Source organism: Oncorhynchus kisutch, linkage group LG7 (assembly GCF_002021735.2).
Source record: "Oncorhynchus kisutch isolate 150728-3 linkage group LG7, Okis_V2, whole genome shotgun sequence".
Taxonomy (NCBI): domain Eukaryota; kingdom Metazoa; phylum Chordata; class Actinopteri; order Salmoniformes; family Salmonidae; genus Oncorhynchus; species Oncorhynchus kisutch.
In genome coordinates, this window is record NC_034180.2 from 27152248 (window position 1) to 27224336 (window position 72089).

The following is a 72089-nucleotide window of genomic DNA, read 5'->3' on the forward strand; positions in this document are numbered from 1 at the left end:
CTAGAAGACAATCGTGGTGGACTGTCCAAAGAGCTGGAAGAGTCTTTCCACGTGTCCAATGCATCTGATTTCCCAGCGCCAGGAGTCACTGAGAATATAAACACTCCAACCTCTTTCAGTGATGATGAGTTCTGATTTTATTTGTATTTTAAGGATTAGTTTAATGAGCTTTGAAGTCAACGGATGCTATTTTCGCTACGAGCAACTTGATTTTGAGGTTTTTGAATCTCGAATGTGTTTTATAAATGGAAGCTGTATATTTCATACTTTTTGTAAATGCCCATTCCTGTTCTGGACACTGTATTGCCATGGAGATTTACAGTACAAAGTATTGACCAATATGTATTTTGATTATTGTTACACAATAATGAGAATTAACTAGACGGGGGTGTCCTCGGATGGGGCCACAGTGTCTCCTGACCCCTCCTGTCTCAGCCTCCAGTATTTATGCTGCAGTAGTTTATGTGTCGGGGGGCTGGGGTCAGTTTGTTATATCTGGAGTACTTCTCCTGTCCTATTCGGTGTCCTGTGTGAATCTAAGTGTGCGTTCTCTAATTCTCTCCTTCTCTCTTTCTTTCTCTCTCTCGGAGGACCTGAGCCCTAGGACCATGCCCCAGGACTACCTGACATGATGACTCCTTGCTGTCCCCAGTCCACCTGGCCATGCTGCTGCTCCAGTTTCAACTTCCACCTGACTGTGCTGCTGCTCTAGTTTCAACTGTTCTGCCTTATTATTATTCGACCATGCTGGTCATTTATGAACATTTGAACATCTTGGCCATGTTCTGTTATAATCTCCACCCGGCACAGCCAGAAGAGGACTGGCCACCCCACATAGCCTGGTTCCTCTCTAGGTTTCTTCCTAGGTATTGGCCTTTCTAGGGAGTTTTTCCTAGCCACCGTGCTTCTACACCTGCATTGCTTGCTGTTTGGGGTTTTAGGCTGGGTTTCTGTACAGCACTTTGAGATATCAGCTGATGTACGAAGGGCTATATAAATAAATTTGATTTGATTTGATTTGATTTGATTTAGACCAGAAATGTATTTTTGTATATTTATCAATGTATTGCTCACTTTGTAGCCTATTGGTTTCAAATAACAGAGTATCAGTGAATATTCTAGGAAATACCTTTAATAAGGGGCACTGTGCTCTTTGCAACATGTAGCCTAGTTAACTGTGACCTTTGCTGTGACTGCCTAACAGTGTTGTTCATGTTTACAATAAAATGTTTTGTTATGTTGTTATGAACCCGCCTCCTCTTTCATCATGCACTCTGCACAAAAGTCAACTTGTCTCAGCTTTGTCCCAGTGGGAGGGGGGTGTGTGCGTCTATTTTCATCCAGCAGTATCACACTATTTTACAGCAACCTCAGCTGACATTCAGAAATTAGTGAAGTAAACGGACAGTTCACAAATGAGTATAACATGAGCAGAAATATAGGTTTTCGGTGTACGGGGCTGAATAACGTACGTCGTAAGCAGGGTGGCAGCTGTCTCATTCTTGTCATTTTCCCTGCCTGGCATTCCAGCTGTCTGATGTCATTGCCTCTAAATCTGCCGTGTATCACGCCGCTGTTGAAGAACTACTCAAACTTTTATAAAGAAATACAACCGTTGAAACTCATACAGGACCTGAAGAAAATATTATATTTAATGTAAATGTTCATAGTTTTGTTTGTCTATGTAAATCAACATAATAGGAAAACGGTTGTGTAAAAAAGAGGATAATATAGATCCGCGGATGTAGCGATTCATACACACTTGTTGCTCTTTCGGCAGGAAGTGAAGCACGTCGTTAGCTGAGTTGGTTTTCTGTATGCAGCTTCCAAACTAAACCTTTTCGATATTTGACATAACTATCACCTATAATGACTGGCGGCAGCTTTGGATATGCACAATTTACAAATGGACTAATTTGCTTTTGGCGGACATCAATAAGGTAAAGATGCTAATGTCAACTATCTGGCTATTTGCAGGGATTTTGTTATGGTGATGGTACTAAGACAAAACACAAAACGTGCAGTCGGAGGATGGTGGCAGGACCGAGCTTGGGAAACCATGAAGTAACTTACTGGATAGTTTTTAAACGTACTGTACTGTCTTTGGTTCTATGTTTAGGCTTTTTGGGGAGCATCTCTTTTTCATAACCGTATAGCTAGCTTTGTTTAAAGTAGTGTTTTGTTTATTTTTCATGTAACCCGAATTAATTTGTTGCTTCAACTTGATGGCGTTAATGAGCTAACGTTCGCTAACTAAATTAACACGGCTAGTTAGCCACCTGACTTTGCTAGCTGGACTAGCTAACGTAAAAAAATATATATGCTCATATCTAATGGAGACTGTCCGTCTCTACAATATCATGTATTGTACATTCATCTAGTATATTGGCTATTGGCTAGTAAAAGTCGTTGATGTCTTTTGTAACAAACAACTGTAGTTTACTAGTTAAATCTGGACTGGAGCCCACTGCACTGTCTATCAACATTCAAATTTGATCTGTTATTCCAGTGTGATGGAAGTGTCCTACAGATAACTTTGGGATGGAGAACCATTAGCAAGCTACTGGTACAGAGTTATTTGCAGCTCATTCAATAATCACTCGACTGTCTGATTTGCACCAAGAAATTAGATGCTCCCTGTCTAGTTCGCTAAGTGGATTACCAATAAGATGGGTTGTTTCATAAAGGGCATCTGTTTTATGTTCTGAGATTGGTTACCTCTGCCGGTGGTCAGGGATTGCAGGCTTTTGTTCCAGCCAAGCACACTACATAACTGAATCAACTTATCAATGTTGAACATTAAAATCAGGTGTGTTAGTGCTGGGTTGGAACAAAAGCCTGCACACACTGTTGCTCTCCAGAACCAAAGTTGGTGATTCCGAATAACATGTCATATAGTATAATACTGCTTGTTATGTTTGTCTTGAAAATGTTATCTGGAATGATGAAATAATTTTATATTGTCTCATAACAATTTTTCTCTTTCTGTTTTCACAGGGATACATGTATCCAACTCATGGATGGCCTCTTATTCACTACATTTTTGATGGGCAAAGTTTAGAGACAACGGGACATATATTTCTGGATCAAGGAAATACTCCTTGCCAAAGGACTTTGAAACATGCCCTTGCCATTCGGCTTAAAACTCAAAAGAACTCGAAGGTATACTGTCTCAAGCAAGAGCTGTCTGGTCACACGCATTCAGCTGCTCAATGGTGAATTTGTTGAGTTTACTCTTTCTGTGGAGAGCACCGGCCAGGAATGTTTGGAGGCAGTTGCACAGAGACTCGAGTTACGAGAGGTATGTATGCTCAAGATGACTGAAACACTGATGGTTGTCGTTTTGTTTGTGATTACTCTTCTCAAGTGAGTGGCCATTTAGGTTAAAGTTATCATGGTCTATGATCTGTTCTCCAACAGCCTACCTGATAGTCCTGTCATTATTAAACAATCAGAAAACTTGAACCTATCCTATTGTCTTGAGGGTATGGAAAGAATAATTTGTTTCAGCCAAAGACATTCCACATTGACCTAGTCATTCTTCAATCACGTAGGCCATGCATGCACTGCTCAAGTGGACCCACCTCTGCTGTGGACACAGTGGACACACCTGTGCTGTGATTCAATATGCATCTGAATCAGACTCGGTAGCTAGGTTTCCCTCTAATTGGCAATAGAGTTTCATGTGAATATTCCAGAATCCGCATAAAGAAAATATTATGTTTTTAATTCGGTGCTTGTGTATGTCTATACTTTGTGTAGCCATTAACGATGATGCTAATGATACTCATCTTCTGGTAAGGATGGAAAGGCTTTCCAAAAAAACTCAATTAAATGTTAGCTATAAAGTAGCCTAAGCATACCTGGCAGAATTTATATCATGATTATTTAACATAAATCCAGTGGCCATTTTTTTTAAATGGCTGATCCCATTTAGTCGACTGGTAAATTGTTTGGTCGATAGGCTCAGTGGACTAATCCATTGTGGAGGCCGCGGGGATGGCACACTACTATCACCAGTACATTTACCGTTAATTCTCATAATTTCTAATCTACAATGTTTGTTTGGTTATTGTCATTTCTGTTAATGTATTCAATATATTATTATTATTTTGACAGTCTTTTACTGTTCTCATTGTCAGAGTGGTCACATTGTTTGCAGAGCTCAAAAACCTATGCTATACTTAGGAGTTTTGCCAATTTATTAATCGTCTTCTGTTTGGAGCCCTCCTGTCAACGTTGAGTAAGGACGCGCACCTGATTACGCATAGAAGTAGGCATAGGCTACTTGGACTGCGCGCAAATGTAGGGCTATAAATGTGCCCATTTGGGTATCTGATAGTATTTCTGATTGTCTTAACACACCACAACTAATGAGCTGTGGAGCATCTCAAAGTAATTTTTTATTAATCTCAAACAGCAAATAAACAGTCTGTTTTTACATCCATTGACAATAGTTCCTCAGTGTAGAATCTTTACAGCTCAATAACTACTCTGCAAAATAAAACAACAATGCTCTGATCCAGTGGAAACTTCATAAAATAGGCCAACCTGATTATTTCTTATCCCTTGCTCAAAAAGCCTACAGCTGTGTCTGACCCGGGAAACTGAGGGCCCAGAATATGTATACAGTGTTGTTAGTTTGCTAGCACCAGACCAAGTTGATACAATGTTTCAAGTTCCTTGCAGACACGCCATGTGTAGCCAATGTGATTCATAGGATATTTTCTACCTGCAGTCTGCAATGTTTTTATTTGTTGGCTTTATGTAGGATATTTCTACATAGTTGGCAATAGAAGTTACTTTTAGATTTGTATCATTTTCATTTAGTTCAAATTTTCATTAACAACATGACAATGGTTATGAGATGCGAAGACATTATTAAAAATGTAATGTAACCGTTTGAGACTGTGCATATTAAAACCAGAACTGGCATGTAGAAATGGTAAGATAAATTGGCACTCGACATGAAACAGGTTTGTGTAGCCTACCGGCAACTTCAGGAGTGTAACGGCAGAATCTGCAAAGGGCAGTAGGAGCGGGAGGAGGATGGTCGGGTACAGGTTTTTGTTATTTTGGTTGTCTTGATCTCTGTCTCCTTCCTTGAGTCATTTGTCTTAATTATTTCATCAAACAGTGCCCTTAATTCTTAGGGCTGAAATCCCGTTTATGGGATCGATATGACAACAGCCAGTGAAAGTGCAGGGCGCCAAATTCGAAACAACAAATCTCGTAATTAAAATTCCTCAAGCATACAAGTATCTTATACCATTTTAAAGGTAATCTTGTTGTTAATCCCACCAGTGTCTGATTTCAAATAGGCTTTACAGCAAAAGCACCACAAACGATTGTTAGGTCAGAGTCAAGCCACAGAAAAACACAGCCATTTTTAAAGCACAAATAGAGGTCAAATTAATCACTAACCTTTGATGAGCTTCATCAGATGACACTCATAGGACTTCATGTTACACAATACATGTATGTTTTGTTCGGTAAAGTTCATATTTATATAAAATAAATCTCAGTATACATTGGGTGCGTTATGTTCAGTAGTTCCAAAAACATCTGGTAAATTTGCAGAGCCACATCAATTTACAGAAATACTAATCATAAATGTTGATGAAAATACAAGTGTTATACATGGAATTAAAGATATACTTCTCCTTAATGCAACCGCTGTTTCAGATTTAAAAAAAGCTTTACGGAAAAAGCTAACCATGCTATAATCTGAGAACAGCGCTCAGAGAACAAATGCATATATCCGCCATGTTGGAGTCAACAGAAGTCAGAAATAACATTATAAATATTCACTTACCTTTTGATCTTCATCAGAATGCACTCCCAGGAATCCCAGGTCCACAATAAATGTTTGATTTGTTCGATAATGTCCATTTATGTCCAAATAGTTACTTTTGTTAGCGCGTTTGGTAAACAAATCTAAACTCACGAAGCGCGTTCACTAGTTGCAGACCGTAGAAACTTGTCAAACGATGTATGGAAACAATCTTTAGGATGTTTTTAACACAAATCGTCAATTTTCCAACCGGAGAATTCCTTTGTCTTCAGAAAAGCAAAGGAACGGGAGATACCTCATGTGAAATGCGCGTGACTGCTGCCAGACCTCTGACTCGATCCACTCTCATTCGGCCCCACTTCACAGTAGAAGCCTCAAACAAGTTTCTAAAGACGATTGACATGTAGTGAAAGCCTTAGGAAGTGCAAGATGACCAATATCCCACTATAACTTCAATAGGGCTGAGTTGAAAATTGACCAACCCCAGATTTTCCACTTCCTGGTTGGATTTTTTTTCTCAGGTTTTTGCCTGCCATATGAGTTCTGTTATACTCACAGACATCATTCAAACATATTTAGAAACTTCAGTGTTTTCTATCCAATACTAATAATAATATGCATATATTAGCAACTGGGACTGAGGAGCAGGAAGTTTACTCTGGGCACCTCTGGACATCTTTTCATCCAAGCTACTCAATACTGCCCCTGCAGCCACAAGAAGTTTTAAAGCATCGCTCAGTGCATATAGTTGATTTTATTAAAACACATAGGGTGGGTCTATAAATGGAAAATACACATTTAAAAAAAAATGTAGACCAGTCGATTGATTGGAAGAATAGGCAACTGCAATCACATGAGCGCTACAGAAACTTCTCTCGGTAACTACAACCAAAAAGTCTACATTTCTTTAGATTTTTTCCCAGACCTCAAAAGTGGTCTCATGGTTTAAGTTATATTGTGGACTTTGAACATACAATTTTGTTTTTCTATTCAAAAAGTGTTTTTTATTATTATTATTTTTAGCTTAAAACAAGACAGAGAACTAAATTTGGGGGAAAACTTAATGGTATCAGGCCCAAAAAATTACAGATTTTATAGGGCCCTATATAGCAAAGGACACTCAAAAGTGGTCTCATGAAGGATCTGTTAGCATGCAATATATAAAAGGAAGATAGAAATGCTTTCAAAATCTGTGGACTAGTAGCCTATGTTTTGGCCTGACTTTTGCCATCAGAGAATCTCTAGACTATGCTCTTTGTTGGAAAGTCTTGATTCTCTCACAGACGTTGATGATCTTTACCATGAACTTTGTGTGAACTGTTTGCAATAGGGGAGGGTTTAAATTGCCTAGCAGTGATTTCTGATATAAATTCCAACGCTTCAAATAGACATTCAGATGTTGTAAATGGGTTAGCAATGGTATAATTGTAGTCAGAGCAATCACGCTGTGAGCCTTGTGGCCAGACTCCCTTCATCATAAACAATACAGGTCAACTCCAGAACCACTGTTCATTGTGTGATGCACACTGCTCCACCCCAGCAGACAGTCACAAGACTGGACAGGGAGTGGCAGCAGCACAGGAACCTTTAACTTTACTTTGGGCTTGTGGGTCAACATTCATGTTTCAGATTAATACAAGCTATGTGTAGTAGTTTCGCCATGTTTATGAAGGAAGCACAAACATGTTAAGTATTCTATAATTTAGCGTAGGTAATTTAACCTAGGTCATTTAAAAAAAATATATATATATATATTTCACCTTTATTTAACCAGGTAGGCAAGTTGAGAACAAGTTCTCGTTTACAATTGCGACCTGGCCAAGATAAAGCAAAGCAGTTCGACACAAACAACGACACAGAGTTACACATGGAGTAAAACAAACATACAGTCAATAATACAGTATAAACAAGTCTATATACGATGTGAGCAAATGAGGTGAGATAAGGGAGGTAAAGGCAAAAAAAAGGCCATGGTGGCAAAGTAAATACAATATAGCAAGTAAAACACTGGAATGGTAGATTTGCAATGGAAGAATGTGCAAAGTAGAAATAAAAATAATGGGGTGCAAAGGAGCAAAATAAATAAATAAAATACAGTAGGGAAAGAGGTAGTTGTTTGGGCTAAATTATACGTGGGCTATGTACAGGTGCAGTAATCTGTGAGCTTCTCTGACAGTTGGTGCTTAAAGCTAGTGAGGGAGATAAGTGTTTCCAGTTTCAGAGATTTTTGTAGTTCGTTCCAGTCATTGGCAGCAGAGAACTGGAAGGAGAGGCGGCCAAAGAAAGAATTGGTTTTGGGGGTGGCTAGAGAGATATACCTGCTGGAGCGTGTGCTACAGGTGGGAGATGCTATGGTGACCAGCTTGCTGAGATAAGGGGGGACTTTACCTAGCAGGGTCTTGTAGATGACATGGAGTCAGTGGGTTTGGCGACGAGTATGAAGCGAGGGCCAGCCAACGAGAGCGTACAGGTCGCAATGGTGGGTAGTATATGGGGCTTTGGTGACAAAACGGATTGCACTGTGAGAGACTGCATCCAATTTGTTGAGTAGGGTATTGGAGGCTATTTTGTAAATGACATCGCCAAAGTCGAGGATTGGTAGGATGGTCAGTTTTACAAGGGTATGTTTGGCAGCATGAGTGAAGGATGCTTTGTTGCGAAATGGGAAGCAATTCTAGATTTAACTTTGGATTGGAGATGTTTGATATGGGTCTGGAAGGAGAGTTTACAGTCTAACCAGACACCTAAGTATTTGTAGTTGTCCACGTATTCTAAGTCAGAGCCGTCCAGAGTAGTGATGTTGGACAGGCAGGCAGGTGCAGGTAGCGATCGGTTGAAGAGCATGCATTTAGTTTTACTTGTATTTAAGAGCAATTGGAGGCCACGGAAGGAGAGTTGTATGGCATTGAAGCTTGCCTGGAGGGTTGTTAACACAGTGTCCAAAGAAGGGCCAGAAGTATACAGAATGGCGTCGTCTGCGTAGAGGTGGATCAGAGACTCACCAGCAGCAAGAGCGACCTCATTGATGTATACAGAGAAGAGAGTCGGTCCAAGAATTGAACCCTGTGGCACCCCCATAGAGACTGCCAGAGGTCCGTACAGCATACCCTCCGATTTGACACACAGAACTCTATCAGAGAAGTAGTTAATTTAACCTAAGCTATTGTCATTGTAAACCAAAATACCATATTACTGTCATTTCATTAACAAGTAACGATTTCACAATCGCCTCATCTTTCAATAGACTGCTTCCTGTTTCCCCGATTTTAAAGCCCCACTTTTCATTTCCTCCCCCCACCAGATAACGTACTTCAGCCTATGGTACTTCAACAAGCAGAACCAGCAGCGTTGGATCGATCTGGAAAAGCCCCTGAAGAAGCAGCTGGACAAGTATGGCCTGGAGCCCACCGTCTACTTCGGCGTGGTCTTCTATGTGCCCACCGTAGGCCAACTGCAGCAGGAGATCACTAGGTCAGATATCTGCTTAACACAGAGGGACACCAGACACTCATTCAGGTTGCTTCTCATGCCAAAATGTTGTCTCCTTCATGCATTTCTTGGTTAACTCTAAGCCCCAGAGTTCCCACCAAAATGATTTAATCTATCCATTCCTATTGGATCAGTCAAAAGTAGTGGAATGTAATGCATGTGTATCCTTCATGCTACAGGATTTGCCATACTCCGTATGCCATAACACGTACTGAGCATTGAGAAACTCAGTCCAGTAACCACTGTTCTTTCTGTGTTGGCACCCACTACAGTATGACATCACATCTCTCACTGACTGATTTTGAATGGAGGTGTCAAACCAAGTTATGTTTGTCTTCTGTCCACACCTTGAGATTAACCAACTTCCTCTACCTCCCTACAGATATCAGTATTATCTCCAGTTGAAGAAGGATGTTCTCGAAGGCCGAATCCCTTGCTCTATAGAACAGGCCATCCGCCTGGCTGGCTTGGCAGTGCAAGGTAATGTGAATACTGAACACTGGCTCTGAATGCAACAACGGGAAATTAAACTCCGTACACACTTATCTACTGATGGGGTAACTGAGGATCACCACCTGTTCAAACTGTGGTGACAGGTCAAGTCCTGCCATAGGTGGCCACAGCAAGTGTTTTGCACCACACTCACACACTGATGTCATGACCTGTTGTAAATTCCACTGCTCGTGCTTTATTGAACCTAAAGCTGGTGACCGTACACCAATGCAACAGGAGTGAAGTTGTTAGAGTATGGTTTCGCGGATCATTACTGAATCTCAGCTCGGGACTCGTCAGATGTGTCATATGATTTCAAAGCATACCTAGGGAAAATTTGAATTTTAAACTTGAATATTTTCATTTGCTATTCAAGAGAACATCATTGATGTCTCATTGTACAAACGTAAGGCCATTTTCTACAATCCTAAGTAACCTTGTTTGTATAAAAGCTGAGTCGAGCACTTTATTTTGGGTTTATTGAGCTTTTCACAAGTCTGTTAATGTAGGACACTTAACAAGCAACATCAAGCCCAAACCAACTTATAAACTGGCCAGGCTCAGGGAGTGTAAACTCCCTTTGCATGAGTCTCCAGCTTGACATTTCTGGACTCCCACTTTTGCACAGCCAGAAGAATCTCAAACATTACTGGCAAAGTTATATCAGGCAGTGCAAGTTACTGGCCTAGGTGTTAACATTGCACAGCAACTGAGATCACTTACTGGTGCAACCCAGGTCCAAACTATTGCTGCCCAAACTGCATAGCAAGCTAGATCAAAATAGCATCCCAGTAATACTAAAAGCTTTAAGAAACCTCTATTTGTTGACTTAAAAAAGCCCTGCTAAGTTTGCTTTTGGTTTTTGTTTGGAAGATGTTGGACATTGTCTATTTTTACCTAGCTGCTGGGGTTAGGGTTTGTGGGGGCCTGGCCGGTAGAGCCGTAGCTAGCATGGCTAATGCCTGGGATACTGAACATAGCTGTGAACATAGCTGGCGTGCAGAAAGAGATTGCTGTTAACGTTGGACCACTACAGTTTCAGACGTTAAAGCAATCCCGTGTCATAACACACGGGTCCCCCTGCTTTTCTAAAATAAGCATCACACCATTCTGAAAATCCATAGACTCTTTGTCTGCCTCTCACTAACTACAGAAATAGACTTTAGACTTTTTACCTATTTAAGGTTTTCACTTGTATTCACTGCTAGGAAAAATATTACTGTAGTGTTATATGTATTCACCCAGTGTACTAAAATTGCGATTGTATTTTATTATTTTCTGTTTCAGCTGACTTCGGAGACTTCAATCGTTACGATTCACAGGAGTTTCTTCAGAAGTTTGTGCTCTTTCCTATCGTAAGCCGTTTCTTTCTTTTCTCTATGGCTTTGCGTCTCAAAGTTCTTGTTTTAAGATCTATAGTTCATTAATGTGCACAATGTAATCTAGATTTCCCCATCTATTCATAGGGCTGGATCCAGGATGAGAGAGTACTGGAAGAGGCCACTCAGAAAGTGGCTGTGCTTTACCAGAACTACAGGTGAGAACTCTTCAGATGTTCCCACATCAGATTTTCCATCTGTGGAAAAGAAGACATGCCTTATATTCTCCACAGGAACCCCCCTTCACATCTTCTGAGGCTGGCATTCGCAGGGCCTTTTAATTGAGTCCAGGTTCGATCCATGCAGTGGACAGTCCATGGTGCTTCTTTCTCATCTGGCCTCAGCAGGCCGAAAATAAACCCATCTGACCAGGGGTCCTCAGCTCTAATTTACAGTCAGGCAGATGGATGAAAAGCCCCGAGCCGGGGCCGGCCTGGCACCAAGCCACCACCAAGGCCAGCTGGTTTTCATTCCGTCCATCCCAACCTGCAGGTTTCCAGCCTTCTGCTCACCCCCCATATGAACTGGATAGATAGATGGAAAAAGCTGTTTTGGGCCCCAGCTACAGGGGAGGGAGGTGTCAGGTTTGGGGAGGGTTCTGTAGTTGAGGTGAGGAGTTGATGCTTGCCTCAATGTTGGTGTGTATGAAATGGTTTCACTGCTTTGTGTGTGTCAAACGAAGTGCAGTGACACAGATGAACAGAAGATGGAGATGATGGGGGATAGCACATAGCAGCAGCTGATCTTGCTGGTGGTTGAACTAGACTGACACTTTCAGTTTGAGAAGGGTTGTCAGGGCTCCAGACTGACCATTTCGATGCATTTTGCTACCATTTGACTTGGCTGTGTGAGTAAATGTTTTAATTGGTTGCATGGGTACGAGCTGCACATTCTACATTTGTATTTATTATGCGTCCCCAGTATTTCCTGCCAAGGCAGCAGCTTCTCTTCCTGGGGTCTAGCAATTTAAAAAACATTACAATACATTTCACAACACATGAAGTGTGTGCCCTCCGGCACAAAATCCATGTGTACATGTGTGTATTGTGCGTATGTTATGGTGTATGTCTGTGTGGGTGTCTCTTCACATACCACGCTGTTCCATAAGGTGTCTTTTTATCTGTTTTTGCATGGGTGCTAGTAGTTTAAAGTGATGAAGTCAATCTCTCCTTTACTTTGAGCCAGGAGAGATTGACATGCATATTAATGTTAGCTTTATTCTGGACAGACCTCTCCCAATCAATAAGTTTTGACCATGACAGTTTACAATCCAGGGTTACTCCAAGTAGTTTAGTCCCTTTAACTCGCTCAATTTCCACATTATTCATTACAAGATTTAGTTGAGGTTTAGTGAATAATTTGTCACATGCAATGCTGCTTCCCCCCCCCCAGGAGGCTGTCTGAGTGGACTGATCCATTGTGGAGGCTGTGGGGATGACAGTCCATCAGTCTAAGAAATGTGATACTGAAACTGTATATGGTTATATTACATAAGAAACCAATAAAAAATATATGATTTTATAACCAATGCGTTTTCTCCCGCGGATAGTGGTCATTGTCCGCTGTTTTGAAATGCTTTAGTGCACTGAATTAGCGCTTTTTCCTAGACCATGTTGCAATGTGCAAAATAGCAAAGTTAACCAGCATATTGGTGTTGAACAATGCGGCAGAGGCAGCAACGGAGTTAGGAGGCAAGAAAACAGCCCTTTTAACTTTTTTTTAGGCATCTTTGTCTAAACAAGTGAGGAGAGAGGAAACCCCAACCTAATTAGGTCTATAATCAATAGCCTAACTGATAAATGTGCCTGGCTTTATAAATCGTCCATATTACACTACCTTTCAAAAGTCCAGTGTCTGTTCTCTGTTCTCCATCTTAATATTTTCTTTTTATTAGCCAGTCTGAGATATGGCTTTTTCTTCAACTCTGCCTAGAAGGGAAATTCCTGATTTTTGAAATTCAATCAAGCATTTAAGTTTTAAAATAACAACGCGACCATTAAATAATTCACGTAAACAATAATTAGGCCTAAACTATTCCATTTTGCAAATTGCATTCACCAATGAATGCGACTGGTTTTAGTCTTTGCTGTAATAAAGGCTTTACAAAAACAAACGTGTTACAACGGACTCTCTGGTAGGCTTGCAATGTATTTTGTGTTTACATTGTTCCAACGGTCAGAAAAAGGATATTCTAATCTAACAGCACCTGTTTGGCACACATAATATGCTTGCGCTTTACCTTATTTTTGTTCTTGAACGCCAATATTTTCCACAACTAGTGAAATTTATTCCACACATCTGACTTCCCCTTTACTTCCTGATTAACCAACTTTCCCCGTTTAGTTTTTTGTCACGTCTTCTGGATAAATTCTGCTGTCACATGTGTAAAGGTGTTGAGTTTGTTTATTGATGTGATTATGATATGCAATAGGTCAGGCCGTATTGGTCACGTGCATGCAATGCGTACATGTGTCACACAAATGGAGCAAGGGATGAGGGAAATTGAAAAGTTTAGGAAAAACATTCCCGTCAGAAATTGCTGTAATTTATGTTGCCACTTCAGCAACTAAGTCAGCAACCAACCGATTGGTCGAAAGAACAGACAACTTTTGGTCAAATAATATTGTTTTTTTTTGTCGGGGACGGCCCCAATCCTTGTGGTTCCTGTAATGAAAGTATCTGTGCCTGTTCCGATGGAGCTTGCTGCTGTGAAGAGCGAGCGACTCACTCCCTCTCCACGTGCTCAGATTGTAAGCAATATCATTTAACTCAATTGCAGGAAAAATACAGCCTTGGAAGCAACTACTTTCGTCACTGTTGAAGAGAAGAGTTTCTCAGCTTTCTGTAGGCATATATATATATTTTTTCTGATAATGGAGCTCTATAGAAACTATTTTACAACCAAAATATTTGATATGGCGCACAAGACATGTGCATTGTCCATTGCAAGTGCATGGGACTCCATTGAGTAGAAGGCTACCACAGCAACGTTTTGTGTGTTGTTTTTTTTACATAAAAATTAATACGTGGCTTACATCAGTGGCTATTATGTTTAGAGTTAGCGATCTAGCTAATGTGTTTGTAGTTTCCACATTCAGTTAGTCAATAAGCCCCCCAAAAAGTTAGTACATGTAGACAAATGTATCTTTTATTGAACAAAAGACAGGGTTCAGCAATGAGCCCACTGTGTCACCATCAGGAGTAATTGGGCACATTGCCCTAAGATGAATTACTTCTGTCCTGTTTACCACACTTGCCAAATATCAGAACTCAAAGTGCAGATCAGTCATTTGGTGCCAGATAAGTAGTGTTTTTAAGTGAACTGTTTTTCTCACAATTCTAAATGGCAGAAAATCCATCATGGTGAACCTTATGGGTCCTTGAGGCACACTTGTTCCTTGTCTTCTATCTACGGAATTTCAGGACTCTAGCTCAAACAGGATGAAGGGTGTGCGATTTTAAAAGTTTGCATATTCAATCACTTGTTAGTGCCACCATGTGGCCATATGGCATTGCATGATAGTGTGGCCCCTGCTCCTTTACCATCATGCAAAGTTGCAACCTCCTGACCTCGGCCTTACCATCTCACAAGAATATGAATTTTTATCACCAATCGGCAGAAGGAAAATAATAATCAACTGCAATAAATACAATAGGGTTTCACCAGCTGAAACCCTCAAAATGATGGGGCCCTATTTTAACAGTAATATAACGATAACCTAATTATCATCCCAAAATGAGCTGGAATCATGCATTATTCCTGCATAGACATGTTAGATGAAACAACTTATTTCTTGAATAAAATCTCAAACAGTAGTCTAGTACACCTTTTTAATAAAGCACTTTGAATGACTTTATAAGAGGATTCCTTATTTCTTCTATTATGTCACGGAGCGAAATTTTGGGTTGGTGCCACTAACTCTTTCAGTTGGTGCCAACAGGGGAACATGTTAGTCTGGAGCCCTGGGTGTGATGTCATGAATCTTGTTTCGGAATGTGACCTAAGTATGTGTGGGTTTGTCTGTGTACTCTGTCTGTGCTGGTTAATGGGTGTTGGTGTCTCCATTTGTGTCTGTCTGCTTTGGACATGTGTATTGTTTATGTTAACTTCTATTGCTGTGTGTGTTTCTCTCAGGGGGTTGCCTGCCCCAGAGGCTGAGATGTTGTACATGCAGGAGGTGGAGAAGATGGAGGGCTATGGCCAGGAGAGTACCCCAGCCAAGGTGAACACAGCTACACCAACCTACAGTACCTGCTCCACCAAAGCCTTACTGCACTACTACATTGCTATCCAGTCCTTTTGACTTTCTATCAATACCTCCTATTGTTCAACATGATGTATGTGTGAAGACATGAATCAAGGGACAGATGGTTTTTCAGTTCAAAATTCAGCAGATGCAGGTGCTGATCTTCTGGAATATATTCATAGAAGTATAAATATAGACCCCCGCCCCCAGCACAGAGGACAAAAAAGCCCAGTGAGGTCCACATTTTTCATTAGCTATAGTTCTTCCATTTAATCCTCTTCTCTCTTCCCATCCCCACAGGACAGCCAAGGCACTGATATCCTCCTTGGGGCCTGTCTGGATGGCATTTTTGTCAAGCACAAAAACGGCAGGCCACCCCTTGTATTCAAGTAAGACAGGAAAGAATTTAGTTTATTTTTATATGCATTTTTTTACAGTATTTCCCCAGGCCTGCAATATGTTCTGCTTCTAAATATGAGCTGTCTGAATAAAATCCTGTCTGCTATTTGTGTACATGAAGCAGTAATTGTGTTAGATCCAATGACTCAGCATATTGAGTCTGGTTCAGTCCACAGCTAGCTACTATTCTTAGATGGCACGGTCGTCTCTGGCTATTTTGGATCAGATGGTATGTTCTATAGTTGGGGTCAGGGATTTTTTTTTCTGACCATGTGACCTGGCAAGGAGAAACGCTAGGCCTCTGATCAGGTCACATGGCTTCAATTTTACCCTGAGGGAAGTCTAATTTTGTGTAGAATATCCCAGTCCAAATGCTACTGAGAGTGTTGAATGTAGACACTTCTCTAACTATTGACTCAGATATGGTTTCTATTAACGTCACTCCCCTCCCACAGCAGGCTGCAGAAACTGAGGTTTTGTGACCACTGACACTGCCTCATGCTCCCGTGTTTTAATGTATTGTGTAGGTGGAATGAAATTAACAACATGACTCACAATAAGTCCTTCTTTGCCCTGGAGCTGACCAACAAAGAGGAGAGCGTGCAGTTCCAGACTGTGAGTCTCAAACCACCACCACCACGCACCGCAATTATCCTCTTCCCATTATACACATTGTCCCACACATGCACTGGCGTTCTATGCTCTCACAGTGCATGCTGTGTGAATGTGTATTGACCTTTCTAGATAAACATGTGATCTTGTGTATGTGTGCTTGTATCGCGGTAACCATGCCACATGTGTATAGAGTCATCAACCGCTGGCTAAAGCCCCATGCAGTTCTATTTGAGTAGGTGAATGAGTAGAACACCACCACCAGTGTACTGTATGTCTAACGCTGTGGATGTTTTCTTTTCCCTCTACAGGAAGACCTGGAAACCTCCAAATATGTGTGCCGGATGTGTCTGGCCAGGCACAAGTTTTATAAGATTAACAAGAGCAGCCTGTAAGTGTCTCTCTTAAGGAATCTAGCCCTGTTCCTGTGTGTGTGTGTTCTCTCCTCATTCCTCTCCCCTCTCCTCCTCTCTCCAGAGAGGAGTCTGACCCCCCTTCGCCTTCTGAGGGCTCCCAGAAGTCCATTCTCACTCTTTCCTTTCCTCGCTTTCCTTTTCTGCCTTCTAACAAGGGGTGAGCAATGCTGTCCGCAGCCACCGCCCACAGTACAGGTCTCTTCAGAGAGCCTCCCCTGAAAACCAACCAGAGCCCTACAAAACACCCTAGCTACATTCAAATGACACCAATCCTTTCATCACCACCTTTTTTATGTTTTCAATGTTTGGGCGAAGAAAGACGTATACAAATAAAACCAATCTTAAGAAAAGGAGTTCTCTCCTGGATATTGCTTGTATCTTTCACTGCGATAATGGGAGATTTAATTTAACAGAGAAGAGGTGATCTGAGCTATTCAGCCTCCTTAAAACTACTACCCCCCCCCCCCCCCCCCCCCCCCCCGAGTCCCTTTCAACTTGAAAGAAAGCCTTTTTGTTTTTACTACCTGTGTTTTGTTTTTGTGTTCCTGTTCTCAGCCAAACCCAGCCAACCGCTGTGAACCCAGTGAGACGCCGATCCTCCACCAGGATGTCTCTGGTATGCTGCCAGTGAACTGCACACACACGTGTACACACACACACACACTCTCCCTCTAAGCTATGGCCGGTGGAGCGCAGAACATGACAAATGTCAGACTCTGGCCAGTGCTTCAGCACACAATTAGATTTGTGTGGAATTCCATGCTGTTGCGCTGCATGAAGATCAAGTGTGCAGTAACTAAATCGTGTTGTTGGTTGATCTCTCTCTCTCTCTCTCTCTCTCTCTGTGCAGCCAAAGCCCCCGCCCTACATGTTGCCCCCGCCACAGATGCACTACAATGGTCACTTCACTGAGCCTTACACATCCTCACAAGGTACTTATAAAGTTAGGCCTGACCTCACCAGGATCACTGGTGTTTCAACCACCATCATGCACCATGCATCTATCTGAGCCCTAATGACCAAGGAGAGGAAGGTGAATGTCCGCTCACTGCTTAGTCATGCAACAATGCTTAGATTAAAGGGTCTGTTCTTCCTATGCCTGTACTTCTCAAATACCTTGTCTTTGTCCTTTCTTTCAGACAACCTGTACATGAACAGTCAGCACGGCTACTACTACCACTCTCAGACCAGCCTGGACCGCTCACCACTCGAGTACGGCAACAGCGGCGGTGGGAACGGGCGGCTGCGTAACGGCAGCGTGTACAGCGCCCACAGCACCAGCTCCCTCACCAACCCCCAGCACTACATGCAGCCCTCGCCCATGTCCTCCAACCCCTCCATCACAGGAAGTGACATCACCCGGCCCGACTACGTGCCCTCGCACCGCCACAGCGCACTCATCCCCCCCTCTTACCGTGCCACCCCGGACTACGAGACGGTCATGAGGCAGAAGAACCGGGGAAGTGGAGGAGGGATGGTGCATGGCCACGAGCACCGCCAGAGCCACTCCATGAGGAACCTGAACATTGGGAACTCGTATGCCTACAGCAGGCCGGACCCCCTGGTCTACAGCCAGCCGGAGATCAGAGGAGAGCATGGTGGAGGAGGAGCGCACCACCACTACCCTTTCCACCTCAACTCCAGCTTCCACAGCCCCTCGCCGTACCCCTACCCCACAGAGAGGAGGCCGGTGGTGGGGGCGGTTAGTGTGCCCGAGCTGACAAACGTCCAGCTGCAGCAGGCGCAGGAGTATCCTGCAGCCAATATCATGAGGACCCAAGTGTACCGCCCTCCACCCCCCTACCCATACGGCGCCCACCCACGGCCCGCCAACAGCACGCCGGACCTGTCTCGCCACCTGTATGTGAGCAGCAGCAACCCGGACCTGATCATTACGCGGCGCGTGCACCACTCGGTCCAGACCTTCCAGGAGGACAGTTTGCCTGTAGCCCACTCCCTGCAGGAGGTATCCGAGCCCCTGTTCCTGGCTGGACCCCCACAACACCACCCCCACCAACACAACGCACACAAACGCAACTCCATCGAGATTGCCGGCCTGGCTTACAGCCTGGAGGGTATGAGAGTCAAGGAAAGGACTGTATCTGCCTCAGCCGCAGACACCCCCCATCTGGTCCCTCATGGCTCCTCAGGCTCCCAGCTCAACGTGTTCCTGGAGCGGACCAAGTCAGAGGACGGGGGGGAGGGGAAAGAGGACGTTCGCTACGGCCACAAGAAGTCCCTGTCAGACGCCACCATGCTGGTACACAGCAGCGAGGAAGAGGAGTTTGAGGATGAGAGCGGACGCCACACACCCCAATCCCACGATGCACTATTGTCCGGGCCTGACCCGCAGCAGCTTCTAACCAATCTGGGACAGATTCCCCTGGAGCCCCCGCCCGCATATCCCATTGGCTCCTTCCTTGACCCTGTCCTGTCTGGTCTCCCGGCCTATCAGGTGCACCCACTGATCCAGGAGGCGGAGTCACTGTACCTGTTTGAGGGCGGACAGACTGGCAGGATGGTGCCCTCGATGTCGGATAGTGACATCAGTGGGCAGAACAAACCGAAGACCAAGAAGGATTTCATCAAGAAGAGGCCTGTGTCAGACGTTCCTGCTGGGAAGAAACCCATTGATGGCCTGCCTCCTGCCGTGAGTCATACACCCTCTCCTCTGCCATAGTAGCCCCAGTCTCCACTGCCTTACTCGCTGCCCAAACATGCCTGTGTATTTAGAACAGTTTTTTTAAAGCAAATTTGACTACTAAGTTTGACTAGACGTGTCAGTGTGTCTTTCATTGTTCAAGGAACAGCCCAATCTCATTGTCTTGGAGACTATTTTTAATTTCTGTCAGTTAATTAAGATACATTTTTCCTCTTCGCTAAAATGTCTCACATTCCCATCACGGACTGTCACACAACACAATAGTGGAATATACCAAAGGCCATAAGTTGGCCATGTTCATTTCAACCTCCCGAGTGGAGTGCTAGAGGTGTCACTACAGGGTTTGGTTTGATTCCAGGCTGTATCACAACCAGCTGTGATTGGGACTGCCGTAGGGCGACGCACAATTGGCCCAGCATCGTCCAGATTAGGGTTTGGCTGGGGTAGACCGTCATTGTAAATAAGAATTTGTTCTTAACTGACTTGCCTAGTTAAATACATTTAAAAAACAAACTCTATCTGTTGGTCAGGTGACTAAACCTGTGACATCACAATCACTCCTAAACTCACTGACCCACCAATGCAGGAGTATTTTGTGTAGCTTCATGGTGGTTGGGAGACCGATTCACGATGACACCATGTGCACCTGTAACTGAAAGGAATGTTGCAAGGCGACCTCAGTAGCTGGTTCGGTCGCATTCCATGGGAAAATACGTCACCAAACCAGGCTGAGCCATAACTGCCCCTCCCCTAACTTTGTTAGACATTCGGTCAACTTCAGCCATACTCACTCTTTCTCTCTCCCCTCTACCTCTCTCTCTGTCCTCCGTCACAACAGGGCATGAAGAAGCGGGCTGAGCTGAAGAAGATGGGTCCCCTGAAGGTGGCGGCCCTCAACGGCCTGACCCTGTCCAGGCTGCCCATGCACGAGGGAGGCAAGGACCAACCTGAGAAGGCCTCCAACGACGAGAGGGTAGGCACTGGCAGTGGTCAATGCTCTAGACTAGTTTAAAGGTGCCCACCAGGGAGCAATGCATCCCCTAATTCGGCGTAATTCCTGCACTAGAGCAAAATGGTTACGTTTCCACCTCAGAAGAATGACACAGGCTACATATAAATATTTACGAATTGGGGGTAGGATAGGACGTTGTGGTGAATTCCACATTGAGTGGAGAAAGATCAACAAATGGGGAACTGACAGCTGTCAGTGTAGCTAGCTAGTATGCTAACCTTATCTAGCTAGCTAATGTTATCTGTTGTTGCCGTTTAGTATTTTTGATACACAATATTGAAAAGATTAGCTAGCTGCATTGGCTGGTTCTGGAGCTGGATTTGTCATAAGCATTTCGGGAAAACTTTTCCACAGATGGAAATCAGTATCTTTAACTTTGCCGTCTATTGTTATCTCAAGTTTTTGCATCTTCAATAAGCCTTGCATTTTTCTACATTGTAATGGGCACAGTGCAACCTTTTGGTAGGTAGGCTGATGGCAGGCTTCCTTCGGCTGCGGTACAGCAAAGCCAGTCAGCCCGTGCTTATGGTCCTCACAGGGGAAGTGAAATGATAGGCTACAGCAGTGGTCACCAACCGGTCGATCACGATCGAAAGGTCGATCTCCTAGGCAATCCTAGTCGATCGCCAAACATTTCCGTAAACACCCAACGATAAAGCCTTGTGTTCGTGTTTTTATTTATTTATTTTGCGGTGATGGCGGTAGGTGCACCCGATTCAGCTGCCAGACGCGCAGGGTAGGCTAAGTGTTCCCATTTCATGTGTCTGAAGGTACAACCTCTGCCTTCTCAGAGGGCCTGGAGAGCAAATCAAGTGCACAATAGGCCTACGACTGGCCAATCTGATGGCTCAGATTACAATGTCTGCAGTAACATAGGAGGTGTAAAAGAAAGTTAAGGCATAGTTGACTAGAGTGAAACTGTCAACGAATAAAGCAAAGAGCTGTTGTTTCTATGAGTGATTTCACGTTTAAGTTCTTACTCAGCACTGTCAACACTTAATTCAACACTTTTTTTTATAAGCCATAAAATGTGTGTTCTTCCTACTTCCATTGGTGCTACAACCAGCACTGCAGCTGTAATGAATGAGTAGGAAAGTGTATTGATAGGTTTGTTATCTTTTTAATATCTATAAATATTTCACTTTCCCTGTTCATAGGAGTAGCAACATGAATTTGTGCATGAGGCAGAAATAATGCGGTGTGACTCGAGTTTCACTATCAGCTGGAAGACGGTGTCCTTTTTTGGTCAGTGTCAGTAGAGGAAAGGACGGACGGTGAGAGGAGGACCCTCAGTCTGCTACTCTCTCCCCTTCCGCTGACCATCAGATGCAGGGACCATCAGCCCAGTAAAATAAAAAGCTAATTATTTAAATGTATGCTCACTCAGCTGTGCCTCAAGTAATACAAAAACCGAAAATGGTCCGGAACAACAAGCATAGCCAATATGCATTGATGATGTATTGGGCCTATAGCCTACTGCAAAAACCTCATTGCTACGGTATTGTTTTTAATAGGTTAATCTTGCATAGGCTTTAAAAAAATCAGACCAGTAGATCTCGGCTTGCAATTTTTTAATTAATTTTTAAAAATAAAATGTACCCCCTTTTCTCCCCAATTTCGTGGTATCCAATTGTTAGTAGTTACTATCTTGTCTCATCGCTACAACTCCCGTACGGGCTCGGGAGAGACGAAGGTCGAAAGCCATGCGTCCTCCGAAACACAACCCAACCAAGCCGCACTGTCATGAGTACAAAACATTAGGCACACCTTCATTTGCCCTCAGAACAGACTTAATTTGTTAGGGCATGGTGTCGAAAGCATTGCAGTTCTTGACACCTACTACCATACCCTGTTCAAAGGCACTTAAATCTTTTGTCTTGCCCATTCACACGCTCAATGGCTCGCATACACAATCCGTACCTCAATTGTCTCTAGGCTTATCGTTCTTTAGGCTTATCGTTCTTTAGCCTGTCTCCTCTCTTTCATCTACACTGATTGAAGTGCATTTAACAGATGACATCAATAAGGGATCATAGCTTTCATCTGGGCAGTCTGTTGTGGAAAGAGCCGGTGTTCCTAATGTTTTGTACTCTGTGTGTATATATTTAATTCAGACTAATGCAGAAATAAGTGAAATTGACTTATTATCCAATGGTTAACAAGTTTTCACCCCCTATAGCTCAGTGTAGGCTAAGACGAAAAGCTATTTGGCTCAGTCGCGACTCTGAACTTTGCAGGTGTTTCTGATTTAAATAACAATGCCATGCTTGTAGGTGGGAACATTAGAAATAAAACCCAGCCCTTAAAGAAACAGACACGGCTCCTCACTGCTCTACATTTGCATAGTTTACTTGGGATGTGTAAGTGGTTTCGATTACCAGGTGATCAAGCAGGCAGAGTAAATGTTGTCTAAAAGAATTGCTGTTGGGAGTTTTCTAATGTCTATTGTAAATCCATGTCACCTGTATTCAAAGGGTTGTGTTTTACATCATGATTTATATAAGACTTTATTTATGGAGATCCAAACCGTACCGTAGTTTAAACAGAACAAAGGGTTGTGTTTTACATCATGATTTATATAAGACTTTATTTATGGAGATCCAAACCGTACCGTAGTTTAAACAGAACAAAGGCGTTGAGTGATACTGGTGACGTAAATAAATAGGAGAGCAGGTCTACCAAGTAAATGCTGATGTTTATCTGTTTTTGTAGAAACTCCTGCACGCGTTAGACTGATACACTATCTTAAGTAATATGTACTGTAGGGCTTAATCACATTTCACCAATGGCTGATATGTTTCCTTCTCATGCACAACATATACTGCTACTACATGTTTCTAACCATCAGGAAAATGTACTTTCTTCTTGCACACACAAAGCTTTAGCTTTTCAACTCCATACCGGTTTCATGTCTAGAAGCTGATCAATCCAATGTGTCTTACTCTGTTTCTCTCAGTGTAAGGTGCTGGAGCAGCGCATGGAGCAGGGCATGGTGTTCACAGAATACGAGCAGGTGGCCAAGCGGCGTCCGACAGGCGACTGCAGCATCGCCCAGCTGCCGGAGAGCGGCGAGAGGAATCGCTTCCAGGATGTGCTGCCCTACGACGACACGCGTGTGGAGCTGGTGCCCACCAAGGAGAACAACACAGGCTACATCAACGCCTCGCACATCAGGGTAATGTTAAACAGACTACATACACCATATGCTTAAATATATTCTCTAAAATGTTTATTTCAAACAGGATTTTGACCTTAAATCACAATGTAAAATAAACTGTGTCTCATAAAAACAAATGTGAACGCACAAACCTAAACCATATAAGTTAAGAGCAACTTGGTCGAAAAGCAAAAATAGCTTTTTAATATGTCGTCAATATTTAGAGTATGTAGAGTACATTACCCAGTGATAAATCTGGAAATAGTGAATCCCATGGAGAAAGAACAGAAGCATAATCTTGAACTTTGAAAACATCCCATTACTGTAATAAATGAATCAATATAGAGTTTATTTTTTATTTTTATTAACATCCAGAAAGAAAAAGATGAACTTAGGCTAAAGTTGAATGTAGAAAACATCCCACATAGGTCAATATGAAAGTAGAGGTGTGAGGCCTACGATTGGTTTTGTGCCATAGCCCTTCAGTCCTGGCTCTGGGGTAATTTTCTTATTATTATCCGTTCTTGTACCAGGTGTAGGTGGCGTTGGTAATGTCAGTCAGAGTGTAGGTGGTGCTACAGGTCAGTGTCACTATCTGACTCTTGTTCACTTTAGCAGGAGCTCCACTCCCCAGCAGAAATGAATGAAAAACGTTCTGACAAAGAGAACACATTGCAGCCACTTCAGGAGAGTGGAGATCTCTGTGGCATTTTATAGCACAGCAGTAACGGTCTGTAGAGTGTGACCTGATCTAAAGGCTTGATCCAGAGGTTGTACATTCTTGTACCAGGTGTAGGTGGTAATGTCAGTCAGTGCTGCTACAGGTCAGTGTCACCTTCCCTCCCTCTGTGGCAGGAGTCACCTTCACCTGCAGGTCTGGGATGGACACACTGAATCCAGGGGCACCTGAATATTTCTCTCTTGGTTGATCTGTTATTAGTCTGAACTCATGAGTGTCACTTTTTCTCTCAGCTCTGGGATTATCAGGGTGCAGTCACTTTTGTTATCCCTAATATTTTCAGATGTAATCAATCATACTTAGTCAGAATGTAAGGTATTTTCAGGGTCTTGTATGTTAACTTACTGATGGTGCATGGGAACAACAAGAAGGTTATGTGGTGTAGGTTTGACACATCAGGTGCCAAAATATACTGAACAAAAATATAAATGCAATGTGCAACAACTTCAAAGACTGAGGTATATTTCATATAAGGAAAGCAGCCAATTGAAATAAATGAATGAGGCCCTAATCTATGGATTTTACATGTCTGGGCAGGGGTGCAGTCTTGGGTGGGTCTGGGAGGGCAGAGACCCACCCACTTGGAAAGCCAGACCCACCCACTGGGGAGCCAGCCAATCAGAATAAGTTTTTCCCCACAGAAGGGCTTTATTACTGACAGAAGTAGTCCTCAGCACAGTAATAAGTGCTGGATGTTAAGTTACTACCTCCAACTGTTGACTGTCACATCCTAAAAAACAACATTCATATAAATGCTCTTCATTCCAGATTACTGCTGATGGCTCAGGCATCTGTGCAGACATTGTCTCCTTGATAATCATTCCTTCCCCAGGGCTGGGTAGGGTAATGAGCAGCATGCATGCATACCTGCTGTGGCTTTAGATGGGGTCACTAACCATATCTCTCCTCTGGCTTTTCCTAGATTACGGTGGGTGGAGACGAGTGGAGCTACATCGCCTCCCAGGGCCCTCTTTCGAACACCTGTCTGGACTTCTGGCAAATGGTGTGGGAGCAGGGTGTGGCCATCATCGCCATGGTTACAGCTGAAGAGGTGTGTGTGTGTTTGTTAAACTGATCTTTGTCTGTCAGAAGTGTAAGTTGTTATTGAATGTCCTCAGATCTAGCAGTAACATGACCCTTTGACCTTTCTGTAGCAGGTTTCTCAGCTCAATCCTTCTGGCTAACCTTTTCCCCCTTTGCAGGAGGGTGGCAGGGAAAAGAGTTTCCGCTACTGGCCACGGCTGGGCTCTCGCCACAACACGGTGACATACGGACGCTTTAAGATCACTACGCGCTTCAGGACTGACTCGGGCTGCTATGCCACCACGGGCTTGAAGATCAAACACCTGCTGACAGGCCATGAGCGCACCGTATGGCACCTGCAGTACACAGACTGGCCCGACCACGGCTGCCCCGAGGACTTCAAAGGCTTCCTCTGTGAGTGGATCGGTTGAAATCTAGATGTAACATGTATTCAAACCAGGAATTCGCTTTAAGATTGTCAATCTATATTCCAAGGGAAAGGTCAAGAAGGCAGTTCCAGTCTAATTTGAAGGGGTGATTAATTGGCACTTTGTTGTAGAATCCTCTTTTTTCATTAAGAGTTTGGTTAATATAATAAATCATTAATCTATTTTTTTTTTACCCAGCGTACCTGGAGGAGATCCAGTCAGTGAGGAGACACACCAACAGCACCAGCGACCCAAAGAACACCAACCTACCCGTGCTGGTCCACTGTAGTGCTGGAGTGGGCCGCACCGGGGTGGTCATACTCACTGAGATTATGATCGCCTGTCTGGAACACAACGAGGTAAAAAAAACAAGCGCACGTCTATGTATATTACCATTACAGTAATGGTCTACTGGGCTATATAGTGGGATCTGCATATTGCCATTACATTGATGAGCTATGTAGAACTTCTAAAACATTCTGTAAGGGTTCATGCTTCTCTTTGTTTTATGTTAGGACAGTGTGAATCATGTTGCCAGGCTTGAACCCTAGTCTATTCCATCAGTAATGCAGGCATTGGTCAGTTTAGATCAGGGATGGGCAACTGCCGGCTCAAGGGACCCCCTTTTTAAGGCCCTTGGATCAATTTCCCCCCTCCCCTCCCAAATAATAATTTGATTTCATTTACTTACTGTTGCAAGTTAGACTAGTAAAATACACAAAGTGCAATTTCGAAATTTGGTTGTGCATTAGCAGTTTTTCTCTTATGTCAGCAGTCCGTGATAGTCAATTAGCCCATGTCGGCTAATAATTTTTTATTGCTAAGTTAGTTTAGGGCCAGCTATCTAAACGTTTTATCACGGTCAAATTACCGGCCGGGTGGCCCCCATTGATTTTGTTAGTCTCAATTAGATCTATTAAAAACTGTAAACATTTCTCTACACCCTATGGCAAAATTGATAGAATTACAGGAAATTAGCTGTAAAAAAGCTAATTTTCCTCTCCGCCCCATGGAAAAATGAGTAGAATTGCATTGTTAGCTATAAATTTGCTAAATCTCACCCCCCCTCATGGCAAAATGTATAGAATTGCCGCGAACTTGCCTTAAAACTAGTACATGTTCTCTACAACCCATGGCAAAATAGAATTGTACAAAATTAAAATGTAAAACATTTCTCTCCACTGTCAAGAGGGGGGCCAATATAATGTTTTGCTCGCAATGGGGCGCAACTGCGGCCCCTCATGAGTTTCATTTTTTTCTTTTGTGTGGTTCCCACCCCCATCAAAGTTGCCCATCCCTCGTTTAGCTCAAGAGGCCCCTGAACAATAACATAACATACTCCTTGTGTCCTGTTTCCCCCTCTTTCCTCCAGATGCTGGACGTTCCGACCGTCCTGAACATGCTCCGGCAGCAACGCATGATGATGGTGCAGACCATCTCACAATACACCTTCATTTACAAAGTCCTTATCCAGTTCCTTCGCAACTCCAGGCTAATCTAAGCGTAAGCCTCAGCAGCCCCCCCCCCCCCCCCCACCCAAAGGTTTGTGTCGGCCACGAGGAAGCATCTGTGGCTCTTAGCTCCAAAATGATGGTGCTGGTGGATGGTCCTTTTTCGAAGTGTTAATGGAGGCGTGACTGCGATAAAACCTGACAATGAAAGGATCGCATGACTTTGTGCGTGTCCCCCTCTTGAACAGTATTAATGAGATTTGACTGTAGGATTTTTACACTACACAATTACTGACATGAAACCCAGCACTTGAAACCCAGACATGAAACCCAGCACTCTGATTATTGTATATCAATATCATTAATTACAGATATTTGTTTATCACAGATTTTTAGTTTTGACGATTTGTGTGCTGTGCTGGATGATGGTCTTTATAAAGGACTTGACTAATGTTTTGATTGAGAATTCCTGAAGGAAGTTAAAATCACACTTTGATTATGTTGGACTACTGTTTGTTGACCGTGGAAGATGAGAATGGCCACTTTTTTAAATGAAGGGCATCTTTGGTGAACTGCACTTGTATCTAAGGAGTGTAGATGTGTTTCCATGTCTCTACTGTGGTGGTTTAGGATTTCTCCTTTGCTCTTATTTGGCTTAGCAATAGGCCTGACACTAAGACCATGTATTGATTTATAAGTGGGTTTCATTTTATGTTCCCCCGATGGTACCACAAACCTCACTTTGGGGAAAACTGGGAACTGGGTATTTGTAACCAAAGAGCTAAAGTCATTCAATAGCTCCACACATTATGTTGAGTTATTCAGGTGTCTACCAAAGAATCTTTACTGTTAAACACAAACACACATTGAGGTATTTGGACATGACTGGAATTGATGGTATTACATTAGCACCCCCCCCCCCCCCCCACACACACACACACATTCTGTCTCTCCCATATAGCACTATACCAGATGTGGCTCACACATAATGTGCAATCCGCAGTTGATATAATAACTAAGTGTTTTCCCCGCCACTGTTTTGGTAAAAAGATGAGGAATGGGACTGGAGAAATGTAACCACTCTCATATTCATAGACAGAGCCATGTGTGCAAGGACTGACCATCCATGATATCAAAATTATAGTTTGAACCATGTTTTGAGGCTATACCGTGTTTGTTTACATTGGCTTTTACATTTACTTTGTTTACAAACATTGGAGTAAAACCAGCTTATATTTTAAGTTCTGATGGGATACGGCAGTTGAACTAAGCTCATGATGCATTTATACGTTTTATATTCTTCAAGAATCAATGGGCACATTAATTTGTAAGTAAAAAAAAAAAATGGATGTAGTAACTGCAGATGAACCCTTAAGTACATTCCATTCTAACTGATGTGTGCCTAAATGGTTGGTGGACTCTGGGATAAGACTGTTTCAATTGAAAAAGGATATGCAGTCGCAAAGTATTCAGACCCCTTGACTTTTTCCACATTTTGTTACGTTACAGCCTTATTCTAAAATTGATTAAATAGATTTTTTTCCCCCTCAATCTACATACAATATTCCATAATGACAAAGCAAAAACAAGTTTAGACATTTTATTTAAAAAATGTAATCACATTTACATACTAAGAAAATATTAAGATGGGCAAAAGAACACAGACACTGGACAGAGGAACTGCATAGGAGGCCAGCATTCCGGAGTCGCCTCTTCACTGTTGACGTTGACAAGGATGTTTTGCGGGTACTATTTAATGTTGCTGCCAGTTGAGGACTTGTGAGGCGTCTGTTTCTCAAACTATACACACTAATGTACTTGTCCTCTTGCTCAGTTGTGCACTGGGGCCTCCCACTCTTTCTATTTTGGTTAGGGCCAGTTTGATCTGTTCTGTGAAGGGAGTAGTACACAGCGTTGTGAGAGCGCTTCAGTTTCTTGGCAATTTGTCGCATGGAATAGCCTTCATTTCTCAGAACAAGAATAGACTGACGAGTTTCAGAAGAAAGTTATTTGTTTTCAGGCCATTTTGAGCCTGTAATTGAACCCACAAACGCTGATGCTCCAGATACACAACTAGTCTAAAGAACAGTTTTTTTATTTTTTATTGCTTCTTTAATCAGGAAAACAGCTGTGCTAACATAATTGCAAAACGGTTTTCTAATGATCAATTAGCCTTTTGAAATAATAAACTTGGATTAGCTAACACGACATGCCATTGGAACACAGGAGTGATGGTTGCTGATAATGGGCCTATGTAGATATTCCATTTAAAATCATTTCCAGCTACAGTAGTAACAATGACTACACTGTATTTCTGATCAATTTGATGTTATTTTAATGGACAAAAATTATATATTTTCTTTCAAAAACAAGGACATTTCTAAGTGACCCCAAGCTTTTGAACGGTAGTGTAACTATTTAGTCAGACCCTTTACTCAGTACTTTGTCGAAGCAGCTTTGGCAGCGATTACATCCTCGAGTCTTCTTGGATGTGAAGCTACAAGCTTGGCAGAGTGACCATCGGGTTCTTGGTCACCTCCCTACGGACAATTCCTTTGACCATGGCTTGGTTTTTGCTCTGACATGCACTGTCAACTGTGGGACCTTATATAGACAGGTGTGTGCCTTTCCAAATCATGGCCAATTAATTGAATTTACTACAGGTGGACTCAAAGTTGTAGAAACATCTCAAGGATGAACAATGGAAACAGAATGCATCTGAGCTTAATTTTGAGTCTCATAGCAAAGGGTATGAATACTTATGTAAATTACGTATTTGTTAAAAAAATATAATAATAACTTTGTCATTATGGGTTATTGTGTATAGATTGAGAGAAATGATTTAATCAATTTTAGAATAAGGCTGCAACAAAGGGGGGTCTGAATACTTTCTGAATGCACTGTAGGTCAGAAAGCAGTTTGTAAGGAGGTAGGTATTGAGACATGGCCATTGATTGATTACTTCAGTCAGATTCATGTGTACAAGATGGAAAAAGGATTGAGAAGAGAAATGAGGAGGAAAGGTTTGGTTTGTGGTGGATGATTTACATATTTAGCTGTTCAGAGACTGAACGCTGCTGATCCATACTAATTTAAACACACAGAATGTGTTTAAAATGAGTGCCATAACTATTGTTGAGGAAATACCCCTTTACAGCGAGCTTTCTTTATATCTGGAAAAGAAGTGCCTACATATATATTTTTTAAGTGTAGAAATCTGCATTGAAAGGGCTTTATGTATTGCACATATGAAGGAAACAACACTGATGGAATTTGTTGTGAATGACAATCTTTAAATTGCTATGGTTTTATTTCTTGCATTGTTCGTATCAGTTTCTTTTGACATCATAGTACCATGAAGTAATCTGTTCTACTCATCTTATGGAGAAACACGTGATGTGTTCAATGGCCCTCTTCACGGAGGCAACATCCCAATAGTAACAAATAGCTTCCTTTCCTTGTCACCTTTAAAATTGAAAGAACTTGATTGGGTTAGATCTTTTTAATGTCACCTATGTTCACGGCCATGATCAAAAAGAGGCAAGGAAAAGCAAGTATTTCATGAGAATTCAGACCTACACATTCATTGGAAAGCACTAATCATATTTTGTCATCTTGTTCCCTAGCAGTGCTTGGTATGTTGAACTAAGTACCATGATCATTAGTGTAAGGAGGTATGTGTCAGGGCTGTATTACAGATGTGTTTAGTGGACTATGATTGGTTCAGAGTATCACTGGCAGCAGTTATCCTGGGTACAGTGCTTGTTTTCACCCCAGTGAGACATTTGGCCCACCTCTGCTACAGAGAGAGACACATCCTGTCGTTAAAACAGGCCTAACCACAGTGACAACCAATACATGCTGGACCAGAGTTAAGATCCTATATATCAGGTCAAATTGGTTCCCAAATGGCACCCTATTCCATACTGTTCCCTACACTACCATTGTCACTACCATTGACAGGGGCGCATCGAGGCTATTTTCAAAAGTAGTGCACAAGAGAGTAGGGTGCCATTTTGGGACTGTGATCTTTTTGCTAGCCTATAGCCACATTACCTGTAAAGTAACTGTAAAGGGATCTTTTTTTTAGTGAATTGCTGTCAGAATTTCAGAAAGTATTTTGACTGACATGTATATCCTTATGAGGACCATCTGGTCAAAGCAGTCTATCAGGAATGATGATTCCAAAAGCAGATTTTTGACAGAGTAATATTCTCTTCCAGAAAGGTGGGTTTGATAAGGCTTGCTTTAGAATAAGAATTGAATTTGTTTAGGTGTGAAACTGTTTTAAACTTTTACCATATTTATTAGATTGAACTGGAAAAGACTCATAACCCGTAAGTAAACTGAGTGGACATTGGTTGGCTTAGAACAGAACTGGATTTTAAAGGCCCTTGTACATGCTGCTTCAATTTTTTTACTTTTTTTTTTAAGATCATGCTGATTATTGATTTGAGTCTTATGTTGTGGAAGTTGTTACTCATTTGTAACTGAGGCTACAGTTTGGCCCATATCTGATCTCCTAAGAATGTTATACCGGTTTGCTATGCTGTACACATTGAAATCCTCAGTTTTAAAGCACCATGTTGTTTGTAACCAATTTAGACCTATTACCTGTATAAAATGAAGGAAAAAAACGAATTATTCCATTGTAAAAAATATAAATATTTAAAGGAGTAATTTCTGCTAAGATTAAGTATTTGAAAGAATTGTGATATGTTTATTTTGTAAGAAACAGCTGAACTGAATCACAGTCTTACATGAAGGCATACGATATTTTGTTTTTGTGTTCTCTGTAACTCAGACCATGTACATCCTGCCAACTGCTGGACATATAGGAAAGTGCATTTATCATCATGGTCACATCAGCACCAGATGGAAGACTACAGTCATTTACACTACACACCATCACTTTTATGCCATATACAATACATGGAAATATAGCTACTCTGTTATTCCAAATGATATGAATAGCCTAAGTAAATAAATCACAGTGTTCTTAGATTTAAAACAATAGCTATTGATTGAACATTTAGGGAAGGGGGACAGGCCTAGTGAAGTGAATTGAGACTGCATTCACGGGCAACGCTGCATATCGGCTCAATCAGAAATGACCGTTACATTTCAATCACATTTGTAACGCTTCAGCTTTATAGACTGAATTGTGTGAGAGCGGTATTTGAGCTAGGGCTCAAAAGAGCGGGGGATAGAGTGCCATCTGAAACCATTAAGTGCTCATTGTCGGACTTTTGACTATAGTTCCGCACGGCAGCCAACCTTCGCGCTTAGACGAGTAAACGGCTAGTACGTTGCTATTAACTTTAGTTAACTATTAACACAATATACTTACACAATAATACATATAGGAGCAGTCATCATAGTACATCAGGACGCATAACTGCAACGCGTTTCGACAACTAATCTTTCTCAGGCAGCTTTGTGGACATGTCTCTAGAAATAGAGGTGGGGACAAGCCGACAAGTAAATGTCACATGACAGGTAGGCCTAAATAACTAGGCTATATACAAAATCAATATACATCACGTCATTGTAGAGGCAACATGAAAAGTACATATTTAAAAAATATATTTATTATTATTAAGAACGGCACAGTAATGTTGTCTATACAAAGATAGCTTTATGCACGTCCTATCAGAGCTGCGTGCAGAAAATACGTTGTATTAAAAAAAAAACAGAGGCAGGCACACTGGCGATTATCAAAAACTCAGAACAATGAAATACACAAAAGACAATATATTGGTAAATCTAGGAAGGACTATGTATACTAGAGTAAACAGTTTAGCTCTAGTTGTTTGTTTAATCCTTGGGTAGGCACAGTATCTTGAAGGTGGCTCCACCAATTCCAGCACTGAGCTGGCCTGCAACGTCCCTTCCTAGACTACACTATATAATACACAAATGTGGACACCCCTTCAAATTAGTGTATTTTGCTATTTCAGCTACACCCGTTGCTGACAGGTGTATAAAATCGAGCACACAGCCATGCAATCTCTAGAGACAAACATTGGTAGTAGAACGGCCTTACTGAAGAGCTCAGTGACTGTGAACATGGCACCCTTCCAACGAGTAAATTCGTCAAATTTCTGCCCTGCTAGAGCTGCCCCGGTCAACTGTAAGTGCTGCTATTGTGAAGTGGAAACATCTAGGAGCAACAACTCAGTGGTAGGCCGCACAAGCTCACAGAACAGAACCGCGGAGTGCTGAAGCACATAGGGCGTAAAAATCCTCTGTCCTTTGTTGCAACACTTACTGAATTCCGAACTGCCTCTGGAAGCAACGTCAGCACAAGAACTGTTCTTCTGGAGCTTCATGAAATGGGTTTCCATGGCCGAGTAGCCGCACACAAGCCTCAGATCACCATGTGCAATGCCAAGCATCGGCTCGAGTGGTGTAAAGCTCACCGCCATTGGACTCTGGAGCAGTGGAAAAGCCTTCTCTGGAGTAATGAATCACGTTCCACCATCTAGCAGTCCGACGGACAAATCTGGGTTTGGTGGATGCCAGGAGAATGCTTCCTGCCCCAATGCATAGTGCCAACTGTCACGTTTGGTGGAAGAGGAATAATGGTCTGGGGATGTTTCTCATTGTCAGGGAATGGGGAACTAATCAGGATAGAAGAGAAAATGAATAAAGCAATGTTCAGGAAAGTCCTTGTTGAAAACCTGCTGCCCTCTGCAAGAACGCTGATACTGGGACGGAAGTTCACCTTTCAGCATGACAATGAAGCACACAGTCAAAGCTACAGTGGAATTGCTAAGGAATAAAAAGATAAATGTCCAATTGATAATTTGTGGCATTTCTTAAAGATTGCTGTCCATCAACACTCCCCAAGGAACTTGACCTAGCTTGAACGGTTTTGTAAAGAAGAATGTTCATATATTGCCAAATCTGCAGTACATTTGGAAAGTATTCAGACCTCTAGACTTTTTCCACATTGTTACGTTACAGCCTAATTCTAAAATGGTTTCAATTGTTTTTCCTCAATCTACACACACTATCACATAATGTCAAACCAAAAACAGGTTTTTAGAAATGTTTGCAAATGTGAAGAAAGAAAATACTGAAATATCCCTAAGAAAATATATATCATAAGTATTCAGACCCTTTACTCAGTACTTTGCTGAAGCACCTTTGGCAGCGATTACAGCCTTGAGTCTTTTTGGTATGATGCTACAAGCTTGGCACACCTGTATTTGGGGAATTTCTCCCATTCTTCTCTGCAGATCCTCTCGACCTGTGTCAGGTTGAATGGGGAGCATCGCTCCACAGCTATTTTCAGGTCTCTCCAGAGTTCTAAATACGAAGTTGGTAGAAACATATTTCAGAACTCACAGCTGAAATTGCTGCCGAAGGTGCTTCTGCCAAGTATTAAATCAGGGGGCTTATAAATCAGGAGACTTATCCAGTTATATTTCAGTTATGTATTTTTAATATATACTTGTTTTCTCACAACAATATTTTGAAAAAGTTAAGGGAGCGTAGTCTTTCTATAGGTACTGTAATTCCAGATCAATTTTTATGGTAAAAATCACTGAGATGAATGTTATGGCTATGACAGACAATCTATTCCCCAAAACTTCATTGAAAGAATAAGGTTGTTTTAATATTATATTACTTATTTCCTCATGTAAGACTAAATGCTGGTTGTAATTTGTTTTGATGCAGATTTTTATTTATTTACTAACCAGATAGTGTCTGATCAAGGAATATTCCATAGAATTTTTGAAAAATAACATCAGTAAAAGGTATTTCTATTCTGATTTCAAATGTTCAACACTTATCAAACAAAGACAATATGCTCTCTTTCCTCATCTTCATTAAAAAGTTGTGGGAATGGCAGTTGTTTGGGAGAAAGCATAGATTTTTGTATAAGAAGCATGTTTTCACAGGTTATTTCTTGAAATGTGACATACAATAGCAATCAGTCAAGGCGCTGTTTCTCAGCTTTCAAAATGCCTAATCATGGTTTTACACCAGCAAAGTATACCCATTAATATATGCAGAGGTCTTGATCCTGCAAGAAATGGAACATTTCGCTCAGGCTAGAAAGGGTCAACTCTGGCAACATTATTATGTTCCATTGTTTTACATGGTATCTGGATATTGTCATGTTACAATGTTACACATACCCAGACAGTTAACAGAAAACCTGGCATATTGCGTCTCAAACAGCAATGCTTGTAAGTGTCATAACAAAATAGTATCCAGAAAATGCTACTGATACAAAAACATTGACAGCAAAAATAGTAAAAAGACAAAGGAAGTTGGAAACATTCATCATTCAAATGACTGGAAATTAAGGCTCCCTGAGTTCAAAACTAGAAACCTGGCTTTGACACACTACCAGTCACTGACAAAAATGGATTAATTCCTCGAAAAAATATACTTTTGGTTGGAAGTTAGAGAGGGCTTGTCAATGGTAGCTGTGGAGTTTCCTAGTACCAACCCAACAGTAGGACAGAGGAGAGGGAGAAGAGGAGGAGAGAGGAGTGGGCCAGGGAAGCTCCACTGCTGCCACCAGCTGAGGTGGCAGGGGATAGGAAGGTTCCCAAATTGGCAGTCAGGAAGTTTTGGAAGTGGGAGGTTTTGGTGAAGACTTGGATAGGGGAGGTGCGGGGATCCCTGCTCCAACGTGCTTTGTTGGTGCTGTTATTGCTAGTGGTGTTGCTGCTGCTGTCGACAGTCAACACAGCAGTCTGGAACCATGAGTTGCCATGCTTACACATCAAAGGACCACCGGCATTACCCTGTGGGTGGAAGTACACTAGGTTTAATATGGTTATAATGTTATGTGCTTATAACAACATGTTGCAAGCTAAATAGTATGACAGATATGTACTAAACCTGCAGTAGTGTCACAGCTCCGGTGCAAATGTTGTCCGTAGACGAAACATTCACACATTCCACCACAGAGGTCTGGAACCCCTGCAGAACTTCCTCAGCTAAGGACAAAGAGAGATGGGTGTATTACTTATCATACCCACCCCCACGGTCCTGTCCGGAAACAATACCGACACTGTAAAACATATCCTGTCAAATGAACAGAAACTTACTGGCAGCAATTGGCCAGAAAGGTACTATAATTTATTTTACAGCTACTGTAATTCATTTAACGGTACCAAAATGTTTACTTAAATCTAATTTACAGTACCAAGTCAGTTACTAATTTACAGTATCAATTATAATTACTGCATATTACCCAGTGTTTTCATTTTGGTCATTTAGTGGCGCTCTTTAATCGGTGAAGTCAATCAAGGTTGCTAAAAAATATATATCACAGTCATAACATGTAAACCTTTCTATAACCATTACTGAAAATGTTGTTGTAGTTAAGGATATACTGGTCTTTAAAATAATTGTAATTACAACAAGATATCTTATGATGATATATCTCTGGATAGTACCAATATATTACTGAGATATTCACGGTAACTTGATGCCAGCTTCCTGTAAATTACTAAAACGTCAAAGCAATAAAAAACACAGTACAATACTGTAAGGAACTGTAGGAAAGTCATTTTTACAGTATTTTACATATCACTTAAATTAGTACAGGACTCTCACTAATGGGTGAAACAATTATAGCCACTTACAAGGCACACATTAAAATATGTTCATGACAGTGATTCATTCCCCTCCAGCAATGAATAATAATGTATTACCTTTGTAAAGCGCATTTCATTATACAGAATAATCTCAAATTGCCTTCAAATAAAAAACAAAATGACAGGGCAACTGGTACAAAGAACCCAGCTGACGATACAAGGGACAAGGACACCAAGGAGCACAGCTATCAACAGAATGACCTTCCTAAACAGTCTTTGGGGCCCTTTCAAAGGAGCTCAAAGTCTTTGGTGCCTTCAGGTGGTCCAGGAGGGTATTCTAGAGGCTCGGGATGGTTGAGCTGAAAGCCCGATTTTCCCCCAAGGAGCAGAGCTTGGTCCTGGGGGCGTGGAGGAGCAGGCCATCTCTTGACCTGAGGGTGCGGGTGGGGTATGGTATTTGAGATAAGGAGTGGGATATCCATGACTACGCTGGAAAGTCAGCAAGAGGGTTTTAAAATTAAATCCGTAGTGAGACGGGGAGCCGGCAGAGATGCCAGGATGGGGGTGATGTTTCTTCACTCTCACCAGGATCCTGACAGTGCTGTTCTGGATGTAGTGGGGCTTTTGGAGACTCCTGCCAGGGATCACAATGAAGAGTGTGTTACAGTAGTCCAGGCTTGAGGAGATAAAGGCATGGATGAGACATATGCATCAGACTGACTTGGGGTAGTTTTTACATACAGCTGGGTGTCATCAGCATAGCAGTGGAATGAGATTCCATTCCGGCTAATGACATGACCATGTACAGGATGAGCAGCATGGATCCAAGAATAGATCCTTGTGGGACACCGCAAGTGACGTGGAGGGTCCAAGACCTGGATGCAACGCACCATCACTACCAGTGTGCTGCATTAAATATACAGCAATACAGTAATTTGTTGAATTGTATTGAAAAACTGCAATTGCTAATAGTGAATCCAGTGATATTACAGCATAATGTAATGTACTGTACACCACCCCATTCACAAATGTTTTGCTCCTTCAGACAGTGAGTCACATGGCCGTGGCTTGCTATTTAAAGAAGGCAGAGGCAGTGCTACTGTTCAATTCAACGTTAGAATGGGCAAAACGAGTGACTTAAGCGACTTTGAGCATGGTATGATCGTCGATGCCAGGTGCACCAGTTCCAATATATCAGAACTGGCCGGCCTCCTTGGCTTTTCACACACGACAGTGTCTAGGGTTCATCAAGAATAGGGTAACAAAACAAAAAACATCCAGTCAGCGGCAGTACTGTGGGTGAAATCAGCTTGTGGATGAGAGGTCGAAGGAGAATGGCAAGAATCGTGTAAGATAACAGGCAGGCCACAAACAGGCATAAAATGGCGCAGTACAACAGTAATGTGCAGAACGGCATCTCAGAACGCACAACGCGTCTGTCCTTGTCACGGATGGGCGATTGCAGCAGACGACCATACTGGGTTTCACTCCTATCAGCTAAAAACAAGAAGAAGCGGCTCCAGTAGGCACATGATCACCAACACTGGACAATTGAGTGCATTGCCTGGTCTGACAAATCCCAGTTCCTGTTGCGTCATGCTGATGGGAGAGTCAGGATTTGGCGTAAGCAGCATAAGTTCATGGCCACATCCTGCCTGGTGTCAACATTACAGGCTGATGGCTCTGGTGTGGGGAATGTTATTTCCTGGCACGTTTGGTTCCTTGACGCCAATTGAGCAACGTTTGAACTCCCCACCTTGTAGAATCCATTCCCCAAATAATTCAGGCTGTTCTGGAGGCAAATAGGGGTCTGACCCGATACTAGATTGGTGTACCTAATAAACACAAAACACTATATTTGGTGTTTTATGTCACTTGCACTTTATGCCTTAACAAAGGCTTCTATGCTGACAGTAACTACAGGCCAAAACAGATCAAAAGGACATGGCTAGCCATTCAACTATTAAAGGTTTGAGACTTGCTGCCACTGATTTGTCCCCTATATATATTAAATTGTTAGGGGACCACTAAGACATACAGTTAAATTCGTTCAGGATTCACCCTAACGGGTGCAACAAATAACAAACAAGACACGCCTAAAAATATGTTAGTCAGAAACACAATACCATCCACCCACTATTGTTCAAAAGGTTTTTGGCGCTCCAAAAATGATGTATGGTTCAGGATTCTGAATTACAGTAAATAACTGTCAATTTTCAGGACAAGATTTGTAAAATTCCTAAAATGGAGTATATTACTGTATTCTGTGTACAGCATTCTCACTCACAGGTGCAACAAATATAGCGCCTTACAATGCACGCCTTCAATATATTTATGAGCCAAAGACACTTTCCCTGCCCACAACATTTTCCCACAATGCACGATAATTACTGTGTATTATTCTACAGTGTTTTACTGTTGAAATTACAGAAACGTCTTACAGTGCAGCCAGCTCCTACCCTAGGCATTTGTGTAGATCTGAGAGGCCTGTATAGGTTATAAGCAATATGGTGAAAATCTCACCTATCCTATCAGAAGACAGGTGGACCTACTACCATTGCTTACCCAATTATTTCAGATCTACACAAATGCCTTGGTGCTATATAGGGTTTGTTTCTGAACAGGGAACATTTCTCACTAACACACAAAGACAGTAGTCCTTCCACTCACCGCCACCCTGACCTGTTGCCCAGCCAGCTACCCAACACAGAGTCCCTGTGCTGAAGGTTCTGGTTCCCTTGTCCACACAGATAGGCTGGATGTAGTCAGACAATGTGGGTTGGCTGGCCAGTCGGAGGATGGCCACGTTGTTGCCTGTCACATTGCTCATGGTGATGTTGATGACGTTCTGGGTTACCTCGTGGGGATTGGAGCCGCTCTGTTTCAGACGACCCAGAATCACGGTCCACTCAGAAGCGTTGGCCTGGCTGGAGAGATAATGAGTTGCATCTCTGTTTAGTGATGTCCTGTGATCATTGGTGGTCAGTGCCCTTTAAAATGAGGGAGGGCTATTTTATTTTCATGAGCATGGCCTTATTTTTCTATTACAGCATATTGGATGACTCGTTCATATTCCATTCACCCAGTTCAATGTAACAGCGATAGGTTTAGGCTACTACAGTTGAAGTCAGAAGATGACACACTTAGGTTAGAGTCATTAAAACTCATTTTTCAACCACTCCACAAATTTCTTGTTAACAAACTATAGTTTTGGCAAGTTGGTTAGGACATCTACATTGCATGACAAGACATTTTTCCAACAATTGTTTACAGACAGTGTAATAATCTGTCACAATTCCAGTGGTTCAGAAGTTTGCATACATTAAGTTGACTGTGCCTTTAAACACCTTGGAAAATTCCAGAAAATTATGTCATGGCTTTAGAAGCTTCTGATAAGCTAATTGACATAATTTGAAGTGTACCTATGGATGAATTTAAAGGTCTACCTTCAAACTCAGTGCCTCTTTGCTTGACATCATGTGAAAATCAAAATAAATCAGCCAAGACCTCAGAAAAAAGATTGTAGACCTCCACAAGTCTGTTTCATCCTTGGGAGCAATTTCCAAACACCTGAAGGTACCACGTACATCTGTACAAACAATAGTAAGCAAGTATAAAAACCTTGGGACCACCCAGCCCGTCATACCGCTCAGGAAGAAGTTCTGTCTCCTAGAGATTAATGTACTTTGGTGCGAAAACTGAAAATCAATCCCAGAACAGCAAAGGACCTTGTGAAGATGCTGGAGGAAACGGGTACAAAAGTATCTATATACACAGTAAAAAGAGTCATATATCAACATAATCTGAAAGGCCGCTCAGCAAGGAAGAAGCCACTGCTCCAAAACCACCATAAAAAAGTCAGACTACGTTTTGCAACTGCACATGGGGACAAAGATCATACTTTTTGGAGAAATGTCTTCTGGTCTGATGAAACAAAAATAGAACTGTTTGGCCATAATGACCATCGTTATGTTTGGAGGAAAAAGGGGGAGGCTTGCAAGCTGAAGAACATCATCCCAACCATGAAGCACGGAGATGGCCGCATCATGTTGTGGGAGTGCTTTGCTGCAGGAGGAACTGGTGCCCTTCAGAAAATAGATGGCATCATGAGAAGGAAAATGATGTGGATATATTGAAGCAACATCTCAAGACATCAGTCAGGAAGCTAAAGCTTGGTCACAAATGGGTCTTCCAAATGGACAATGACCCCAAGCATACTTCCAAAGTTGTGGCAAAATGGCTTACGGACAACAAAGTCAAGGGATTGGAGTGGCCATCACAAAGCCCTGACTTCAATCCTATAGAAAATTTGTGGGCAGAACTGAAAAAGCATGTGCGAGCAAGGAGGCCTACAAGCCTGACTCCGTTACATCAGCTCTGTCCGGAGGTATGGGCCAAAATTCACCCAACTTGTTGTGGAAGGCTACCAGAAATGTTTGACCCAAGTTAAACACGCTTACCTGCACCTAGCTGATATTCAGTGCAATCATTAAAACCTGTTATGGCTAGACGTGGTGCTTGCGACCCACCTCAACAACATCTGGTGAAATTGCAGAGTGCGAAATTCAAATGGCAGATAGTCTTATTTAATATTCATGAAAATACAAGTGTCATACATCAGAAAAAAAGCTTCTTGTTAATCCAGCCGCTGTGTCAGATTTCAAAAAGGCTTTACGGCGAAAGCACACCATGCGATTATCTGAGGACAGTGCCCCGCACACAAAAGCATTAAAAAAATTTTTCAACCAGGCTGGTGCGCCACGAAAGTCAGAAATAGCGATAAAATAAATGCCTTACCTTTTGAAGATGATCTTCTGTTGGCTCTCCAAAAGGTCCCAGCTACATCACAAATGGTCCCTTTGTTCGATAAAGTCCTTCTTTATATCCCCAAAAACTCAGTTTAGCTGGCGCGTTTCATTCAAAATGAGGGAGGGCTATCCACCGGTTTCCCTCCTTCAAAATGCATACAAAATTAATCACAAAAGTTATCAATAAACTTCTCCAAACAAGTCAAACAACATTTATAATCAAACCTCAGGTACCCTCAGGTACCCTAATACGTTTTTGACATGCCTTTTTTTCTGGATTTTTTGTTGTTGTTATTCCATCTCTCAACTGTTCAAATAAACCTACCATTAAAATTATAGACTGATAATTTCTTTGTCAGTGGGCAAACGTACAAAATCAGCAGGGGATCAAATACTTTTTTCCCTCACTGTATGCATATCTGAGTAACAGTTTACTGTGGGCACGCTTTTCATCCAGACGTCAAAATACTGCCCCCTAGTCCAAAGAGGTTCCAACAGTTGCAAACAAGAGTTTACAAGCCAAAACTCTACACACAGCCTACTTCGTTGTCACCATATTAGCTAAAGTAACGTCATAGTTAATAGAACTAATGCGTTCGTATAGCTGCTACTATCACGCAGTGAAGTTAGTAAGCAGTTACACCGACAGGCCCCGGTGACAATAAATTAGTAATACCAAAAGCTTACCTTGACTTGGAAGAGTTCCAGTGTTGTGTTGGATAGTCATAGCCAGCTAGCTAACGTAGCATCCCTCTGTTTGAGCAGGGTGTTTCAGTAGGCTGAACTAGCTAGCTGAATTTGCTAGCTAAGTAAGTGAAACTGTCTTTTTCAATCTCTTTCTCTCTTGCTTCTACTTCATTTAAGAATAAATTAATTTGTTAAAATAACTGTTCAACTATTGCCTTTCTCTGAGTTAACTACTCACCACATTTTATACACTACAGTGCTAGCAAACTGTAGATGATGGTTGCAGTGCTAGATTAATTATCTGATCCTTTGATTGGGTGGACAACATGGCAGATCATGTTGCAAGAGCTCTGATAACTTCCGGAGGGTGTCCTCCAGCCTGTCATAATTACTGTGTATATCCATGGAAGGGGGTGAGAACGTGACGTGATTATATTTAGTATAGTTTCATCTAAAAATTATACAACTTTAATGTTTTACAATTTACATTTTTATGAAATTTACTGATGAGGATGGTCCTCCCCTCCCTTCTCTGTGGAGCCTCCACTGCCTGTGACAGACTAGCGTCCTGTCCAAGGGGTGTACATCAAGCGGCCTCACCCTGCTACTTTAGTGAGGGATATTAATCTCTTCATGCCAATTGTCTTATTAAATGTTTATTCACTGCTTATGTAATATGTATTGGTTATGTATGTGTTATGCCCTAGGTAGGCACCCTTCATACTCAACTCTTCATTCATGTTATCATCATTTGACATAATTCATTATTGTACTAAGTTGATCTTTTCTTTGTCTTGAAGTTGACGTAATTATTAATTAAAGGGAAATTCAGACATGAATTAGTCTTGTGCTGATCTAATTTCAATTAAAGCTACACAATATTTAAAGGGATTTGTTTGAGATAAACAGAAAAACTAATTGAACCAAAACTTTTTAATTGAATTACATTTATTCAGTGCGAACAAGGGAGCCACACCAGCAGAGCTCACTACCCACCTGCACAATTATGTGGACACCTGCTCGTCGAACATCTCGTTCAAAAAAATCATGGGCATTAACATGGAGTTGGTCCCCCCCTTTGCTGCTATAACAGCCTCCACTCTTCTGTTAAGGCTTTCCACTAGATGTGAACATTACTGTGGCGACTTGCTACCATTCAGCAACAAGGGCATTATTGAGGTCGAGCACTAATGTTGAGTGATTAGGCCTGGCTCACAGTCGGCTTTCCAATTCATCCCAAAGCTGTTCAATGGGGTTGAGGTCAGGTCTCTGTGCAGGCCAGTCAAGTTCTTCCACACAGATCTTGACAAACCATTTCTGTATGGAACTCGCTTTGTGCATGGGGGCATTGTCATGCTGAAACAGGAAAAGGCCTTGCCCAAACTGTCACACAGTTGGAAGCACAGAATCTCCTTGAAAGTAATTTTATGCTGTAGCTTTAAGATTTTCCCTTCGGGCCTAGCCGAACCATGAAAAACAGCCCAAGACCATTATTCCTCCACCAAACTTTACAGTTGGCACTATGCATTCAGGCAGGTAGCGTTCTCCTGACATTATTTAGCTTTACACCACTCCAGCCGACGCTTGGCATTGCACGTGGTGATCTTAGGCTTGTATGCGGCTGCTCGGCCATGGAAACCCATTTCTTGCCACTCCCGACGAACAGTTATTGTGCTGATGTTGCTTCCAGAAGCAGTTTGAATCTTGGTAGTGAGTGTCGCAACTGAGGACAGATGATCTTTATGCACTTCAGCAGTTGGAGGTCCCGTTCTGGGAGCTTGTGTGTCCTACCACTTCGCGGCTGAGCTGTTGTTGCTCCTTGACATTTCACAATAACAGCACTTACAGTTGACCAGTTTCTAGCAGGGTAGAAATGTTATGAACTGACTTGTTGGAAAAGTGGCATCCTATGATGGTGCCACGTTGAAAGTCACTGAGCTCTTCAGTACAGGTCATTCTACTGTCTATGGATATTGCATTGCTGTGTGCTCTGTTATACACGTGTCAGTCGAATCCTCATACTTTTGGCCATGTAGTGTAAGTCTGAGTACCAACTACTGAGAAGTGCTTAAATCAAAACTCGAAAAAGTCATAGATATCCTAAGTCTGAATGGGCCACTAAATTCCTTGTGAAGGTAGCAAAACGTTAAACTGTCCAGCTGATTAGGATGGTAAAACAGTAGTGTGGAAGAGATGTTGGCTGGTGGCTCCCCCCTCTGGTACACTAGAGTAACTACTACAGTAAGTGCCTGTTGAGCCCATGGAGTCACCCAGACACTGGTTGACATGACGATGACACCATAACTATGCTTTCTGAAGCCAAGGTTGTGTGAAACATGTGTGTTGTTTATAGACAGCTACCCCTCCTAGAATTTTCAGTAGCACAGTGATTTTACAAATGTCATACGTATTAATCTTGGTTAACCTTTGCATTAGGGTTGAAAAGGAAACGTTTCTATGCGTCACTAACTGTTAATGTAATGGCACTGTAAAAAAAAAAATCTAAATCCAATCAAAATGTAGGTTCTATGACTAGATTTCCTTAGAATCATGTAAGGAATTGACATTTCAATCCAGCTACTAACTCTCCCACTTTGACATACAGGTAGAGTTCACTTACCTAGAAAAGCAGCTGGCATCACTCATGACAGAGTCTACCGCCACTAAAGTGCCCCCGCAGACGTGCGCTCCGTTAGTCTGTATGCTGGCTATCCAGGGCCACAAACCTGCTGTCGCCAACGAGCTTCCGCCACCAACATGGGAGTTCAAAGAGGAGCTAGCCCTGCCACACACCACAGCTGCAGAGGGAGGGAGAGAGAGAAACATTTGAGAGACAAATAAAAGGGAATAATTCAGTAGTCAGATATGTTACAAAAGTAAAGATTCACGTTAAGTTGTAGCCATAAGCACAAGTTAGTCTATACAGTGCCTTCGGAAAGTATTCAGACACCTTGACCTTTTCCACGTTATGTTACAGCCTTATTTCAAAATGGATTAAATACATGTTTTTCCCTCAGCAATCTACACACAATACCCCACAATGACAAAGTGAAAACAGGTTTTCAAAAAACAGAAACACTTCATTTACATAAGTATTCAGACCCTTTGCTATGAGACTCGAAATAGAGCTCAAGTGCATCCTGTTTCCAATGATCATCCTTGAGATGTTTCTACAACTTGATTGGAGCCAACTTGTGGTAAATTCAATTGATTGGACAAGATTTGGAAAGGTACACACCAGTCTATATAAGGTCCCACAGTTGACAGTGCATGTTTGAGCAAAAAACCAAGCCATGAGGTCGAAGGAATTGTCCGTATAGCTCTGAGACAGGATTGTGTCGAGGCACAGATCTGGGGATGGGTACCAAAACATTTCAGCAGCATTGAAGGTCCCCAAGAACACACTGGCCTCCATCGTTCTTAAATGGAAGAAGTTTGGAACCACCAATACTCTTCCTAGAGCTGGCTGCCTGGACAAATTGAGCTATATGGGGAGAAGGGCCTTGGTCAGGGAGGTGACCAAGAACCGGATTGTCACTCTGACAGAGCTCCAGAGTTCCTCTGTGGAATGGGAGAAACTTCCAGAAGGACAACCATCTCTGCAGCACTCCATCAATCAGGCCTTTATGGTAGAGTGGCCAGACGGAAGCCACTCCTTAGTAAAGGGCATATGACAGCCCTCTTGGAGTTTGCCAAAAGGCACCTAAAGACTTTCAGATCATGAGAAACAAGATTCTCTGCTCTGATGAAACCAAGGTTGAACTCTTTGGCCTGAATGCCAAGCATCATGTCTGGAGGAATCCTGGCACCATCCCTACGGTGAAGCATGGTGGTGGCAGCATCATGCTGTGGGTGATGTTTTTCCGCAGCAGGGACTGGGAGACATGGAGGGAAAGATGAACAGAGCAAGGTACAGAGAGATCCTTGATGAAAACCTGCTCCAGAACACTCAGGACCTCAGACTGGGACTAAGGTTCACCTTCCAACAGAACAATGACCCTAAGCACACAGCCAAGACAACGCAGGAGTGGCTTCGGGACAAGACTCTGAATCCCCTTGAGTGACCCAGCCGAGCCCGGACTTGAACCTGATCGAACATCTCTGGAGAGACCTAAAAATAGCAGCAACGCTCCCCATCCAACCTGACAGAGCTTGAGAGGATCTGCAAAGAATGGGAGAAACTTCCCAAATACAGGTGTGCAAAGCTTGTACCGTCATAACAAAGAAGACTCAAGGCTGTAATTTCTGCCAAAGGTGCTTCAAAGTACTAAGGGTCTGAATACTTATGTAAATATGATATTTCCGTTTTTTATTTAAAAATGTCCAAAAACCTGTTTTTGCTTTGTCATTATGGGGTTGATTGAGGGAAAAAATATATATTTTAGAATAAGGCTGTAACGTAACAAAATGTGGAAAATGTCAAGGGGTCTGAATACTTTCCGAAGGCACTGTAGGTATGTACATGCAGTTGTAGGGGCAGTTGTGGTGGTAGTGGTGGTTGTAGGGGCAGTAGTGGTGGTTGTAGGGGCAGTTGTAGTGGTTGTTGTAGGGGCGGTTGTAGGGGCGGTTGTAGTGGTTGTTGTAGGGACAGTGGTAGGGGCGGTTGTAGGGGCAGTTGTAGTGTTTGTTGTAGGGGTGGTTGTTGTAGGTGTCGGTTGTAGGGGTGGTTGTAGGGGTGGTTGTAGTGGTAGTGGTGGTTGTAGGGGCTGAAAGACCAGTACAGAAGACACTGAGGTCAGAGTCAGTCCCACTGGAGGAGAAGGTGACAAAGCCAGGCTGGTCACTGCTGATCTGGCTGTTGATCCAGGTCTGGTACTGGGACACTCTGGTGTACACTCCTGGGAATTTTGCCAGGGCACAGCCTTTGCCGAAACTCACAACACCAGACTGGATCCAGCGAGTACCCTGATTGGTTACCATCGGACCTCCGGAGTCCCCCTATGCATAGACAGATTTACAGTGTCACTGAGATTGCATTTTCACAGGATTATGAAACAGTCGGTTTCCCAGATGAAGCACAGTCTCAGATGAGGAGCCATTTACACTGTGAACATGCTTTTTAGACTAGGATTGGGTATAACCTGTGTCCGGGGAATCGGACCAATATGTAATTGACCCACAATGTAATAAACAAAAAGGATAACCAAGAGATTTTACCTGACAGGAATCCTTTCCTCCTGCTGCTAGACCAGCACAGATCATGTTGTCTGTGATTGTACCTACTCCATAGTTAAAGTTACACAGCCTGTTTCCCACTACTGGCACCTCCACCTCCTGTAGGGTCTTTGGTGAGGGCAGGGACACTGAGGAGATGGGAAACACATTCAGACAAGTAAAGTTAGTACAACATGATTTGAAATGCATTACTTGATCGATTAATTTTGAAGTTTTTTTTGAGGAAAATGTATTTTGTTACAATTGATCACTCCTATTATATTACAAATATATTTTACATATAGACTATTGCCAATGCATTAGATTTAATCTCTCCCATCAGATCTCACCTCCACTGCGGATGGTGCCCCAGCCAGTGACCCAGCTAGTAGTGCCGGCATGAAAAGAGCTGCCTGGTGCAGCTAGGCAGACTGGCCGGATGTAGTTGGTAAAAGTCACAGGGGAGGAGAGCTTGAGAAGACACATGTCGTTGTCATTAGTACTTCTGGTGTAGTTGGGGTGGGACATGATCTGAGTGACCCCGCGGTCCACCTCGTTGGGGTTAGAGCCCTTCTGGTTCTGACGACCAACGTAGACCACCAAATTTGATGTACTGGGGCTGAGATAATATATATATATATAAAAAAGATAACAGAAATGCTGTAAAAGGAGGCTCAATTGAGTTATGATTAGGTTTGGTGTAAGAGTTAAATGTTAGGATTCTAGCAATCCTGCAATTCCTCACCTGGAGAAGCAGTGAGCAGCAGTCAGAACCCACTCTTTGTTGATGAGGGATCCCCCACAAAAATGCCTGCCAAATCTGTGCAGACTGGCCTGCCATGGCCAACTCCCTGCAAGAGCATCCTGACCCCCCACAATCCTAGTGTTGAGAGGGGTTCCGCATACTAACAGAGACACATATGGATGAAGGTTTACGAAAGGGAGCACACAAAGGAAGTGAAGAGATTGAAACCTCACTAGTTAGTGAATAGGTGCATGGTAATGTCATTCAATGAGGAAAATACTCACCATCCAACTGAGAGTGAGACCCTAAAAACAGGAGAGGAGAAAAACAGTTAAACAGTTTGGTTTTGGCACACTGTGGGAAAACATGTAACTTAACTCTTTGTACCCTACTGGTTTTACAATAGCAACCACATAAGGAATTAGAATAATTGAACAGGATCTCTAGTAACATAGAGTCTTAGAGCACAGCCAGCAAGCCAGTCAATCAATTAGTCAGTGTATTTAGTGTTGTTCCATAGTTTCCATGTGAGCGAACTTTGTATGCTGGATGCTTGTCATGAGTCTGTGGATTGTTTGACAAAACACCATCTGTCACAACTAATTTAATCACTGCGTATGTTACCGAACATTACTGTACACTTAACATTATCCCGAATGTGCGTTTGTAACGGAATACACCGTGAGTCGTGAAGCAGGTGCAGATGTGCGTAATAATAAGTCAATGCAGAAGAACATATGAGAAGCGAGATTCTCTGGTCTGATGAAACTAAGATTGAATTGTTTGGCCTGAATGCCAGGCGTCACGTCTGGAGGAAACCTGGCACCATCTCTACGGTGAAGCATGGTGGTGGCAGCATCATACTGTGGGGATGTTTTTCAGCGGCAGGGATTGGAAGACTTGTCAGGATCGAGGGAAAGATGAACGGAGCAGAAAGATCCTTGATGAAAACATGCTCCGGAGGGCTCAGGACCCCAGCCTGAAGCGAAGGTTCACCTTCCAACAGGACAGCAACTCTAAGCACACAGCCAAGACAACGCAGGAGTGGCTTCGGGACAAGTCTTTGAATGTCCTTGAATTGCCCAGCCAGAGCCCGTAATTGAACCCGATCAAACATCTCTGGAGAGACCTGAAAATAGCTGTGCAGTGACCCTCCCCATCCAACCTGACAGAGCTTGCGAGGATCTGCAGAGAAGAATGGGTGAAGCTCCCCAAATACAGGTGTGCCCAGCTTAAAGGTGCATCAAAAAGGACTGAGTAAAGGGTCTGAATAGTTATGTAAGATAGATATTTCAGTTTTGTTTTTTAATACATTTGCAAAAAATATATACAAATAATGTTTTTGCTTAGTCATCATGGGGTATTATGTGAAGATTGATGAGGGAAAAAACTATGTAAATGTGGAAAAAGTCAAAGGGTCTGTGTACGAATGCACTGTATATACATTTTAGGAGGATAAATATATATATTTTTTAAGTGGTGTTAATGTTATGGTTAACTTTGTGCCAAACTGTCCATTCAGGTTTTTCGTCTGGAAACATTTCATCCAAACAAAACAATAACAAGAAAAAAAATCACAATCATCCAACAAAGGAAGTGTTGTGGTCACAACAGAGTCATCATGGCTGTAGGACTATATGGGGATTTCACCGAAAAGAATACAAAGAAGGTAACCCAAATTGCCCTTCTATTGCCTCTAATGTTTTGAATCTTCCCAAGTGGTTCCTCTCCCGGGATCTGAAAGACCTGGACAATGTGAAAGCAAGCCTGAATAACACTTTCAACTACTCTGTCTTTTCATACCAGTGCAACTAAAGGAGAACAGACCAGGTGAGGGATCCACTGGACTGCTGATATTGGCAACCAGAACCGTGAGATACTAGTGGATTACTGATAAGCACCCTAGTTCTGTGTGCTCTGTGGGTGTGTCTGGCTGGCTGGCTGGCTTCACATTCAGTCCCCACCCACTAAATTAAAATCAGGTCATGTTGTTTTTTTAAATAAATGCATACAATACACAAAGAGGCAAATAACAATCGACAAATCAGACTTCTCTATTGCAAAATTATACATTTCTACAAATTCATTGCATGAAATATTGCATTACATAATGAACATATCAAATATTGTATTCCACCCAACTGTTGTGTGTGAGGACAAACATTTTGATTTGAGGCACAACTTTCCTGTCGACACCAATTTTGATACACTTTGGAACCTCAATTTCCTCCCTGTACTCTGTCCTTAAGATAACGACAACAAGCATTGATTACATTGGTGACTCAAGCTAACTGTTTCCAGTAAGATGGAATTGTCAGCTGAAGGTGAAACATTTCCTTGACGTGTTGAAAAGCCATTCTATGGTCTTGCTCAACTCTCCATACGCTTCAGAGGGAATGTAGCATGCACACACACACACACACACACATCAGTGATAGGCCTAATGAATTAAAGGTGCCTTTTTCACATCAGTTCCAGTGGCACAAACAGGAAGAAGTGTCCATCATTTTACAGGTGCACTGGCTTTACAGCTGTATTAGATCTAAGAACTAACCACCGTCATACAGGCCACATATGTGGTGCAAGTGTCAATATACATATATGTATTTTTTTAGAATGTACAGTTGAAGTCAGAAGTTTACATACACTTAGGTTGGAGTCATATACTCGTTTTTCAACCACTCCAAAAATGTCTTGTTAACAAACTATAGTTTTGGCAAGTTGGTTAGGACATCTACTTTGTGCATGACACAAGACATTTTTCCAAAAATTGTTTACAGCCAGATTATTTCACTCATAATTCACTGTATCACAATTCCAGTGGGTCAGAAGTTTACAAACACTAAGTTAACTGTGCCTTTAAACAGCTTGGAAAATTCCAGAAATTGATGTCATGGCTTTAGAAGATTCTGATAGGCTAATTGACATCATTTGAGTCAATTGGAGGTGTACCTGTGGATGTATTTCAAAGCCTACCTGCAAACTCAGTGCCTCTTTGCTTGACATCATGGGAAAATCAAAAGAAATCAGCCAAGACCTCAGAATTGTCTTTTGTAGACCTCCATAATTATGGTTCATCCTTGGGAGCAATTTCCAAACGCTTGAAGGTACCATGTTCATCTGTACAAACAATATTACGCAAGTATAAACACCATGGGACCACGTAGCCGTCATACTGCTCAAGATGGAGACGCGTTCTGTCTCCTAGAGATGAACGTACTTTGGTGCGAAAAGTGCAAATCAATCCCAGAATAACAGCAAAGGATCTTGTGAGTATGCTGGAGGAAACAGGTACAAAAATATCTATATCCACAGTAAAACAAGTCCTATATTGACAACCCGAAAGGCCGCTCGACAAGGAAGAAGACACTGCTCAAAAAACGCCATAAAAAAGCCAGACCAATGTTTGCAACTGCACATGAGAACAAAGATTGTACTTTTTGGAGAAATATCCTCTGGTCTGATGAAACAAAAATAGAACTGTTTGGCCATATTGACCATCATTATGTTTGGAGGAAAAAGGGGGAGGCTTGCAAGCCAAAGAACCGTGAAGCACGGAGGTGGCAGCATCATGTTGTGGGGGTGCTTTGCTGCAGGAGGGACTGGTGCACTTCACAAAATAGATGGCGTCATGAGGAAGGAAAATGATGTGGATATATTGAAGCAACATCTCAAGACATCAGTCAGGAAGCTAAAGCTTGGTTGCAAATGGGTCTTCCAAATGGACCCAAATGACCCCAAGCATGCTTCCAAAGTTGTGGCAAAATGGCTTCAGGACAACAAAGTCAAGGTATTGGAGTGGCCATCACAAACCCGGACCTCAATCTTATAGAACATTTGTGGGCATAACTGAAAAAGCGTGTACGAGCAAGGAGGCCTACTAACCTGACTCAGTTACACCAGCTCTGTCAGGAGGAATGGGCCAAAATTCACCCAACTTATTGTGGGAAGCTTGTGGAAGGCTACCCAAAATGTTTGACCCAAGTTAAACAATTTAAAGGCAATGCTACCAAATACTAATTGAGTGTGTGTAAACTTCTGACCCACTGGGAATGTGATGAAAGAAATAAAAGCTGAAATAAATAATTCTCTCTACTATTATTCTGACATTTAACATTCTTAAAATAAAGTGGTGATCCTGACCTAAGACAGGGCATTTTTACAAGGCTTCAATGTCAGGAATTGTGAAAAACTGAGTTTAAATGTATTTGGCTAAGGTGTATGTAAACTTCCAACTTCAACTGTAGGTGTCTCTACTTGACAGTGCTTTAGCTTTTTTTTTCTTAGGCTGTTCTAAAATGCAAATTCTCATGCAAAATACAGCGTGCATTTGTCTGGCTGGCTGGGAGAATCTTAGTTTGTATAAAGGTATACACATGACATGTAAAGGAACATTGCCTGTGGTCTTTTTTATTTCAGGGATTGCGTATCTCCTTTATGCCATCATCAGTTGTCATGACACCCTATAATCAAAGTGAGGTTTCATGCAGACCCTTTTCCTTTCGTTTCTTTCTTTCTCTCTCTCATAAACATTTTACTTAGCGTCAGATTGTAGTTTAATGAGTCTCATTACTTAAATGAGGAATGCTTTTAAAATGTTTTACTGGAGGTCTTTTGGGGTTTTTTCAACCTTTTTTTATCCAAGAAGTCAGTCTTTTTTTTTTTTTTTTTACGAGGAAGACCTGGCCAAGTTACTCTGTTACTCACTGGTTTGTATGTTTTTCTGTCCCTAACTTAAGTTCCTTCTACGATTCAACTTTCATCTCATTAAATATCTAATTCTGTCCCTTTAACTGCTTTGAAAGATGACTTCAGCTGGTCCACTTCAACACTATACACACTGAACCTTTTGCAGTGTTCTTCAGTCATGTTCAATACCATTTATGTTGTGTTGCTATGATGCTCATGTTAGACAAATGTAAACGTTCTGCCTCATTGCATGCACTGCAGCACCCTCAAGGCCCAAAACAGTCTAACAGGTCTCTCTCCTGTGTCATAAGGCACATGACATTGTATTGACTTTGACTGTTTTTTTTGGCTATGCTCACCACCATCACCATTCCATAACCTGACCAACTCCTTAAAGGGATAGTGCAAGATTTTACCAAGCATCAGATTAACTCATGGATACCGTTTTTATGTCTCTGCAGTTTGAAAGAAGTTGTAGGTCGTTTTGCAAGCCACTAGGTTAGCACAACGACTGGAAGTCTACAGGTAGGGGAGAGTGGGGTAAATTGAGCCAAAGGGGTAAATTCAGCTACCCTTGTTTCTAAAAGTCTGTGAAGGAAGAAACCACATGGAAAAAGTGGTAAGCAAGTTAGGTATAAGGAAAATTGATTTTCAACAAGTCAAATTAATTTGTGTTCGAGATTACATGCATTCCAATTATTTCCAGGGATACACAACTACCTGATATATACGTAGATATTGTTTTTTTAGAAAGAATAGGCCTATTATTTTTTTCCATGATGGAGTGATGCTGAACAGCTAGCATGGTCTCCCCTACAACTAGCATAATCACACTATCCCTTTAACTCCAGAGTCACCTGTAGAACTGTCCATAGACGTAAAGCAGTGGAATAATGGGAATCGTGTCTCTTACCTTTTGAAAGGAATGCAACTAGTAGATTCATCAAACAGAGTGCTTTGTAGACTTCCATTGTTTCCATGCCCACCACAACAGCCTGCTCTGTTTAGTGTTTATACTTTTGTACTCATCCCTGCCTTCACTCCTCCCCTATATATATATATATATATATATATATATCTCTATAAAGTACCAGTCAAACGTTTGGACACACCTACTCATTCCATTTAAAAAAATTTTTTTTTTACAATGTTCTACATTGTAGAATAATAGTGAAGACAACAAAACTATGAAATAACACATATGGAATCATGTAGTAACCAATTTTTTTTTCAACAAATCAAAATCAAAATCAAATCAAAATCAAATTTGAGATTGTTCAAAGTAGCCACCATTTTCCTTGATGACAGCTTTGCACACGCTTGGCATTCTCTCAACCAGCTTCATGAGGTAGTCACCTGGAATGCATTTCAATTAACAGGTGTGCCTTGTTAAAGTCCATTTGTAGAATTTCTTTCCGTCTTAATGTGTTTGAGCCAATCAGTTGTGTTAAGGTAGGGGTGGTATACAGAAGATAGCCCTATTTGGTAAAAGACCAAGTCCAAATTATGGCAAGAACAGATCAAATAAGCAAAGAGAAACAACAATCCATCATTACTTTAAGACATGAAGGTCAGTCGATACGGAACATTTCAAGAACTTTTAAAGTTTCTTCAAGTGCAGTCGCAAAAACCATCAAGCGCTATGGTGAAACGGGCTCTCATGAGGACCGCCACAGGACCAGCATAGCTACCACAGCATTCTGCAGCGATACGTCCTCCCATCTGGTTTGTGCTTAGTAAGACTATTATTTGTTTTTCAACAGGACAATGACCCAACACACCTCCAGGCTGTGTAAGGGTTATTTGACCAATAAGGAAAGTGATGGAGAGCTGCATCAGATGACCTGGCCTCCACAATCACCCGACCTCAACCCAATTGAGATGGTTTGGGATGAGTTGGACCGCAGACTGAAGGAAAAGCAGCCAACAAGTGAACAGCATATGTGGGAACTCCTTCAAGACTATTGGAAAAGCATTCCTCATGAAACTCGTTGAGAGAATGCCAGGAGTGTGCAAAGCTGTCAAGGCAAAGAGTGGCTACTTTGAAGAATCTAAAATCTAAAATGTATTTTGATTTGTTTAACACTTGCTATTTCATCATGTTGATGTCTTCACTATTATTCTACAATGTAGAAAACAGTAAAAATAAACACCCTTGAATGAGTAGGTGTGTCCAAACTATTAACTGGTAGCGGGGAGGGACAGGCGCCCTTCTCAAAATAAACAGTAATCTGTGGCGCTCGGTCATGTTGTCAACAAGGCAGCGTGATGAATCATGAAGAGAAACACATTTTGACATAAAATATTTGTTCGAAATTTGCAAACGAGTTTTTATTCAAAAGCAATCGCTTTTCGCAGGTGAAAACAGAATCCTACTTATTACTCCATGTACTTAACCTAAGTAACTTTTGTTTTGAGCCGACATCGCGGTTGGCCATGAGTGGGGCACCTGGCTCATGGCTGGGAGGTTCCAAAACGAATGCAATCACTTATCACCCGGTGCAAACTTCTTCCACTGGGGCAACCGGTGCCATGCAGACACCCGTAAAAGACGCTCCCCATCCCGATAGACCTGTTCGTTCTCCGTCTTTCCAAGTCAAACGCTCTAGAACCGTTGGTTGTCACGAGGGCAAGATCATTGGTTTTCCATTGCTGTAATCTGTGATCATGTTTCCTATCTATCTATAGATCGGTGATAGATATCTAATCTATAGAGCCTATTGTAATGTACCACGCGTTGCTCAGTTGGTAGAGCATGGCGCATGCAACGCCGTGAGTTGTGGGTTCGATAGCCACGTGGGACCCGTTAGAAAAAGTGTGAGAAGTGTATGCACTCACTAGTGTAAATCGCTCTGGATAAGAGTATCTGCTAAATGGTGTAAAATGTTTAAGGGAGGATGTGTTGTACCGTCATGTTCCGAGAGCGCACCCAGAGTAGGCTATCGCTATAGCGAATCATACAAACTTTGTAACAAAAGTGTATTGTTAAAGTAAAATTACTAAAGTTGCTCAAATGGCTAGATAACCTCCAACGAATGAGAGAATATATCCTATTTGACTTGAGTTTATGATTATAAAGATAGCAGATCAGCTCATCAATAACGGGGGGTTTGAAAAAAGGAAATTGTTTAAATATCAAGGTATTTTAACGGGGACCAACTCTGTTTAAAAAAAGACCATATATCTACTCTCATACAGTTTGTTGATCACTGATCACACATTCTCTACGGAAGCTCTCATGGGAAGCAATACACGACAGCGCAGAGAAACGGGGGAAATCTAAAAGCGTATTTTTACATACATAGGCGACATGTGCTTTGATAATGTAACCTATGTATTGCAGAATAAAGTTATGAATCGGGACAGGAGTCAGGATTTGGGGTTTCAGTGGGATTGGGACGATAGGAAAATAGTACAGGCTCTATAAAAAGGCTATAAAAGGCAACAACGTGAGTCAATAGATAAATGATACACTTGATTTAGGCTACATTATTGCATGCTAAATGTTTATGAGCAGTGATAGATGAGCAAACGAATAAATTAGCTCTTCCACTTGTCAAACCAGAGATTAATTCTATATAAAAATAGTTTTACCTGTATTTAACTAGGCAAGTCAGTTAAGAACAAATTCTTATTTACAATGATGGCCTACACCGGCCAAACCCGGATGACGCTGGGCCAATTTGTGTGCCGCCCTATGGGACTACCAATCACGGCCGGATGTAATACAGCCTGAAATCGAACCAGGGACTCTAGTGACACCTCTTGCACTGAGATGCAGCGCCTTAGATCGCTGCGACACTCGGGAACCCTTTCATTCAGAACCGAAAATGTACCTGATTTTAACTTTCTGGAAATACGTATTTTCATCTTTCATTCAGAACCTAAATTGAATCTAACCTCAACGTCTGGAAAATACGTATTTAAAAAAAAACATATTTTCTCTGTAATTTCACTTACTGGGACTATTCTACTCTAGTTTTGTCCAGGGTGCAATATTTTTGTCTTGCCTAGGGCAGCAGAATGACTAGGAATACAGGAGTAGTAAAGGCCCAGTCCACAACTTTTGTGAGAAATGTTTTCCCCTCCACTGCAGATGGCTATATCGGTCTGCTAATACACAAGTTGTAAAGGCCCAGCGCGCTACTTTTGATAAGAAAAAAATGGTGATTTAATCAGGTGAGTGAACTGATTTGCTATGCATCTTATTGTGTCACACAAATCAGTCAACCTGAATGTGTTTCTGTATCACCCATCCCCTTTCCTTGAACATAACAGCGAAGTGAATGAGGAAGGTATACAGATGAACAAATTTGCAGTGAGCCAGTACTGAACATCTTCAAGTCCACTTCTCCTCTCCAGAAGTGAAGCGTTAACAGACACACTACCATGCTTTCCTTTGTTGTGCTGTAGGGAGTTACAGTGCCTTGCGAAAGTATTCGGCCCCCTTGAACTTTGCGACCTTTTGCCACATTTCAGGCTTCAAACATAAAGATATAAAACTGTATTTTTTTGTGAAGAATCAACAACAAGTGGGACACAATCATGAAGTGGAACGACATTTATTGGCTATTTCAAACTTTTTAAAAACTGAAAAATTGGGTGTGCAAAATTATTCAGCCCCTTTACTTTCAGTGCAGCAAACTCTCTCCAGAAGTTCAGTGAGGATCTCTGAATGATCCAATGTTGACCTAAATGACTAATGATGATAAATACAATCCACCTGTGTATAATCAAGTCTCCGTATAAATGCACCTGCACTGTGATAGTCTCAGAGGTCCGTTAAAAGCGCAGAGAGCATCATGAAGAACAAGGAACACACCAGGCAGGTCCGAGATACTGTTGTGAAGAAGTTTAAAGCCGGATTTGGATACAAAAAGATTTCCCAAGCTTTAAACATCCCAAGGAGCACTGTGCAAGCGATAATATTGAAATGGAAGGAGTATCAGACCACTGCAAATCTACCAAGACCTGGCCGTCCCTCTAAACTTTCAGCTCATACAAGGAGAAGACTGATCAGAGATGCAGCCAAGAGGCCCATGATCACTCTGGATGAACTGCAGAGATCTACAGCTGAGGTGGGAGACTCTGTCCATAGGACAACAATCAGTCGTATATTGCACAAATCTGGCCTTTATGGAAGAGTGGCAAGAAGAAAGCCATTTCTTAAAGATATCCATAAAAAGTGTTGTTTAAAGTTTGCCACAAGCCACCTGGGAGACACACCAAACATGTGGAAGAAGGTGCTCTGGTCAGATGAAACCAAAATTTAACTTTTTGGCAACAATGCAAAACGTTATGTTTGGCGTAAAAGCAACACAGCTCATCACCCTGAACACACCATCCCCACTGTCAAACATGGTGGTGGCAGCATCATGGTTTGGGCCTGCTTTTCTTCAGCAGGGACAGGGAAGATGGTTAAAATTGATGGGAAGATGGATGGAGCCAAATACAGGACCATTCTGGAAGAACCTGATGGAGTCTGCAAAAGACCTGAGACTGGGACGGAGATTTGTCTTCCAACAAGACAATGATCCTAAACATAAAGCAAAATCTACAATGGAATGGTTCAAAAATAAACATATCCAGGTGTTAGAATGGCCAAGTCAAAGTCCAGACCTGAATCCAATCGAGAATCTGTGGAAAGAACTGAAAACTGCTGTTCACAAATGCTCTCCATCCATCCAACCTCACTGAGCTCGAGCTGTTTTGCAAGGAGGAATGGGAAAAAATGTCAGTCTCTCGATGTGCAAAACTGATAGAGACATACCCCAAGCGACTTACAGCTGTAATCACAGCAAAAGGTGGCGCTACAAAGTATTAACTTCAGGGGGCTGAATAATTTTGCACACCCAATTTTTCAGTTTTTGATTTGTTAAAAAAGTTTGAAATATCCAATAAATGTCGTTCCACTTCATGATTGTGTCCCACTTGTTGTTGATTCTTCACAAAAAAATACAGTTTTATATCTTTATGTTTGAAGCCTGAAATGTGGCAAAAGGTCGCAAAGTTCAAGGGGGCCGTATACTTTCGCAAGGCACTGTAGACCCAACATTGATATTGTAGAAAAGATAACTCCCGTACATGCGATTTTACCTCTGCCCATTTACTATCAATATTTCAGCCTGAGACGTTTTCGAAGGCCTTTCTTTATTTGTTCCATATTCCTGTCACGCCAGTATTTACAGTCCAACCCCTCATTTCCTCTGCTCAAATTCAAACTAAAAACAAATATGCAGTCGCTAGCTAGATCAGTTAAAGAATGACCATGAAGCACCTTGAAATATGCTAGTAGGTGGTTCCACCACCACCAACAACCAAGGTGCAAAAAAGTTAATAGGGGCCTTTCTGGCCCTGTCACATAAGACAGAAGTTGAATGCCAAGACTTTTGCTGAGATGACATCTGTGGTAACCTTGTTGTGACAATATAGTCCACTTTATGGAAACTGTGACAAGTCTTTCTGTTGATCTAAAAAGAGAAGTGAAGCATTGTGGGGGTTATTGATGGGTCCTGAGGAAAGACAACAGGTGGCCTGGTCACCTTCAAGGCACAAAACGTAAAACAAACAGCGTAACTTCATTGTCTACCCGTGGCTTGTTGCATCAACTTGGATCTTATAGCCTCCGCCAATCACAGCACTAACCCTAAAAGTGTTCATTGTGCCATATGCACACCAGACCTGGGTCAAATATGTCAAATACCTGAAAGTTGACTACTGGGGAAACTCAAAATAGAGCGCAGCTCTAATATTTGACATATTCAGGTATAGTGGACACTCCACATCAACAAACATGATTTATTAACCATGATTCACCTTCACCGTATAACCCCTAGCACTACAATCCCATCTCCTTTTGGCCACGGTCAAACGGTTAACCATATCAGTCCAGAGACCCCAGAAAAATCTACTTTTTATTTATCTGACGTTCATTTATCTGCATGTCCAGCCCTTATATTTAGTCTCACAATGAAGTGTTTTACATGTACCCTGAAAGTGCAAAACTCATCCTGGCACCATTACGGAAACAAGGAAACTGAGTTTGGGCAACAGACACGCTTTGAGTGCTCCACATAATGGAATATGTGTGTTGACAAACATCTCATCAGAAATTATTTTTGGTCTTTCCAGCATACTCAACATTTCCATGTCAGCTGCACTGATATGTGTGTCTTCAACAAACTGTCCAAAATTGATTTTATGCATATGTTGCAGATCTGTGAAACTTAGGGCTTGATTCAATCTGTATCGCTGAAGTTCAGCATTATAGCGCAATTTAAATATAAAGCAAATTTTCAATTGAGCCGAAATAAGCAGCTTTTACCGTGAATACAGTCTCCGCTAACGCAGGATCATTGCCTTCAAATGTCAATCACGCTACAACGGTGATCTTCAGCCCTACTAATTGAAACAAGCCCATACTCCCCAGCCTGAAGTGTCGCCCGTCTCGCCATTGAAATATGCCTTTTTCTGTGGTGCTATGGGTTGGAAGCTTCAGGTTACGTGTGTTTGCAAGGCATAGGTCCTGAGTTTAAGCCAGGCATAAATGAATGCCGGATTGGGGGAACGTGGTATGATGTCCTTTAGAAATAAAAAAAAGTACATTTGTCTCATTCAATATGGCAGTTTTCTTGTTCACAAAACAACTCACTGTTGCAATACACAGTTACAATACTTATTCTACGATACATCACATTATCATGGGTGTCAGTCCAACCCTGAACCCCCCCCCCCCCAGATGGTAAAGAACTGTGACATTGCATTAACACCAGTTTATAGAGTACAGCAGACCAGTGCAGATCACTGATAACTCAGGGTAAAGACCATGATCTCAGTTGAGCCAGGCTGTAACAATGGAGAGATGGATTAGACCATTTGAGGGATTTGCGTGCCATTGACTTCAGACGATTAAAACGATGATTATGACATGTCATTCATAATCTTGATTCAGCCCCTCAAACAGTTGCATAAATGTTATAACTTTGTTATCATCTGTTTGATTAACAATATTGGGATGTTGACAAATTTGTTATTTAATATAAATAAAAGTGGGACACAAAAAAAAAGCAGTGTAGAACACCGTTGCCCAAAATGCATTGCTCCAATAACTTTCAAAAGATTGTTCTGAAGTTTGACTGTCACACCCTGACCATAGTTTGCTTTGTATGTTTCTATGTTTTGTTTGGTCAGGGTGTGATCTGAGTGGGCATTCTATGTTGTGTGTCTAGTTTGTCTGTTTCTGTGTTTGGCCTGATATGGTTCTCAATCAGAGGCAGGTGCTAGTCATTGTCTCTGATTGGGAACCATATTTAGGTAGCCTGTTTGGTGTTGGGTTTTTGTGGGTGATTGGGTTTGCACCAGATAGGGCTGTTTTGGTTTTGCACATTTCTTGTTTTGTTAGTCTATTCATGTATCGTTTCTTTATTAAAGAACCATGAATAATAACTACGCTACGTTTTGGTCCGCCTCTCCTTCGACACAAGAAAACCGTTACATTGACCCCCCCAAAAAATGTTTTCCTATGAAGTTGCACAAAAATGTGTTGCACAAAAAGAATGAAGTTGCACAAAAATTTGTGTATTTTCCTACGAATTAAGTTGTACTAAAATGTGTGTATTTTCACACAAAATCTGCTGAAATACTTGTACATATTTGCATGAATTGAGTGTGAGATTGTGTTACACCAGCACAGCCTACCCACTGTACCTGCGAGCTGTTGGCTAGAGCGCGCGTGCCAAGACCATAGTAAGCACATTTGCTATTTAAAGCAACTGTTTTTGTGACAACAATTTTGGGTGTTTGTTGGCTAAAGCCCACCCCTCAGTAAATTTTAAACTGTCCCTAACACTTTCCATTGCTCTTGGTGTCCTACCGCTCTCATGCAGTTTAACTCCGGGGCTTCATGTGTTTGGTTTCCCAGGGAGCAGAGGGGAAGATCAAGGTTAGCAAGTTAACTTGCCTGAATATTCTGAAATAACTTTTTAGTTTTTTAGAAAGATAAGCTTGAATTGAGAATGTTCTAATTGACTTAACAACCAAACACACATACCTATGTTTAGCTTTCTTAAGGAACCAGAAAATCAACTGGTATTTCTGGTTGTTTATCAAAGTTAGCAGGCGAACTCATTGTTCCTGCTTTGTAGTATACCCATCTGGCTTTCTTGGCTCATTACAAAACTCCCTAAAGTTTACTGTATGCTTCCAAGTCTAAAAAGTTTGCACATAGGCCTATATTATGACATTTTGTGACGTTGTTTCTAATATCAGAATCCCATCCATAGTGTTGTTGTCATTCAATGAGAGAGGACTTGTTTTCATGCAAATTCTTTCACTTGAGAAATACTGCACCAAATATCTTATATATAAAATTGCACGACTAAGACCTCCTTTGCAAAAATGTCAAAATTACAGATTATTCTGACCATTTTGAAGAAGTGTTCTGGCTATGCTGTTGCTATGGTGTCTTTCTGAAGGATAGAGATTTTTTCTTGCTTTTCAATCAAAGGTCTTTTAAGGGAGTATCCCAGCTTTTGCCTATTTGAGTTCTACTAGGAGCAGTAAGAACCTAATCTGCAGGTGCCTTTAGCACACTTGGTCTTGGGGATTTTGGCAACTCAGCTCAATTGATGGAGAACCCTCTCTATCGTGAGTCAGTACAGTATATCATTACTCATACTGTACATTCTCTGGTTTAAAGTAAACAAGGTAACCTTAAACATGTCTCCCCCCCGGGCCAATTGGTGGTATGTACAAAATGTCATGACTGTAGCTCAAACAGGACAGGAGATATACTTGTTCAAAGTTTGGAATTTCAGTTGATTACTACAGCACCCCCATTGGGCCAATCAGTGTCATTTTGTAAATGCCGGATTTCTATGACAAGACATAGACCCACGTTTTGTCAAAATCGGGCCAGCGCTGTCTGAGATATCGTGTGTGACTAACATACATAGACACATTTCAAACTGATAAACATTTTATTTTTCAAATCAATCAGATTAAGGGCTAGATTCAATTCGATTGCGGAAGTACAGTGCTATAGCACGATTAAGATGCTAAAGGCCATGTTCCTGTGTTCGTGGAGACTGCATTCACAGTAATTGCTGCATAGGCCAACTGTATGTCAGCTCCATCTGAAATGATCTTTCAATTTCAATGACACTATAGTGCTGAACTTCTGTGATTATGGATTGAATTGAGCACCAAGTCTTCAAATCAAAAAAAGAATGACCATGATTCAAATTTCCAACAATTTGAATTAGCTTAATCTACCAACATACCATCAGTATAGAAAATATGGGTAACACTTTAATTGACACCCAGCATCATAACACGTTATGACACGATCATAACCATGTCATAATATGTCACAACAGCTGACAACTTGTCATAGCCTGTTATAGTTGGTCATAACACTGTCGTGACATATATTGTGTTATTTTATGGCTGGTTATGACATGTGTAAAAACACATAACCTACCACACAAGGCAAAACATTGCATTACACCATAGCCTATGTAACAGTATGTTTATGTTTATATTTTTATTTTATTTACCAGATTCAATTCTGATTGTAATTGCGCACATTCCATTACACTATAGTCCACGTGTACAGTACCAGTCAAAAGTTTGGACACACCTACTCAATCCAGGGAGTTTCTTTATTTTTACTATTTTCTACATTGTAGAATAGTAGTGAAGACATCAGAACTATTAAATAACACATATGGAATCATGTAGTAATCCAAAAAGGGTTAAACAAATCAAAATATATTTTATATTTGAGATTCTTCAAAATAGCCACCCTTTGCCTTGATGATAGCTTTGGACACTCTTGGTATTCTCTCAACCAGCTTCAAGAGGTAGTCACCTGGATTGCATTTCAATTAACAGGTGTGCCTTGTTAAAAGTTCATTTGTGGAATTTCTTTCCTTTTGAATGAGTTCGGGCCAATCAGTTATGTTGTGACAAGGTAGGGTGGTATACAGAAGAGAGCCCTATTTGGTAAAAGACCAAGTCCATATTATGGCAAGAACAGCTCAAATAAGCAAAGAGAAACGACAGTTCATCATTACTTTAAGACATGAATGTCAGTCAATACAGAACAAGAAGTTTCTTCAAGTGCGGTCTCAAAAATGGGCATTGTGATGAAACAGGCTCTCATGAGGAACGCCACAGGAAAGGAAGACCGAGTTACCTGTGCTTCATTAGTAAACTGCACCTCCGATTTCTGCCCAAATAAATGCTTCACAGTCCAAGTAACAGACATCTCAACATAAACTGTTCAGAGGACACAGTGTGAATAAGGCCTTCATGGTCGAATTGCTGCAAAGAAACCACTACTAAAGCACACCTATAAGGGACTTACTTGTGCAAAGAAACACGAGCAATGGACATTAGACCGGTGGAAATCTGTCCTTTGGTTTCATGTGTCCAAATTTGAGATTTTCGTTACAACCACTGTGCCTTTGTGAAACACAGAGTAGGTGAACGGATGATCTCTGCATGTGTGGTTCCCTCCTTGAAGCATGGAGGAGGAGGTGTTTTGGTGCTTTGCTAGTGATACTGTCTGTGATTTATTTAGAATGGACCACAGAGTGAAGAAAAAGCAGCCAACATGTGCTCAGCATATGTGGAAACTACTTCAAGATCGTTGGAAAAGCATTCCAGGTGAAGCTGGTTGAGAGAATGCCAACCGTGTGCAAAGCTGTCATCAAGGCAAAGGGTGGCTTCTTTGAAGAATCTAAAATATATACCCTTTAATTGATTACTGCATGATTCCATGTGTCATTTCATAGTTGTGATGTCTCCACTATTATTGTACAATGTAGAAAATAGTAAGAATAAAAACCCTTGAATGAGTAGGCGTGTCCAGACTTTGGACTGGTGCTGTATGTAACAGTATGTTTATGATGTATATTATTTTATATTTACCATGTTAAATTATCATTGTAATTGTGCACACATTGACGTCAGACATGCACCTAGCCCCATGCTCGGTTGCTGATGACTTCAGGAGCAGGACAAGACACCCTCCTTTTGACTGATATAAGGGCATGTACGTGATAGGCCTATCTGGCTTGTATGATAATATGGTCACAATGCTTCTTGACAGTGTCAAAGTGTATTTTCTTAGTCCAAGTAAAAAACAAAACAGGATGGTCCTAAATCTTCATGACTGTCATAAAGAGTATTTTCTACAAGTTAAAACATTTAAAAAATACATGACTAAATAAAAACAAAGGATTTAAAGAGAAACTTTCAAATGAAAGGACATTTCTTGGCAGGGAAATTCTAATTTGAATAAATGTGGGTTGACGCGTATGTAGGTGTCATAACCAGCAATAAAATAGTGCAATGTCACAACTGGTGTAAATATATGCATCATGACAGTATTATAACAGGTTATGACCGTGTCATAACGTGTTAACACTGGGTATCAAGTAAAGTGTTACCAAAATAATAGAATAAATCTATAAACAAAATGGTCAGTGAGTTTGACTCGTTGCTTCTACAATGATCCTCAGCAGCACAGTTCATAACAGCATTGAAAATGAACACAAAAATGGGTGACAAATATTTTGGAGTGTTCCTACAGTAGCATTCTGTTAATCTCAGTCAAGTCCACATCACTCCAAATAAACAATGCCTTAGTGTTGCCCTTAGTGAAGCAGGTACACATGAGTAGGTTTCAGTTAACACTGTTTGGCTTTTCAGTCAAAAATAAATCATTGTTAGTATTGATAACGTCCTCTCTTTCCTCCGTGACCCCAACCAACGCCCCCTCCTACTCCACCCCCTCCTCGCCAGCCACCCTTACCACCTCCCCAACTACCACCACCTCCCCAACTACCACCACCTCCTCGACCACCACCACCACGACCGCCAAAACCTCCGTCTTGTCTCTTCTGCCAGGCTGGCATCTCAGGGAGGGGGGCATCTATCTCAGAGGGCCGACCACCGCGATCTGGCACCCTTCCCATCAGGATCTATAGAAGTGAAATACAAATGGTAGGTCAATGACAGAACAATGGCTGGGGACCATGGACCCTCATTTGGTCAGTTGCAATGCTTTGTCCTAAAGACAACACTCAGAGATTTGCACACAATGAACTTTGGGTCCCATTCCACAGTACCTTATTGACGGCACAGGCAGTATTCTTTCTGCTTGAGCCACTGCTGGTCTTCACCACGTTGCATATGTCCTCCCTGGCTGCCAGCAGGTGAGCCATGCCCACAGACGACATCTGGGCCAGGGAGTGTCTCTTAGGCTGGTAGGCCCTGGCCATACAGTCAACTCTCTCCTAACAGAAAAGACAGATGGGTAGTTTGTTGAGCATAGGACATGCACAATGAGATTCTTCATAGAGAGCAGAAAGGGTGTAGCCTGCCGATTAAGGACAGTATCACGAGTAGCACCGTGTCCTGATGAGGAAAGGGCGTCACTTTAGACCAGGGATGTGCAGAAGGCACCCCTTTTGGCCTGAAGATCAAACTTTTGAGGGGGGGGGGGGGGGGGGGATTTGACACCTACTCATTCAAGGGTTTTTCTTTATTTTACTATTGTCTACATTGTACAATAATAGTGTAGACATCAAAACTATGAAATAACACATATGGAATCATGTAGTAACCAAAAGTGTTAAACAAATCAAAATATATTTTAGATTCTTCAAAGTAGCCATCCTTTGCCTTGATGACAACTTTGCACACTCTTAGCAATCTCTCAACCAGCTTCACCTGGAAGGCTTTTGAAAGTTTCTTCAAGTGCAATCGCAAAAACCATCAAGCGCTATAATGAAACTGGTTCTCATGAGGACTGCCACAGGAAAGAAAGACCCTGCGTTACCTCTGCTGCAGAGGATAAGTTCATTAGAGTTAACTGCACTTTAGATTGCAGCCAAAATAAATTAATGTAGCAGACATCTCAACATCAACTGTTCTGATGATACTGCGTGAATCAGGCTTTCATGGTTGACTTGCTGCAAAGAAACCACTACTAAAGGACACCAATTATAAGAAGATACTTTCTTGGACCAACAAACACGAGCAATGGACATTAGACCAGGGGAAATCTGTCCTTTGGTCTCGTGAGTCCAATTTGAGATTTTTCGTTCCAACCGATGTGTCTTTGTGTGAGACAGAGTAGGTGAACAGATGATCTCCGCATGTGTGGTTCCCACCTTGAAGCATGGAGGTGGTGTGATGTTGTGGGAGTGCTTTGCTGGTGACAATGTCTGATTTAACCAGCATGGCTACCACAGCATTCTGCAGCGATACCAAGGAGAGTGATGGAGTGTTGCATCAGATGACCTGGCCTACAAAATCACCCAACCTCAGCCCAATTGAGATGGTTTGGGATGAATTGGACCGCAGAGTGAAGGAAAAACAACCAACAAGTGCTCAGCATATGTGGGAACTCCAAGATTGTTGGAAAAGCATTCCAGGTAAAGCTGGTTGAGAGAATGCTAAGAGTGTGCAAAGCTGTCATCAAGGCAAAGAATGGCTATTTTGAAGAATCTCAAATATATTTGGATTTGTTGAACACTTTGTTAGTTACTACATGATTCTGTGTGTTATTTCATAGTTCTGATGTCTTCACTATTATTCTACAATGCAGAAAATAGTACAAATAAAGTGAGTAGGTGTGTCCACTCCAAACTGTTGACTGGTAGTGCAAGTATTCAGACCCTTTACTCAGTACTTTGTTGAAGCACCTTTGGCAGTGATTGCAGCCTCAAGTCTTCTTGGGTATGACCCTACAAGCTTGGCACACCTGTATTTGGGGGGGTTTCTCCCATTTTTCTCTGCAGATCCTCTCAAGCACTGTCAGGTTGGAAGGGGAGTCGCTGCACAGCTATTTTCAGGTCTCTCCAGAGGTGTTAGATCGGGTTCAAGTCCGGGCTCTGGCTGGGCCACTCAAGGACATTCAGAGACTTGTCCTGAAGCCACTCCTGCGTTGTATTGACTGTGTGCTTAGGGTCGTTGTCCTGATGGAAGGTGAACCTTCACCCCAGTCTGAGGTCTTGAGCATTCTGGAGCAGGTTTTCATCAAGCATCTCTCTGTACTTTGCTCTGTTCATCTTTCCCTCAATCCTCCAGTTGTAGAAACTTCTCAAGGATGATCAATGGAAACAGGATGCACTTGAAGCTCAATTTCAAGTTTCATAGCAAAGGGTCTGAATACTTATGTAAATAAGATGTTTATTATTATTTATATATTTGAAAAAAAACTTCACTTTGTCATTATGGGGTATTGGGTGTAGATTGATGAGGACATTGTTTTATTTAATACATTTTAGAATAAGGCTGTAATGCAACACCATTTGGGAAAATGTATTAGCCCATTTCAGCTAACATTTTGTAGATTGTTAAGTTAGCTGGCCGCAGTATTAGCTAAACTTGTAGTAATCATGGTCAAATTACTGACTGGGGGGGGGCACCATTGGTTTTCTTAGTCATGGTCACTCAGCTATATTAAAAACTGCAAACATTGTTCTCCATCCTTTAGCAAAATGTGTATAATTGCAGTCAATTAGTTATAAAATTACTAAATCTTCTCTCCAACCCATGGCAAAGTGGAGAATTGCAGAAACTTGCTTTAAATCTAACATTTTCTCTACACACCACGGCAAAATGTGTAAAATTACAGGAAATTAAGTGGAAAACATGCTTTTTTTTGTTCTTGCCGCTGTCAAGAGGGGGGCCGTTAAAAATGCTTTGCTCACAAGGCAGTGGGGGGGGGGGGGGGTAGCAGCAATTTTGCCTAGGGCCCCCAATAGGCTAGGGCCGGCTCTGCCTGCATTTTTATTTATTTCACCCTTATTTAAACAGGTAGGCAAGTTGAGAACAAGTTCTCATTTACAATTGGGACCTGGCCAAGATAAAGCCAAGCAGTTCAACACATACAACAACACAGAGTTACACATGGAGTAAAACAACCATACAGTCAATAATACAATAGAAAAATAAGTCTATATACAATGTGAGCAAATGAGGTGAGATAAGGGAGGTAAAGGCAAAAAAAAAGGCCATGGTGGCGAAGTAAATACAATATAGCAAGTAAAACACTGAAATGGTAGATTTGCAGTAGAAGAATGTGCAAAGTAGAGATATAAATAATGGGGTGCAAAGGAGCTAAATAAATAAATAAATACAGTAGGGGAGGAGGTAGTTGTTTGGGCTAAATTATAGATGGGCTATGTACAGGTGCAGTAATCTGTGAGCTGCTCTGACAGCTGGTGCTTAAAGCTAGTGAGGGAGATTTTTGTAGTTTGTTCCAGTCATTGGCAGCAGAGAACTGGAAGGAGAGGCGGCCAAAGGAATAATTGTTTTTTGGGGTGACCAGAGAGATTTACCTGCTGGAGCGCGTGCTACAGGTGGGTGCTGCTATGGTGACCAGCGAGCTGAGATAAGGAAAGACTTTACCTAGCAGGGTCTTGTGGATGACCTGGAGCCAGTGGGTTTGGCAACGAGTATGAAGCGAGGGCCAGCCAAGGAGAGCGTACAGGTCGCAGCGGTGGGTAGTATATGGGGCTTAGGTGACAAAACGGATGGCACTGTGATAGACTGCATGCAATTTATTGAGATGGGTAATGGAGGCTATTTTGTAAATGACATCGCCGAAGTCGAGGATCGGTAGGATGGTCAGTTTTACGAGGGTATGTTTGGCAGCATGAGTTGCGAAATAGGAAGCCAATTCTAGATTTAACTTCGGATTGGAGATGTTTGATGTGAGTCTGGAAGGAGAGTTTACAGTCTAACCAGACACCTAGGTATTTGTAGTTGTCCACATATTCATGTTTGGGTAATGACTTCAGATTTTTTGTGGCCCCCATCCCCATCAAAGTTGACCATGCCTGCTTTAGACTATTGAGATGCACCCAAAGACTCCACCTGCCTTGGCTCTGTCTGACCAGCCGAAAGACTGCACAGTGACGTCCAGACGTTTGATCAGCAGCCTCCGCCGACACTCATACTGTGAGGACAGGACCGTGTTGATCTGCTCCAGCCTTTCCTGTGGATATAGACAAGGCCCAGAGTCAATGGACACACTTGACATCTCCTCATGCCTTAGCAGGAATTCTGAATTTTGCCTGCACGAAAATGGGTTAAAGTCTGAATGCAGTCTGCTTACCCACTGTTCATTGTCGAGATTGTTCTTCAGCACTGGCTTTCCAATGTGATCCTTTGGAAGCTCTTGAAGCACTGCGTTTATCTGGAAATACAGATATACAATGCATTTGTTGAATACAAATATAATGATACAATCAAAGGCTATGCATTCGGCACTTTCTCACAGACTTTCTATTGGGTTAATGAAGGCCATTTTTATACCAGACCTGAGCCTAGGGAGGAAGTATCGGGTGTGCAAGACTAACTTAGACACACCTTTTTTTCTATCCCGGAGAACAGCTCTACTACTTCCTGCCGTCTTGGCTGTGGGAGCTTCAGTGTTTCACAGATTGCCTGGAGATCGTTTCGGTCTTTGTGTTGTTTGTCCTCAACAAGTCGGCTCTTCACAATCTGTGCAGCTTGTACCTCTGAGCTTAAAAACACTGCAGAATAAAGATGTGAGCCACAGGTAAAAATCGCATTCATGTCAAATGGAAACTGTAAAATATATGTCAGAACCATGGCAGATCAGCAACACACCAAAAGGGTATCATAACATGAGGGTACTCAGACCCGTTTTCTGAACAAATGGTCACGTCAGTACTTACATACTAGCTTTAGATGGTCTTTTTTATTCTGCAGCCCTCCCTGTAGAATCCCGGAGACAAGGCCTTGATAGGGGCACTCCAACTCCTTCAGCATACCACTCATCTCAAACCGAAGGCCATCAGTATCACCTAAACACAACGTGAAATGTTGTGGGCATTTAGTAGAAATCCACTTTTTCGAACTGAAAGACGATGGCCAGAGCTTACCCATGATGTTGCACAACAATTTAAGTCAATACGTCTGAGTTGTAGTCAAAGTATGATATATTTGAGCTTGAAGTGACAAATCTGAACTGATCACTTGGTGCAAATCTGTGAATGTGGTGTCTTTTCCTATGATATTACAAATAGTTTTCAGCCTATATTTCGTTTCTGGGCTGGGTTTAATTTAAATGTTACCACCCACTAGCATGGCATTGTTTAATAATCAGAAACAGCTGTAACGTTATTCCTATTTGCAGCTGAGATGAGCCAATAAGCAGTGTTGTGTTGGAGACCACCTAAATCCAGACCGATTCCAGACCAAGACCAGAGCAAATCGAGTCCGAGCCAAGAACGGAGGGGGGAGCCGAGAGCGATTTTAGACCGAGAGGGGTCCGAGACTAATTCAAGACCATGATTGTAATTGTCAAATCACCACCATAATAAGAGTTCAAAATGTCCAGTATGTCGGTGTTCATATTTCAGAACATATGGATTGTTTAGACATTCAGAAAGGTTAAAAAATGCATGCTGAGGGAAAATAGAGCCACTAACCCAAATACAGTGGGGATGTTTCTGATGTCCTAGCCAATGGCTGACTTAGCTAGCTAGAATTTGTCTGATTCCGATATATTGTATATTCCTAGTTTTTAACCAAATGAACTACATAACATCGTAATAATTTATTTGAATGGTAGATCTAGATTGATAAACTGGGTAAATCAAGTTGTAACCTAGGCCTATTATGATTGCATATTTATGATTGCATATTATATGATTGCATATTTAATAGGAGTGTGTGCATGCATTGCGTCCATTTGGGACTTATTTTATTGAACGGATCAACAGCATTTACAGTTGAAGTCGGAATTTTACATACACTTAAGTAAGTCTTTTGTCTTTTTAACAAACTATAGTTTTGGCAAGTCGGTTAGGACATCTACTTTGTGCATGACAAGTAATTTTACCAACAATTGTTTAAAGACAGATTATTTCACTGTATCACAATTCCAGTGGGTCAGAAGTTTACATACAGCTTGGAAAATTCCAGAAAATTATGTCATGGCTTTAGAAGCTTCTGTTAGGCTAATTGACATAATTTGAATCAATTGGAGGTGTACCTGTGGATGTATTTCAAGGCCTACCTTCAAACTCAGTGATCTTTGCTTGACATACTGTCTCAGCCTCCAGTATTTATGCTGCAGTAGTTTGTGTC

General features: G+C 41.8%; 3 protein-coding genes across 10 annotated transcripts in view; 1 reads left to right on the forward strand and 2 right to left on the reverse strand.

Annotated features, from left to right (window-relative positions):
* Positions 1–1658: 1658 nt before the first annotated feature.
* On the forward strand, positions 1659–31980 carry ptpn21 (protein tyrosine phosphatase non-receptor type 21). 2 transcript variants are annotated; one of them, XM_020487828.2, is made up of 20 exons: positions 1659–1940; positions 2998–3301; positions 9096–9265; positions 9666–9763; positions 11063–11130; positions 11242–11312; positions 15290–15377; positions 15702–15790; positions 16328–16415; positions 16724–16803; positions 16890–16985; positions 17384–17444; positions 17679–17760; positions 17968–19478; positions 20329–20463; positions 23459–23677; positions 25321–25449; positions 25601–25835; positions 26048–26208; positions 27222–31980. In XM_020487828.2, exons 2-20 carry the CDS (start codon positions 3122–3124, stop codon positions 27348–27350), a joined length of 3690 nt encoding a protein of 1229 aa, XP_020343417.2. In that variant the 5' UTR covers positions 1659–1940; positions 2998–3121; the 3' UTR covers positions 27351–31980. The 2 variants fall into 2 exon arrangements, with proteins under 2 accessions (XP_020343417.2, XP_031684636.1); XM_031828776.1 differs by lacking the exon at positions 16890–16985 and having other exon boundaries at positions 1662–1940.
* Positions 31981–34598: 2618 nt separating this feature from the next.
* LOC109894380 (prostasin) lies at positions 34599–53965 on the reverse strand. Of its 7 annotated transcripts, none has more exons than XM_031828779.1 (10): positions 53863–53965; positions 48545–48565; positions 48261–48420; positions 47866–47986; positions 47519–47664; positions 47077–47299; positions 44982–45159; positions 39537–39856; positions 36166–36263; positions 34599–36068 (listed from the first exon to the last, which is right to left on the reverse strand). In XM_031828779.1, the coding sequence occupies exons 3-10, from the start codon at positions 48354–48356 to the stop codon at positions 35757–35759; spliced, it is 1494 nt and encodes a 497-aa protein (XP_031684639.1). In that variant the 5' UTR covers positions 48357–48420; positions 48545–48565; positions 53863–53965; the 3' UTR covers positions 34599–35756. The 7 variants fall into 7 exon arrangements, with proteins under 7 accessions (XP_031684639.1, XP_020343419.1, XP_031684637.1 ...); XM_020487830.2 differs by having other exon boundaries at positions 47113–47299; positions 47866–48134; XM_031828777.1 differs by having other exon boundaries at positions 34600–36068; positions 47866–48134.
* An 8942-nt stretch (positions 53966–62907) lies between these two features.
* fam98b (family with sequence similarity 98 member B) overlaps positions 62908–72089 on the reverse strand; it is a 13091-nt gene continuing 3909 nt past the window's right edge. Inside the window, exons 3-8 of the mRNA XM_020486914.2 lie at positions 70673–70801; positions 70341–70507; positions 70087–70167; positions 69850–69966; positions 66086–66253; positions 62908–65938 (exon numbers count right to left, since the gene is read on the reverse strand). Of these exons, the coding sequence (XP_020342503.2) occupies positions 65684–65938; positions 66086–66253; positions 69850–69966; positions 70087–70167; positions 70341–70507; positions 70673–70801 (917 nt within the window). The 3' untranslated portion in view covers positions 62908–65683. The remainder of the gene's footprint in view (positions 65939–66085; positions 66254–69849; positions 69967–70086; positions 70168–70340; positions 70508–70672; positions 70802–72089) is intronic.

Bases quoted from the DNA above. Each gene is read 5' to 3' on its own strand.
- ptpn21 (XM_020487828.2), top strand. From the start codon at position 3,122: ATGCCCTTGCCATTCGGCTTAAAACTCAAAAGAACTCGAAGGTATACT. The intron at 25,836-26,047 runs GTGAGTGGATCG...TTTTTTACCCAG, and splicing joins GGACTTCAAAGGCTTCCTCT to CGTACCTGGAGGAGATCCAG. The intron at 26,209-27,221 runs GTAAAAAAAACA...TCTTTCCTCCAG, and splicing joins CCTGTCTGGAACACAACGAG to ATGCTGGACGTTCCGACCGT.
- LOC109894380 (XM_031828777.1), bottom strand. From the start codon at position 53,929: ATGGAAACAATGGAAGTCTACAAAGCACTCTGTTTGATGAATCTACTA. The intron at 47,300-47,518 runs GTAAAATCTCTT...GTCTATGCATAG, and splicing joins GAGGAAAGGATTCCTGTCAG to GGGGACTCCGGAGGTCCGAT. The intron at 36,264-39,536 runs GTGAGTGGAAGG...CTTTGTCCTTAG, and splicing joins GGCAACAGGTCAGGGTGGCG to CTGAGGAAGTTCTGCAGGGG.